This window comes from Thamnophis elegans, chromosome 5 (assembly GCF_009769535.1).
Source record: "Thamnophis elegans isolate rThaEle1 chromosome 5, rThaEle1.pri, whole genome shotgun sequence".
NCBI classification, from domain to species: Eukaryota; Metazoa; Chordata; class Lepidosauria; order Squamata; family Colubridae; genus Thamnophis; species Thamnophis elegans.
In genome coordinates, this window is record NC_045545.1 from 8,274,073 (window position 1) to 8,346,161 (window position 72,089).

The 72,089-nt window shown below is 41.1% G+C and overlaps 2 protein-coding genes across 3 annotated transcripts in view; one reads left to right on the forward strand and one right to left on the reverse strand.

The window, feature by feature from the left end:
* SLC44A3 (solute carrier family 44 member 3) overlaps nucleotides 1-8,538 on the forward strand; it is a 28,106-nt gene extending 19,568 nt beyond the window's left edge. The window contains 6 exon segments of the mRNA XM_032217706.1: nucleotides 1,321-1,458; nucleotides 3,314-3,497; nucleotides 3,500-3,517; nucleotides 3,520-3,548; nucleotides 5,537-5,632; nucleotides 8,335-8,538. Of these exon segments, the coding sequence (XP_032073597.1) occupies nucleotides 1,321-1,458; nucleotides 3,314-3,497; nucleotides 3,500-3,517; nucleotides 3,520-3,548; nucleotides 5,537-5,632; nucleotides 8,335-8,340 (471 nt within the window). The 3' untranslated portion in view covers nucleotides 8,341-8,538.
* Nucleotides 8,539-12,774: 4,236 nt separating this feature from the next.
* On the reverse strand, nucleotides 12,775-53,454 carry CNN3 (calponin 3). 2 transcript variants are annotated; one of them, XM_032218120.1, is made up of 8 exons: nucleotides 53,284-53,454; nucleotides 22,595-22,716; nucleotides 21,945-22,011; nucleotides 20,844-20,981; nucleotides 18,214-18,330; nucleotides 16,468-16,614; nucleotides 13,680-13,934; nucleotides 12,775-13,417 (listed from the first exon to the last, which is right to left on the reverse strand). In XM_032218120.1, exons 1-8 carry the CDS (start codon nucleotides 53,338-53,340, stop codon nucleotides 13,400-13,402), a joined length of 921 nt encoding a protein of 306 aa, XP_032074011.1. In that variant the 5' UTR covers nucleotides 53,341-53,454; the 3' UTR covers nucleotides 12,775-13,399. The 2 variants fall into 2 exon arrangements, with proteins under 2 accessions (XP_032074011.1, XP_032074010.1); XM_032218119.1 differs by having other exon boundaries at nucleotides 12,775-13,934; nucleotides 53,284-53,451.
* Nucleotides 53,455-72,089: the final 18,635 nt, after the last annotated feature.

Consider the following 72,089-nt stretch of genomic DNA (forward strand, 5'->3'; position numbering starts at 1 on the left):
TGAGCTGGTTAATAGCACAATATTTTAGATGATGGGATTGGGGTTTTTTTTATTGTTGATATGTTGTTGTGCGTATCCTATATTCAGGAAGTCATTGTCATATTACTCCCTATGGCAGCATAAATATTATGTAGAAGTTTCATGGATTACAACTGATTTCATGTATGTGTGTTTTACACTGTATTATTTTGGTATGATTTATTATAGACCTGTGGATTTATATTTCTGTATTAATATTTCCCAACTCTCTTGTGAAAATAAATCATTGTGTACATTGACTTAATTTTCATAGGTTCCAAAGGACTAAGCGCAGGAAAAAAGTAGAAACAGAATATTAATCTTAGGTTGTTGAAGGATGTATTTAAACAGATGCTGAGAGGATTTTCAGCCCCATTCATGCCCAGAAACAGAATTTTAATTCCAAATTAAAGCATTAGAAGACTACACATTTCTTTTTAAGAATAATCTTTGCAGACTTTTTCTTTTTAAGAATAACTTTTGCAGAGTTGTGTACTTATTAAATATGCCAACATAAAAATTTCTTCTTTTAAAGAAGACAAGAATGGCTCGTTTTTCACTACATAAAATAAGGATGTTTATAGCTTATTGGGAAAAGTAATTGTAGACTTTTGGGTGTTCCTATTTATATGCTTCATTAGTTTGGTTCTTGAGGAATGAAGCTTACTGATCTCCACAGTTCTAAATAAACTAGAGAAAAGGGTTCCACCACAAAACCGCGGACGACAAAATCGCGGTCGACGAAAGCGCGCATTTGACGTCATCACAGCGCGACGAAAACATCGCGCTGTGATCGAAAAATGTAAAAATAAAACGAAAACCTTACCCTAACCCCCCCAAACCTAACCCTAAACCTAACCCTTAACCTAACCCTAAATCTAACCCTAAACCTAACCGTTAACGTAACGCTAAACCTAACGCTAACCCTTAACCTAACGCTAAACGTAACCCTAACGCTCTAAACCTAACCTTAACCTAACCCTAAACCTAACCCTTACCTTTATGTGAATCGGCTTGCTTTAATTTAATTTTTATTTCAATTTTTAATTTTTTTCGTCGTGCTGTGATGACGTCAAATGCGCGCTTTTGTCGATCGCGCTTTTGTGGACCGCGGTTTTGACAGGTCACGAGAGAAAAGATTGTCCTCATATTAAAATATTTTTAAGTGAATGATATGTAGGATTGGACAGTTAGATTAAAAGTTATGCAAGTAATTTCATTTCCACAGTATGATGAAATATAGATATCCTATTTTCTGTCTTGTGACTTCTGCTATTTTACCAATTAATGTTCTGATTGCAGAACGCATATGCGGCAACTATCATAAATGGGACAAATTTTTGTACCTCGGCTAAAGATGCCAATGTTATTTTATCAAAAAACGTAACTAACACCATGGCAATCAACTGCTTCTGTGACTTCGCTGTCCTTCTTGCAAAGGTAAAACTTTATTAATCTTTTCCCCCTCTTTATAAATCCTGTTTAGTCCATATGGTTAAATCAGTCAGATTCAAGGTTAAATTCAAATTTTATGGAAATTAAATTGTTCTCTGGAAGCTAGTAAATATGTATGATATATCCATGACCATGTTTAGGACTTGATCACTGAGCGAGCACAAAAGTATTGTTTGGGCTGGTAATTGTGTCAAAGTAGAGTGTGCATTGGGGTGTTATGTTAGTTTTGGATCCTCCTATTGGCAGAACCCCTCTTAATTTTTTTATTCATTTGATCGTAACATATGTTTATAGCAGAGGTGGGTTCCTACCGGTTCGCACCTATTCGGTAGGAACCGGTTCGTCAAATCTACCGAACCGGTTAGAAGAGGTTCCACCGGTGGACCCGGAAAGCAGGCCACACCTACAGGAGAGGTTCCAAAAAATTTTCGACACCCACCACTGGCAAGGATCTTGTAACTTGGGACAGCTTTAAGACTTGCATGCTTCAATGCCAGAGTTTCTGAATAGCTACTTGGACCGACCTAAGTACTAATTCATAATTTCCTATCCGGTCACATGGGTGGCAAGCCACTCCCACAAAGGAGGCCACACCCACAGAGTAGGTTCCAACAATTTTTTGAAACCCACCACTGGTTTATAGCCAAATTAGACCTACAGTTGGTACATACATATATTGACGGTGGCATCCAGTGGGGCTTACAGTCGTTCCCGCACCACAGTGTAGCTGTTCCACACTATGGAATCTGTGAGGTGGGGGGGGGAGTTCAAGAAGATAACGAAAAGAGCCGAGGTGGCGCAGTGGTTCGGGTGCAAGCACTGCAGGCCCATTCAGCGACTGTTATCTGCAGTTCAGCGGTTCAAATCTCACCGGCTCAGGGTTGACTCAGCCTTCCATCCTTCCGAGGTGGGTGAAATGAGGACCCAGATGTGGGGGGCAATATGCTGACTCTGTAAACCGCTTAGAGAGGGCTGAAGCCCTATGAAGCGGTATATAAGTCTAACTGCTATCGCTATTGCTCTAACAATGTTCAAGTGATGGGAAGAAGAGATGGCTCTTCATGGGAAACCCAGATTCATCATAAATAAAACAATGAAGATATTTTTCCTCAGTTAAATTAAGCAACATATGGCAGGACTGAAAGGCCAAACAAAAAGTGGGGGAAAAAATAGTCAACCGTATTTATTGAGACAACGTGGAAGGTTTAGATGAAAATGTCCCAGCAGATTTTTTAAAACAGTCATAATCTTAATACTTACTTATTTATTTAAATTTATATGCCGTCCATCTCACTATCCTACTACCTACTGCCACCGGTAGCCTCCACCGTCCAGAGCGATCCCACAGAGTTGGCCTCCTCAGGTTGCCGTCGGCCAGGACAGTGTCAGCTAGCGACCCCCAGGGGGAGAGGCCTTCTCTGTGGGAGCGCCCTCCTCTGGAATGAGCTGCCCCCCCCCCCCCCCCCCCGGAACTTCACATAATCCCTGACCTCTGGTCCTTCCGACGCGCCCTAAAAGTTGGCTTTTCCAGCAAGCCAGCCTGGCCTGAACAAAATAAAATAAATGATTGATTATTGTTACTTTATTGAATTTTTTTTTAATGTTATTGTTAATCTTAATTGGGTTAGTTTTTGGATACTCTAATTTTTTTTAACTTTTGTAATATGTGTTTTTTTTTTAATGTTGTATGCCGCCCTGAGTCCTTGGGAGAAGGGCGGCATATAAATCCAATAACCAAACCAAACTATCCAAGCACCCTAATATTAAGCATTTGCATACAGTTGATACCTTCTTTGGATGAGTTACCTTTTAAAATATATTTGATTTTATCCTGATATAGGTGTTCGTAGCATGTTTCACCGTTTTTGGGGGCTTGATGGCATTTAACTACCACCAGGACTTAAAAGTTTGGGCCTTGCCGCTGCTGCTGGTTGCTGTTTTGGCTTATTTCATTGCCCATAACTTCTTATCAGTATTTCAGACTACAGTGGATGTTCTTTTCCTTTGCTTTGCTGTGGATGTAGAAACAATGATGGCTCTTCAGATAACCCTACCTAATGGATCAAGATTTAATGGTAAGCACTCCCCAAAGCAGTTTATAATGCCTTAATTCTTTAAAATGAGGTAGCTCTCTCAAAAGTCGATAGGAAAACTATTTTAGGAAACACCTGCATTCTTATCCGGTTTAGTGTTCTATTTTCCAGTTGAAAACATGGTGAAAAATATACTGTGAAATGTATTCCACTTTCTAATACCGTGTTTCCCCGAAATTACGACATGTCCTGATAATAAGACCATGCCACATTTTTCCTGTGGGCAAAAATATCCACCCTCCCCCAATAATAAGCCCCCTGGAAAATCTCCCCCCCCCCTCCAGCCAGGCAGAGCACCACTCACCAACCTAGCGATATCCCGAAGGCGCAAAGCTGCAGGAGCCGGGGGGAGGGGGGGCAAAGACGCTCACATTGCTTGACGCCTTTGAGATACCGCTAGGTTGGTGGGTGTTGCTGTGCCCAGCTGGAGCGGGGGGGGGGATGGTTGCTGGGCAGCTCCTCTCACGAGCAGCCACCTGGTAACACCCCTTTCCAGCTAGGCAGAACGCCACTCACTTACCCAGTAATATCCCAAAGGCACTAAGCTGCATGGCGCTCTGCCCAGCTGGAAAGAGAGGTTGCGCGAGCACTTGTTCTGCCTCCAGTTCACGTGCCTCCCTGCCTCACCATCCCCTGTACCAGAGTCTTCCAACAGCCAGCCCACAACCATAGAGCGTAGTCCCAGAGCGGCCGCTGCCGGCAGACTTGGCAGCGGATCTCCGGAGTTTGGAAGCCGGTCATGCTCGGAGCATGGCGGCAGCGGGGTGGCGGTGGCGCCCTGGCCCAGCGCTGCAGGGAGAGTGGGCATGTGAGGCAGGGAGGCACGCAAGCTGGAGGCAGAACAAGTGCTCATGCAACCTCTCTTTCCAGCCGGGCAGAGCGCCACGTGGCTTAGCGCCTTTGGGATATTACTGGGTCGGTGAGTGGTGCTCTGACCAGCTGGAAAGGAGTGTTGCTGGGCGGCTGCTCATGAGCGTGGTCACCTCATGGCGGCTTTGTTGCGCTGCTGCGACAGTGCAACACTGCCGTTTGCCCCTGAGGCTGTGCCCATCTCTTTGGGCACCCGCTTGCAAGAGAGCAACCCCAAACTAATAAGCCCCCCCCCACTATAATAAGGCCCAAGACATAAGACATAAAGGTAAACTTCAAGAATTTTCCCTACTAAATTATAGCTTTAAAAAAGCCCATCAGTCACAATTGTCACAACTATTTTCTTCTCATCTCATATTCCTTTAGATATTTTTCCCCAAAACTAAAGCTTACTATTATTCTCTAACAGATGTTCAGATAATTGAGCCATTTTTTATTAGAACTGTTTAAAAAATGTATTAATGAAAAGTTTTTTTCCTGCTGATGTCAAATGCTATGTTTTTATAGACTAAGGCATTTAATGTGATTTTTTAAACATATCTGTTTTAAACTTTGCAAGGTAATAATTGTAGTGCTAAATAGCATTAATTACATATAACTCCCATTTAACCAGAGGGAGGTGAGATTTCTTTTAAGTATGCTTAGGAATCTCTGATTTAAAGCCTTACCCGATGCTCTCAAAACTATAGATTCAATTATATTTAACCTATAGGTTCAATCTATAGGTTAAGAATTCAAGAATCATTCTACCTAGAACTGTGGCTTAATTATATATTTTCTATATTGATGGAAAGTTATCTTAGATTTAAATTTGTGCAACAAAACATGTCATATGTATTTGTTTTGTAGGACAAATAAAACAGCATTTTGTAGGAAATTAGTTGCTACTGTTTTTGTTTCATGTATTCTTTTTACCCATCAAGAATATATAATTTCATTTACTACAGGATATGTTTCATCCCAGAATACAAAGAACTTTTGGTTAAAATTTAGTAGTGTTAAAATTTTAATATTGGCTTGATAATCTTATTGATTTGAGGTTGCTCAAATAATAGTATTAAATATAATAAGTTTGGATAATGTATTGCTATTATTTTTAGAACTTTGTCTATCAGAACAGCAAGCTTGCAAAGATCGAAGAAAGAAATAGAAGAATATTTTATAACAACGAGTACAGCATTGAATTGCAGCTTGTGGTAAGAGACGAACCAATTCTAAACATCAGGTGATACTGCTGATTGCCCTATTGCACAGTTCTATTATAGCTAAACATTTGATAACAGAAACCCCTCAATCAAATGTGGGTCAGTAGCAGAGAGGAGAATCTGTTCTTATATGTGGTACAGGTAGTCCTCGTCTTAACAACAGTTCATTTACTGACCATTCAAAGTTACAACGGCACTGAAAAAAGTGACCATTTCTCACACTTACGACCACTGCAGTGATCAGGTTATTTGCATTCAGATGCTTGACACATGATGGGTGCAGCGTCCCGGAAGTATGCGATCACCTTTTGCGACCGTCTGACAAGCAAAGTGGAGAAAACAAATTCACTTTAGCAACCGTGTTACTAATTTAAGAACTGCAGTGATTCACTTAACAAATGTGGCGAGAAAAGTCGTAAAATGGGGCAATATACCGCTTCATAGGGCTTTCAGACCTCTCTAAGCGGTTTACAGAGTCAGCATATCGCCCCCAACAACAATCCGGGTCCTCATTTTACCCACCTCGGAAGGATGGAAGGCTGAGTCAACCTTGAGCCGGTGAGATTTGAACCGCCGAACTGCAGATAGCAGTCAGCTGAAGTGGCCTGCAGTACTGCACTCTACCCACTGCGCCACCTCGGCAAAATTACTTTAACACTGTTCTCCCTTAACAATGTAAATTGTGGGCTCAATTGTGATTGTAAGTTGAGGACTTACCTGTATTACGTCCCTTCATCTGAAATCTGGATGGAATAGAACAGTGATGGCAAACTTTTTCAGCACTGAGTGCCCAAACCAGAACGCACATGTTTGCACCGGACCCCTGGAAACCCAAAGACCAGCTGAGTGGAGCACATACGCGCACCAGTCACCCAGTCTGGTTTCCATTGCACTGGCCAACTAGATTTTGTGCTTGCCGGAGTGCCAAAAAGCCAAAGACTGGGTGGGCGGCACGCACATGCATGCATGTGCCGGAAACCAGAAGAGCCATTGATGATGGCGCACATACCCTCAAGGAGGACTCTGCGTGCCACATGTTCGCCATCACAGGAATAGAACATAGGTGTATGTTTTTAAATAAATTGCTCCAGTGTACATTTTTAACCAGAATGACCAAATCTATCTGGTAGAAAGAATTCACAGTGGGATGAGGTGGAAGCAGAGTTCCTTGATTTCTGGGGATTTTTTTTATTATTATTATAAATCTTTTTATTAAACATTCTTGAAAAAAAAAACACAAATTGTTACAAGAGTTTAGTTCCCACCCCCCACCCTCCCCCCCCAACTCCCCCCCCACCCTTCTCCCTGCCCCCGACTTCCCAGAACCAATACAGGATATAAATCTTTAGCAAAGATAATCTGAGATACAGTTTAAGAAAAAACAAAACCAAAAAGATGGTGAACGTGTTTCCATTGAACTCTAGCTCCTCCTTGCTGGACTAACTCCAGATAATTTATAATTCCTGATCTCTAATCATAAACTATCTGGAGTTTCTTAGTCCCGTATTTGTTTTGAGTATAATCAATCCATCTTCTCCACTCCAGTTTATATCTCTCGTTTGAATGGTCCTTAAGATATGCTGATATTTTAGCCATCTCGGCTAGGTTTGTTACTTTCAATGTCCATTCTTGAATAATAGGAAAATCTTCCTTCTTCCAATATTGCGCCACCAACAATCTAGCTGCAGTTATTAAGTGCAATATCAGATCTAATATCTAATCTGATTTCTGGGGACTTGAAAGTTGTTACTTGGAAAGTTATGAGAGATATGTTAATACAAGAAGGCAGAAATAACAAGATTCCAGTAGTATCAAGTTGTTAAAATTAACACCGCTATGATCACTGCATTGCTGGCTGCATTAATCTGTTCCCGAGTGTCATAAAGTCCACTTCAAATACATAATTTCACTGTAAAATAGTAATACAATCTTTAAAATAACATCTGTGCGGAATGTTTTTTTATTTTTATTTTTTGGCATTTGAGCAAAATAAGTCATCGTGATGCTTCCAAAGTATCATTTTGCTGTCAGGGGATTTCCAGTAGCAGCCATCATTTTTCTGCCAAAATTATTCATGCCAGAAAAGACAATCTGCACGTAGGGGTCATATTTCTGGATTTTATTTTATTTTTTTGTTCATGCTGCACACTGTGGAGAGCTTAGGTCCTTGGGCCTTTTTTAGAAGTTTGGAAATAGTATACAGTAGGCGTTTTGTGCTGCTGAGAATCTGTGGTTTTAAGTTGATTAGGTTTATATATGCCTCTGGCTTATTTTATCATATGCAGCTCTTTGTACATTTCGCCTACATCCCAAAAATCTTCCAAAAGTTAGCAATAGCAATAGCAGTTAGACTTATATACCGCTTCATAGGGCTTTCAGCCCTCTCTAAGCGGTTTACAGAGTCGGCATATCGCCCCCCACAGTCTGGGTCCTCATTTCACCCACCTCGGAAGGATGGAAGGCTGAGTCAACCTTGAGCCGGTGAGATTAGAACCGCTGAACTGCAGATAATAGTCAGCTGAAGTGGCCTGCAGTACTGCACCCTAACCACTGCACCACCTCGGCTCTTTTAATTAACATGCAGTGACAGAATGCAAAAATATTGTTATACTAAACTTCCCCCCCCCCCCCCGTTATTTACAGACACTTTTGTTATTATGGCTAATTTCATATTTTATTTTCCTTATTTGTAGAGCTGAAATTGAGATGGCTTTAAAAAACTACATGCAGCGAAGATCGGGGATAACAAATTCCCTGAATTGATTTGTATATTTTGCACTAAAAGAAATGATTTGGTCCACTTTCACTTTGTGCAAAAAAAAAAAAAATGTCTTCAGCTTTTATGACTTTGTTAAGAATTTATTTAAGATATTTTATTAAAGTATATTAATGATCAACTCTAGTGTCCGTTTTGTATATTTCATTTAGATCTGTGGTATCAATTCTTAACTACATCGCCAAAAAGACTACACATCTGTTCCAGCGTCACAAGTTCCACTCGCTCTTATTTCAGTTGAAATGTTGCATCGAGAGGCAGGGATTGTGTTGCTACACAAGTTCTGCAGTTTCCTCCGACACAGTAACTTTGTAACTTTAATAAAATTTGTATGCCGCCCACTCCCAGGGGACTCTGGGCGGCTCACAACAAAGCAAAGACATAAAATATTAAAAATACAATTATTTAAAACAAAATCACCATTCAGTCACGTGGGGCTGGAATATTACTCAACAGCCCCAGGCCTGCCGGAACAGCCAGGTCTTAGTCGCTTTACGGAAGGCCGGGAGAGTGGTAAGGGTCCGGATCTCCGTGGGTAGTTCGTTCCATAAGGCCGGCGCAGCTACAGAGAAGGCCCTCCCTCGGGGGGCCGCCAGCCGGCATTGTCCGGTCGACGGCACCCGGAGGAGGCCCAACCTGTGTGATCTTATTGGTTGTTGGGAGGTAAATGGCAGGAGGCGGTCTCTCAGGTAACCAGGTCCAGTACCATGTAGGGCTTTTAAAAGTAACGACTAGCACCTTGAAGCGGGTCCGGAGACCGATGGGGAGCCAGTGCAGCTCGCGACCATGCAGCTCGCGCCAGTGGCTCAGCAACCATTTTATTCTACTAAAGAATGCATTGGGAGATCAAGATGGTTTTTTTAAAATGACCATATAGGTTTATTTTTTAATTGCACATCCTTTGTGAAGAGCAGCTCAGAAGGAACCCTGGTTTTCTTTTCAGACATCCCAAAAATGAAAACTATAAGTCAGAGGTTTTTAATGTTAAAAACCAAGAATGTATATTGCACCTCCCCAGAATCATTTGTTTGGCGAGATGGGCAGATATATAAATTGGACAAATTTAATTAAGAGAGCCTATAGAAAATTTAACCACTTTGCTGTAAATTATATGAACAGAGAGATTGCAAGGGGAGGATCGTGTGCTTTAATATCACAAAGGTAATACGTTTACTCATATGCCTTTTTTCTGAGTATTTAGATGTAACTCTGCACAGGTAGTCCTTGATTTATCATCGGTCACTTAGAGACTGTTCAAAGTCACGACAGACCTCGCCAGGACTTACAACCTGGTTCCAAAGTTCTGGTGGATGTGCCCCCCCATGTCAGGCACTCGACAACTGGTCCGTGTTTTATATTTTTGCCGAAAACCGGCATCACTTGATTTTTGGCAAAAATGGCCTGCAGGGGACAGTGAGATATATAGCAGGCTCTATTATGGTTCTAAGTTGGAAGACTTTCTGTACTTAACTATTCATTTCAACTTGATCATATCCTAATTCTCAAGGCTACGAGAGTGACACAATATGAATCTAGAATAGGCAGCCGTTCTAATGTTTCTAAGGATCATAAGTGTGTTGGAACAGCAACATCTTTGGAGAGTATGGGATTTCAAGCCTTTGGCTACATACAAGCTTAAAAAAACACTAGTAGTACATAAAACTGATGACTTGATGCTGACTATCAGTAACAATGTTCTTAAAGACAGGCCTGGCAACAGCAAAGAGTGGTGGGATTTGTGGTTGGGAAGACCCCTTGAGTTGTCCACCTCAAATATGTACAGTGTTTACAATTACTTGGATTCTAAAGTTTGATTTGGAAGAAAATGTCCTTGTCAAAACTTGTTATGCGGCAAGTAGAATCAAGACGATTGTGCAATCATTTCTTAAGCCTCTATTCATTGAAAAGGAATGTGTTCTAAGACACTGCAGAAGCACCAGAAACTGCAGAATTGCAAAATATAGTGTAGATATGTATATCTGCTGAGCACACATTGAAGACACTGTAGGAATGCCTAGGTTAGGAGCTTGCCTCCTTGTGTATTGTAAAAATTCTTTTAATAAAATAAATGTTAACCTGGTATGATACCAAGGATGTTTTTTACCAGAAGGTCATGCGACCCTTGGTGACCCCAAAGTCACTTATAGAAAATAGAAGGATGGATGACTGAAGTTCTCTGAAATAAATCCTTGGGTTAGCAGTTTTCAGATATCATGAAAGCATTGTCTGTTACATAAATGTTTTAGAACAAGTGATGCTATTTACTTAACCCCACACTTAGGCAAATGACATAAATTGAAGGAAACGACAAAGTTAGATTTTAATACACACACAGAGTTAACTTATATATAGCCTTCCTATGACTTTTTCATTATGCTGAAGTTTTACTATATTTGGAAGCGTATCTGACCACCAGTGGCAAGGAGGGTGATAAACTGGAAAAAAAAATACAATCTGTTGGCTTTTAATAAACGGGTAATTTCTGACACGCACCCAACAGCCATTTTGTGAGGGTCCCACAAGTATGCTTTCATAAATCCAATCCACTCCTCCCAACAGATTGACAATTTCCCCCCCCTTGGACAATCTGTCAGCCTCTGCTTTGCTGCTGCTTCGGCTGCCATTGAAACGGGGAGGGGGGGCATGGTATTTGGAAAGGGAATCGTTATGTGCTGGAGGAAGATTCTAGACGCTGACCTGACCATCTCATTGCGCATGCGGAGGAAGGGAGTTTCCCGCCAAGGTTAACTGTCCAGCATTCCATCCTGGTGATGTTTTTTGAAGATATCTCCCACCTGACAGTTGGGTGAATTATAATTGGACTATGGACTGGGGTGCCAAGGGGAGGGGATTGAATTATACATGATATTCTTTGCTTTCGCGCCTAATTAACCAGATTCAGCTTAGCTTCGCTACTTTTCATTTGTAATTAGTAAAAGTGCACTTAATTTCAAACAAATGGAGTTGAGTGGTTTCTTTCCTGATTATTAAATGAAGTCGCACCTGACAATATCTGATAAATAAAATATAAAGTCTGAAGGGGATTGATAGAATTTTCTTCAAATCCTGTATGAAAGATGGGTTTATAGATCTGTGTGAGTCGAATCTGATTTGATTTGGAGAAAAGATACTTATTTGCCCACAAAATACCTTCATATGTCACTGGAAAAAAACTGATTTGGAATGCCCAGGGTATCAAAATTGCCCTTGAATTAAAGTTTTGAAGTAGGTATTTGCATCCCCTTAGTACTTTGTGTAGAAATTCTGGGATGTTAGTTTCAAATTTTCAATATAATAGGCAAGCTAAAAAAAAATTACCAATCGAATCCAATAAAATGTGTCTTCTATTAAACCTGCAATTGACCCCATCGGAGAAATCCTTTGGTAGCAATAGAAAATGGCATTATAAAGTTTGATAGTGTGGCCCAGGGGTGGTTTCTGGCCAGCGTTACTCCCAGTTCGCTCGTGCGCCCGCTTCGCTGTGCACGCATGCGCAGTTCAATGAAAATTGTTCCATGCATGTGCAGAACTAAAAGAAAAGACAGTGTCGACCGGAGAACCAGTTTGGAGGCCTGCCCAGCCTGGGTCGCTGCCGGTTCTATGACGCAGATCGGCACACCACTACTGGTTTGGCCAAACCAGTAGGAACCCACCTCTGGTGTGGCCTCTACATCCAATATTAGTAGAAAAACTATTTTTTTTAAAGAAGTGATTGAACTAGCAATAGTTAGACTTATATACCGCTTCATAGGGCTTTCAGCCCTCTCTAAGCGGTTTACAGAGTCAGCATATTGCCTCCACAGTCTGGGTCCTCATTTCACCCACCTCAGAAGGATGGAAGGCTGAGTCAACCTTGAGCCGGTGAGATTTGAACCGCTGAACTGCAGATAACAGTCAGCTGAAGTGGCCTGCAGTACTGCACCCTAACTACTGCGCCACCTCGGGTACTATCTTCTAATAGGCAAAATTGACATCTTAATCAGCAGCAATATTAGTTAAATAGAATCCTATTTCAGTGTTGCGCTTCTAACAACGTAGAGTTTCTATTTTTCTAGTTTTCAGGTTGAGCATCTGTTACTGTAGGCCAGGGATGTCAAAATGGTGGCCCACAATCCGGATGAATCACACGCAGGCCCCGCCTACCCCAACTCTGTGAAGGGAAAAAAACATTGTGAAACGTCACGTGACGGCAACGTGATGCCGCGGGTTTGACGCCCATAATATAGGCAGTTGCCTTTTACTACTTTGTTATAATTTTACTTAATTTGATTTTGAAGTTGCTTGTCTCCATATGACTCCTTGATGACTTCTGTCACTAGAATTTGTCTTTTTTTTTTAATAATACATGTTCTACGTCTTCAAGAAAACAACATTTATTTATAAAAAATACAACAAGATCAGTTGATGATGAGAAATGTGGCAATAAATACAATTCAAAGGAAAGGCAATTCTACATGGATATATTATGGCACAGGAAACAAAGTCAATGACCTTCAAAATGTAAAGATTTTTGTGGGCTCAGAACTTAATACTAGTTCCTTTCTAAAAAAAAACAAAAAAAGAAAGCTTTTCCTAGAATGTCGGTGAATTTAGACATTGTGATGAAACATACACAACCACAAATGCACATTTATTATTTCTATTATGACTTCAGGAGATAAGCAAGCAAGTACAAAACCAACATTTTTTAAACTATTAAACTAAAACCTTTATTTTGATGGTATGGGTCCAGAATTAAATTTATGAATAAAAAGCATTTAACAGTCTTCCACAGACTGGAGCTGCAAATAATGAAAAAAAAAATTAAAGGAAAAGCTTGGTATAGTATGCAAAATGCCTATTTCAGGACAAGATTGTAAAAAAAAAAAAAATGCATAGTTCCTTATTATTAAAAGACTTGGCTGTAATACGAGAAGTTCCCTTTCACAGTATTCCTTTTTACTTCATATGCTGTTATTGGTTATGCTGCAGACCGCAAAATGTTACAGCATTAAAGGCAACTAGAGAAGAAAAACAGGGCAGAGAAAGGAAAAAAGGAATGTTATGTAAGGCAGTATTTCCTTAAGTACATGAAGCATAATGTGTAAAGGATGGGTAACAATTCCACAAGGCTAGTTTCGTTTTTTCTTGAATAAAATAATAAACTAATACTGGGCTTTTGAGGCAAACCTAGTAATCAATGCCATGGTCACTGTATTGACCGTGGTAATCTCTTTGATATTCATCTTGGTACTCCCCGTGATAGTCATCTGGATATTCTACCTGATAATCGCTATCACTGATTTCTGATCCATTAGTTCCTGTTCCTTGGCTTCCATTATGAATGACCGGTTCGGTTGGCGCAGCACAATATTTAGGATCATACACTTGCCGTCCAAGCCCATACACACTCATCCCCTTCTGTGAGGCCACTTTGTTGGTGCCCATCTGTAGTGAAATTGTAGTGTTGTCAATGGGCTGTAATGTGACCTTCTGGTCATAGATGTCTCGCCTTGTTCCTGGTGCAGGCATCCCTGCCTAAAAAACAAACAAACAGAATATTTCAGGGATTATAGCAGTGGTGGGTTTCAAAAATTGTTGGAACCTACTCTGTGGGTGTGGCCTCCTTTGTGGGAGTGGCTTGCCACCCATGTGACTGGATGGGAGTGGCTTGCTGCCCGTGTGACTGGATAGGAATGGCTTGCCGCCCATGTGACCGGATATGAAATTATGAATTAGTACTTAGGTCGGTCCAAGTAGCCAATTCAGAAGTTAGTGGTTAGAAGCAATCGTAAAGCAAGATATGGAATTAAAACCAGAAATATTTTGTTGGCTATTTGAAAGGGAGTATAATATATATTTAATTTTACACATGTTAGCAGCTGCTGGAATTGTGTTTGCACAACGGTGGAAAAACAGATATGTAAATGAATAAATATTACAATGTGCAGGAATAAATAAATTGACAATTAAAATCAAGAGGGCTTTGAATACTTTTTCACGTGGGATTTGTTTTAGCAATTGCTAACTAATGGAAACAGAAATTAGAAATCCAAAAGTATGAAAGAAAATACCAATTATGTAAGGAAAGGTCCCTAAAATGTATAAGGAAATATTACTAGATCATTATTAATGCGTAGATAACTGTGGGACATTACATACCCAACAGTGGTGGTTTCAAAAAAATTTGGAACCTCTTCTGTAGGTGTGGCCTGCTTTCCGGGTCCACTGGTGGAACCTCTTCTAACCGGTTCGGTAAATTTGACGAACCAGTTCTACCGAATAGGTGCAAACTGGTAGGAACCCACCTCTGGATTATAGTAACTACTAGCAATATAGTTAGTACTTAAGACTGTCCACTTAATGTTTGTTTATTTGAATTAATGATGGCCCCAGAAAGGGAGCTTTACAGGCTTCTCTTAACAATCGCAAAATGTTGCACATCATCACTTTCCTGGTCCCATGATCACAATCCAAGTGCCTGGCAAACATGTTGGCACTTCTGATTGGTTGCCAAGCACCCTGTGATCATATTGATTGTCATTTGTAAACTTCTCTGGTTTCCCCAGAATGCCAATGTAAGTTGCTGCCACTTGCCAAGGAGATTTTCTCTTGTCTCTGGGGGCTGGCTGAAAACCTCCATGCCAAATCCAAGCAGCCACAGAGCTGAAATCCTACAGGATGATCTTCTTCTTTCAGCCAGCCCTCAGAGAGAATTGAGCTGAAATCTTAAGCAAGATTTTTAGTCCTTGACTGGAGAGGCAGCATGTTAAAAGTAAGGAACGTGGGTGCTTCTGGATGAGGGAAGCCCAGCTAAGGACGTACACAAATTTCTGCATTTGGGCTGAAAATCCTGCTTGATTGGTGGGAGGATTTTCAGATGCAGAGGGGAGATGCAAGGTGGTAAGGTAAGGCAGGTGAGATGCTTCTGGAGGGTGGAGAAGGCCTTGATCCAGTGCAGGTTGTACATGAATTGTTCCTGCTTGGGCTAAAAGTTCTGCTTAGGTTTCAGCAGGAGGTTTTTCAACTCCTGAGAGGAGAAATACAAGCGGCCTGTGACAGAAGTCTCCCACCTTCACAAGGCATAACACGTTACTTACCTGGGACTCCGCTTAACAATCTGCAAGATCACTTAATGACCAAAACAGGGAATGCTGAGATTGTGGTCAATGAGTGAAGCAATTATGTGACATCTTATTTTTAATGTGACTGAGATTTGGAGCCCCAGTTGTAAGTTGAGGACTATAGTGGTACCTCGGGGTACTCTACTGCTTCAAAACTCGCTGGATTTGGTATTCAACACATTTTGATGCGAAAATGTCCCAGTACTCATTGTTTGTTTGGTACTTGACACACTATGATCGGAAGAGGTGGGATGGCTGCTGAGAACGGACATGAAGTTGGCCATGCCTAGAAGGTCATTGAAAAAGGAAGCAGCGGAAAGAGGGCGAATAGGAAGTCAGCCATGCTGGAAAGGCCACTGACATAGGAAGAGGGACAGTTCAAAGAGTCATGCAGTAAATCACATGGTTTGTTTGGTGCTCATTTTTAGTACCCATCACACAGTGGTAGGTTTCAAAAAATTTTGGAACCTCTTCTGTAGGTGTGGCCTGCTTTCTGGGTCCACTGGTGGAACCTCTTCTAACCTGTTCGGTAGATTTGACGAACCGGTTCTACCAAACTGGTGTGAACCGGTAGGAACCCACCTTTGTCATCACACCACCAGAAACCAATTAACAACAAGTACCAAGGTACCACTGTGTCTTTAAATAGTACAACTAGGATCCATGTGAAATACCACAAAACTAAAGTTCATTAAACAGTGCTGTTTAATAGCTCTACACAGAACATGGGGAAACTAACTTGTTAGGACTCTTGTTACTTAACAAGTCCTTAACAGAATAATGTAAAGAATACAAAGAAAAGCCTTCAGAATATCCTGCTTTTCCCCAAGATTTAACTGAAGGATAAAAAACGCAGTGAGACTAAACCAGAGTCAGTCCTTTCCAATAATTAGACTATTAAATACAGAAGGTTTGGAAATCTAGATCACAGAGTAGACATTCCTTACCTGACTGGCTCCTTTATTAGTCCCCATCTGCAGGCTAATTGTTGTCTGGTCAAATGGCTTGTCTGTTTGCATCTTTGGATCATAGAGATGTCTCCTAGTTCCATAAGCTGTCATTCCTGCCTGGCTGGCACATTTGTTAGTCCCCATCTACAATCAATCAGAGAATACAATTTAAAAGAAAACAAAATTCCCAAAATGTTTGTTGTGATAGGTACAGTGGTTGGTTGCAGGCAGTATGCCCTGGTACGGGCGTACTAGAGCCAGCCCGGAGCACTGGATAACGCTCTGGTACGGTGCTCCGGAGGGCCCACCTGCCCGCCCGAGCTCCTTACCTGTGTTTTAAAGCTTCTGCGCTGCCACGCACACACATGGCATGTACAGTGCCTGCACAAAGCTTTGCGGAGCTGGAGCATTGCGGAGTGTCACGAAGGTACTAAGACGCATCTGTGTGCTGCGCGCATGTGAACCCCAAAATCCCACTCCTGGCTGGCCCCGCCCACTCTGCCCCTCGCCTCCCACCTTGCCTCCCCCCTCCCCTCCCAGGAGTCTCCACACAGCCAGTTCATCATGCCAACTCAGAGAGGGGGGAATGGGACTATTGGAGGTTCCAGAAGTCCAGAAACGGGCCTGTTTCTGGGCCTCCAGAAGCCGGGGGAAGCAGTTTTCGCCCCCATGAAGGTTCGAGGAAAGCCTCCAGAGCCTGGGGAAGGTGAAAAGCACCTCCCCTCCCTGGCGCCATGGTACAGGAGGCTGACTAGGCCACGATCATCCAGCAACAGGACAGCGAACCGTTGCTACAATTTTTGAAGCACACCCCTGTACTTTGATAATATCTATACATCTGATACAAAGCAAAAGCCATGTTGGACTAGTCAACTGTCTCCTTGTGAACACAGGATACATTTTCTGCTCTCCCCACCCTCCCGGTCCCAATATTATTATTATATCTTATGCAGAGAAGAGCCGAGTGGTTAAATGCAGCACTGCAGGCTACTTCAGCTGACTGCAGTTCTGCAGTTCGGCTGTTCAAATCTCACCGGCTCAGGGTTGACTCAGCCTTCCATCCTTCCAAGGTGGGTAAAATGAGGACCCGGATTGTTGTTGGGGGCAATATGCTGACTCTGTAAACCGCTTAGAGGGGGCTGAAAGCCCTATGAAGCGGTATATAAGTCTAACTGCTATTGCTATTGCTATTGCAAAAAGTCTAATATCTGGTAAACATGATTGTAAATGCAACTAGCATAAGGAATAAGCTTGAGGAAGAGGAGGAAGCAACAACCAAGAAAACAGTTCAGATGACAGAGAGTTGAGTCTAGAGCAGAAATTCAATTCAAGAAAGTGCCTCAGAAATGACCCCTAGTTCTCATGAAGATAACGGGGATGGGGGACTTGCAAGATTCTATTACTGTAATTTTATAGTAATAGTAACATTAACATCCATAACTTTGGATTCCTAATCTCATCTAGAAGGGCTAGTAACAAATAAAATAGCCTATGCTGGAATAAATCGCTGTGGCTTCTACCTTCTGAGCTGAAGAATCTACCTGGAGCACCTTTTTTTATAAAAAAAAGTTGCCTTATTGCCAAGTATGGTCTAAAAGTAGCTCATGATGGAACTATTGGGAAACTGTTCCGTGATAATATCAATCTCATTACTTTTTGGGGGCTACGTTATAAATCTTAGGCCATTACATGCCAAAAGCTTTCTCTGCATATTAATTTAGTACCTTTACCCTTGTTGCTTACCTGCAAACCTATCACACTTTGTCCAGCTTTGAGTTTTCCGGCATCAAAACTTCTGGCTTGTTTTTCTGCATATTTAACGCCAATATCAATTGTAGTGTGGAATCCCTTGGTTTTTGCCTAGATGTAAGTTAAAATTACACTTAGTACTTCTTGTACCAATAAGAGAGAATATTTGTAGTTGAAGTGAGGCATCTTTCCTAGAAAACTTTTTTATTTTCCATTTTCATAGCATATAATCACATGTATACTATTACATAGTCAATATCATGTTGTATTATTAAGTAATTGCATCAATTCATCTTACCATCAACTACCAAAGGGGGAAAAAAACCAGTTATTGGCTCTTCTGCTCTCCATACACCATATTTATACCTTATCCGATACTTTCTTCCCCCTCTCTCCTCCCCCTTTCTACATCCTTTCTTCCCTCCATCATTTTCTACTCTACTTCCCCTTCCTTTCTCCTTCTCCTCTCTCCCCTTACCACTCCTCCTTATACACCTCATCTTCCCCCCTTCCCCCTCTCTCCTATCCCTCTCTTCCTATCTTTCTTCTCTCCTCTACTTCCGACTCTTCTATATCCTGTCTTCCCTCCATCATTTTCTACTCTATCCTTTCTCCTTCTCCTCTCTCCCCTTACCACTCCTCCTTATACACCTCATCTTCCCCCTTCACCCTCTCTCCTATCCCTCTCTTCCTATCTTTCTTCTCTCCTCTGCTTCCCACTCTTCCTCTAATTCACTTGGTGTATTTCAGCTTCTGAGCAAACTCCCTTTTGCGTTGATGGTATTTATAATTCCATTTCAATATACATAGAAAATGAGGCATCTTTAGTGCTCTGAGCTTGTTTAATTGCGTACGTTTCATTACTCAAACTAGTCAAAATCATCAGTGCTATGGTAGTAAGGAGTGGGGCTTGCTCTCAGATTATATTGTCCAATACCCGAAACAAAGGTATTGTTTACTTTTTGATTGTTGGTCTAATGTTAATGTTGATTAACTTCAGGCCAACAATCATGTAGTAAACAATATCCAAATCAAGGAACTTCCAAATATGCTAACAGTAAAGAGCCCAACCCAAGAACCTCCAAGGCCTCTCCCACCAACACTGACAGGACAAGCCACTAGAACATAAACTGAGAGCAAAACCCATGCCATACTAGCACTGATGTTGTTATCTAGTTTGGGTAAAGGAATGTCTGCAAGAAAATAACCAAGCTCAGAGAGCATCAGGGATCCCCTTAGTATTTCTTTTTTTTTTCAATCTATTTTTTATTTTTAAACATTAAAAAAAACAATATTAAAAAAAATGATCTCATCCATTACATACAGCATGTCGTTTGGTTACAAGTGTTTTTGCATCCATATTCTCAAATGCATTTACAATCACAGATTTTTCATCTAGTATAACTAAATACCTCACTTTCATTGTACAATGTATATTCAATTACAATTAATATTATTTTTTTCAATAAACCCAATTCCCTTACATTCTTGATTGTCTCTTTAATAACAGTATACCTTTATATAATCACAGATCCCAATATGAAAGAGATTTACCAACCATTTATATTTGTATATCACTGTTTTCAATTATGCATAATTCCACCAATCAACTATCGAGTATGCTTATGTTCATTATTGTCCTTGTACATCATACGTTCAAACAAAGATGTTACTCCTTCATTTTTCAACAAGGTATTCTAGTCACTTCATATATATACCAATTTTTAATTACTTCCTTATTAAAATTATTTATCAACAAGATATCTTTGTAATATATTCTTAGGGTTATACATTATATCACCAATCCTCTATCAAGTATACATAAATTCATTGTTATCCATTTTAAAACAAAAAGTTCTAAAATATTCAATTCATATATGTATCAGTTTTTCATTGTATCATTGTTAATCTATTTCACAGCAAGATCCCCTTAGTATTTCTTGCACTTTTCTCTGATTACTTATTGTTAAGATACAACTATCCAACATAGTGGTGATGAATTATGGCATAAATTAAGGCATCGTGCAAATGTCTCCCACACCTCCTAGTCGCACAACAGAAAGTAAGTAAAGCATGGAATTTGTATGATTGTCAGCCTCTGTGAAAGAATTAAGGTTTGCAATGTTTATTCAAAATCAATGATCAGATCTTTGATTTGACATTTTGACCCATTGCTTTGTTGACGTTACATAGTAAGGTAATGACCTTTGGGCAGGCAAATTAATGGGATTCATTAATTTAATTCTTAAGGCAGCCATAATACAAATTCACTTCATTTCATTTCATTTCTTAAATTTATAGGCTGTCCAATCCCGGAGGACTCCGCGTGGCTTACAACGAAAGAAGAAGAAGAAGAAAAAGCAAAATAAATAAAGAAATAGTTTAAAATTCACAACACACATACGTTGTAATCGGGGCTGGGCCTTAACACTAAGGTCAACAGCCCCAGGCCTGCCGGAACAGCCAGGTTTTAACGGCTTTCCTGAACTCAAACTATGAAATTCATGGGCATACCTGTTTTATCATTTCTTTAGGTAACAAATGATGTGAACCAATGTTATAAGGTTTGTTATTTACTAAGGATGGTAAATTGTGCGTTGGACTCCATGGATCAATGTACTTACCAAGCCTGCAAGGGCCACCAATGATGTTTGAACTTGGGTCATATTTCCATTCTCAAAGAGATCATTTGCTTCGAAAATATCATGTGGTTTCATGCCATATTGTTGTATAGCCTTGATAAAATTTCCAATGTTCTCCAGCTAAAAACAAATGCAGGAAGTCACACTTTTACGACTTGTTACAGTTTGTTTACTTAAAAGTGGAGCTATACATTACTTGGAACCTGTAATTGTGGAGGGCTATTGTTTGAGAAAATAAATCAGGTGGAATTCACATCGATGGGGAGGAATGCTACCTTGCCAGCAACCTCCTTCAATTCACTGTTCTGGCTCTTTTTAATGAGAGTTATGATTTAGGTGCATATATTTGTAAATAAGATGTTTTTAATTGAGGAAAATAGTACTTAAATGACGCTTGCATATGGAGCAGAACAGAAAACAGGAAGAGAATATTTCAGTGACTAACATGGCATCAGAACAGTGTGATTTTATTTTATTCAACTTCGATCTTGAAGTGCCCAGCTATATGATCCTATAATATTTATACTATTGTTGCAAAAAATAATTTTGCTTCAGCATCTGTTGCATTTGAATGTTTGCTTTGTTGGATGTGGGTATTCATCCATTTAATTTTTCCTGGTACATATAATGTGAACAATCATTTCCTTTAAAAAAATGGGATAAAAAATAAGAAGGTGCAGTTATTGATTTTCATTCTTGTATTACTAAAGGACTCTGCCATTTGGAAAGTCAGTGCATGGTATCAGATTCCTTCAGCTATAAAAATTTAGAGAAAAACTGCCAAGAGATAGAAATTTCTCCAATCCCAAGAAAGCTTTTAACAAAACTTCTGCTTCTCTGATTTCTCTTAAGAACTATCCTCCTCCTTCCTTTTCCATTTGCAGGAAATATATGTACAGGGATGATACCTTCTAAAATTAGTAATCCTGTCGCACAAACATTGGTGTTTTACAGAAGTTAATACTGTAAACCATTTGTGGTTCCTGAAAAACAAGCCTCTTTTTGAAAACCGCTGGCCATTAACATTTATTCATTGCAATTCTCCTTAAAGAAAAGACAAATAAAAAATAAACCATAGCTTACCTGATGCCAGTTTAACTTGGACTGGTTTATTTTCTTTATTGATCCTGGGTGAAGTTTGTTGATAAGCCTGAAAAAGTGACGAAGCAAAGGGCGTTTTTCTATTTTCAAAGCCATAATCTATTTTATTAATCCCACTATCAAAGGGGTTTTATGTTTCCTTCATATAAGAAAATGATCAAGCTGCATAAGTTTCATATTTTCCATGGACTAAGCTAACTTATAATTTTGTTCAACCATTACACTGCATTTTCCTGTATGCAAAATATAAGAAGTTTCTTGAAGTTCCAGTTTTTAAAAACCTGACATGAAAATTATAGGGTATTTCAGTAACAGGCAAGCTTATTTCATAGAGAACAAAAAATGCACAAAATGTTGATAATGTTGATTCAGCTGAAGAGACGGTTATAAAGGAGAACTATATTTTGTTGTTTCTACAGAGTTATTTTGGTAGGTTCAGTTCTTCAAACCTGCACTGTCAACAATTATGTAATATACACATCTCTAGAAAGCATGTATAGCCTTTCTAAGACAGAGGCATGTGTACGTAACGTTTTAAAAATGGAAACTATAAATTTTGATCTACGCCCAACAGCTGGTGTTTTAGGCTTAAACAGATCTACATGAAGGAGAATTTTAAAAGCATTGCTTACTCGCATAGTATAATGCCATCCTTTAAGCCCAGCTGGAAATTTGGGCCAATGCTCATGCCAGTAACTTCTTCAATCCAGCTGCGGAGATCTTCTTCTACCTGTGGATCATATTTCAAAGCAATCTACAAAACAGAAGGGGGAAAAAAAGAATTAATGTCTCTTCTCTAAATTTAATTATTTTCCCATTTGCTTAAGCAATTATAGGTTTATAGGTTTTTTTTATAGGTTTTATTGGGATTTATATGCCGCCCTTTTCCCTGAGGGGACTCAGGGCGGCTTACAACCACAGGGGAGGGGAAGTGCAAGGTCAAAACAAACACTTTGTGAACAAAAGAAAAATAATAAAACACAACTTTCATTCAGCAATCAAACACTCGGGCGGGTAATTGGAAGCCTATCCCCAGGCCTGCTGGGAGAGCCAGATCTTGAGGGCTGCGCGGAAGGTCTGGATCGTGGTGAGGGTGCGGATCTCCATGGGGAGCTCGTTCCATAGGGTCGGGGCAGCAACAGAAAAGGCTCTCCTCCGTGTGGTCGCCAGTCGACATTGACTGGCAGATGGAATTCGGAGGAGGCCCAGTCTGTGCAATCTGATTGGTCGATTTAGGGAGGTAATCGGCAGAAGGCGGTCTCTCAAGTACCCAGATCCACTACCATGGAGTGCTTTAAAGATGGTCATCATTATCCTGAAGCGCACCCGGAGACCAACAGGCAGCCAGTGCAGCTCGCAGAGGACAGGTGTAACGTGGGCGAATCGAGGTGCGCCCACTATCACTCGCGCGGCTGCATTTTGGACTAGCTGTAGTCGCCGGATGCACTTCAGGGGCAACCCCATGTAGAGCCCATTGCAGTATTCCAGTCTAGAGATCACAAGGGCTCGAGTGACTGTTGTGAGGGCCCCCCGATCTAGGTAGGGCCGCAACTGGCGGACCAGGCGAACCTGGGCAAATGCCCCCCTGGTCACAGCTGACAGCTGATGGTCAAAAGTCAGCTGTGGATCCAGGAGGACTCCTAAGTTGCGGACCCTATCTGAGGGGTATAAAATTTGACCCCCCAGCCTAAGCGTTGGTGTATTAGCCAAATTATTGGGGGGGAAACACAACAGCCACTCGGTCTTATCCGGGTTGAGCACCAGTTTGTTAGCACTCATCCAGTCCTTAACGGCCTCCAGACCCCGGTTCATCACGTCCACCGCTTCATTGAGTTGGCACGGGGCGGACAGATACAATTGCGTATCGTCCGCATATTGATGGTATTTTATCCCGTGCCTCCGAATGATCTCGCCCAGCGGTTTCATGTATATGTTAAATAGTAGGGGGGATAGGACCGAACCCTGAGGTACTCCACATGTTAGGGGCCTCAGGGACGATCTCTGCCCCCCTACTAACACCGACTGCGACCTGTCCGAGAGGTAGGAGGAGAACCACCGCAAAACAGTGCCTCCCACTCCCACCTCCCGCAGTCGTCGCAGAAGGATACCATGGTCGATGGTATCGAAAGCCGCTGAGAGGTCAAGGAGAACCAGGATGGACGCATAGCCTCCATCTCTGGCCCTCCAGAGATCATCGGTCAATGCGACCAAAGCGGTTTCTGTGCTGTAACCAGGTCTGAAGCCGGACTGGAAGGGGTCAAGATAACTAGCTTCCTCCAAGGCCCGTCGAAGCTGAAAGGCCACCACCTTCTCAACAACCTTCCCAATAAAGGGAAGGTTGGAGACAGGACGAAAGTTGTTTAAGATGGCTGGATCTAATGATGGTTTCTTTAGGAGGGGTCTCACCACCGCCGTTTTGAGCGCGGCGGGGAAGTGCCCCTCCCGAAGGGAGGCGGTGACAACCGCCTGGATCCAGCCATGTGTCACCTCCCTGCTGTTGGCCACCAGCCAGGAGGGACACGGGTCCAGAATACAAGTGGAGGCACTTACAGCTCGGATGGCCTTGTCCACATCCCCAGAGGCAACTTCCTGGAACTCAACCCAGAACTGATGTGGCAAATGATCCTCCTGTGTCTCAGCTGGATCTACTGCGGTGGAGTCCAAGTCCGATCGAAACCGAGCTACTTTGTCCGCCAAGAATTGAGCATAATCCTCAGCCCTACCCTGCAAGGGGTCTCCCGCATCCCTCCTATTAAGGAGGGAGCGGGTTATCCTGAACAGGGCGGCTGGGCGTGACTCGGCGGACGCAACCAAGGAAGAAATATATGATCTTTTTGCAGTTCTTAATGCTCGGACATAGTCCTTGGTGCAGGTAGTTAAGAGTGCTCGGTTTGCCTCGGACCTATCGGACCTCCACTGGTGCTCTAGGCATCTCCTCCGGCGTTTCTTCTCCCGGAGTTCCTCGGTAAACCAGGGAACTCTCCGGGATCCACTGACCCGGAGGGGCCGTAGTGGCGCCCCCTTTTGTGGATAGATGTTGTTTTAAGCATTAATTTTATTAATCTGTATAAAAATAAATGTGTAATTATCTCTAAAGTTTATTTTTTTACTAAATTATGAATTAAACTAATGGATATTTTAGAATTTATGTGATTTTCTTCTAAGAGTTTAAAACACATCATTCTTCCTTGCACTTCATTCTTAATCAGGCTTTCTAGACTGTATGGCAATTATGTCTGCATTATGATGATATAAACTCTTCTGAATATACCCAGAGGAACCTATCACAAGCAAGCATGACTAACAAACATATATGGCTTTGCTTGTGGGGTATTTAGCTTAATGTGCAAAACCAGAGGCTCTGATCCATTCCTCTTACCAAGGCAAAAGCATCTGTCTGATTCTCAAGAGGTTGTAGGAGTACCATCCTCAAATAAAATGAAATAAAAACCACTATCAAATGAAATCCATATATGTTCTTACTATGGCTTTGAAGAGTTGATGGCGTGCATAAATCAGAAGTTGCTATTTGGATAAGCAATTCCACCCTTCAGCTGAATTAAATTAATGACAAATATCTGCCATTCTGTTGCTATGTAAGACTCTTAGCCTAACTTCAAAAACCTCTGTTTTTCTACATAGAAACAATGGGAAGAGAGTCACATATTGAGACTGGAGCAATAGACTCAACCAAGGTCATCCATTCCTGCAGAAAATACTCAAAGCCGATTGGCTGAGCCATCTGACTGCTCCCTATAAAAGGACTGGCTCTCAGACAGGTCAGCGCTAGATCTGTAACATAGTTTGCTGAATAAAGGGCTGTTGTTGTCATTGAAGCCTGAGTCCTGTCTCATATGTTCACCCTATCTAACAGAGAGAAAACAACAGATGATTAAAAAGCATTCAGGCATTAAGATGGGTGTGTGTTGTGGCCCAGCAGGGGCCATTGGAGCTGCCACCAGACTCCGATAGCGAGGGGCCCTATGAGTCGCCTTTGGAGGATGTGGAGGACCCTGGATAGGGTTCCGACTCCGAGCAGGGCGCAGAGAGGCTGGTTGGCCACCAGGAGGTGCCTGAGCCTTGGACCAGTGGGGAGGAGACAAGGGAGAGTGATCCGGACGTCAGCAGTGAGTTGTTCCTAGATGCCCGGCACCGGAGAGCTAAAAGGCGTAAGGAACAGTTACGCAGTTACAGGAGGTAATTGCACTCAGCTGGTGATCATTAGGCTCCTCTCCAGACTATAAAAGGACTGCTTGTGCACACGCCCCTTTTGCAGAAGTCAACGCATTAACTAATGTTGGAGAACAGTATTGTGAGCTAGGCAGGCTGGATTGCTGCCAAGGCTTATCTGTGCCGTTTTGCTGCCAAGGACCTGTCTGTCTATTAATAAATTCCATAAAGTATCTTTGGCTTGGAGTGCTTTGGTGTGGAACAAGGGGGGTCAGAACAGGTATGTATCAAAAACAGAGTGGAAATGTGTGATCCCTTTCCAATGACTATCAAGGCAGTGCTCGGAAGGGAAAAAGTAATCACCCACAATTCTAGAATATAGATTTTAGAACCGTGATGGTAAACCTATGGGACGTGTGCCACAGGTGGCGCGCAGAGCCTTTTTTTAAGCATGCGAGGCGTTGCCCTGTCAGCTCCAGCATGGATGCACGCGCTGGCCCACTGATTTCTACCTTCATTTTTGGCTATTTTTCACCCTTCCCTGAAGCCTCCGGAGGGCAAAAACCGGCCCAAAATGGAACCTGGAAATCCATTCCCGAATTTCTGGTTTGTGAGTTGGGCTGTTTTTCACCCTCCAGAGGCTTCATGCATGCACGGAGGCGGACGCATAGAATTATGGCTGTGGGCACACATGCGTACGACGCCCCCTGCTTTTGGCACACGATAGCAAAAAGGTTAGCGATCACTGCTCTAGAGTCAACGTTTATCTGAGTTCAACCACATTTGAGAGCAATACAGTGTTATTGTATTTAGAAAAAAATTATCCCTTTCAACACTTTCAGAGATGAGGAAACGAAGCAGAGGCTAAATAATATTACAGAACTTTGACCTAAACATCTGCTTTATATTGATTGAAAATGGACAAAAGATGGTTATTGGCTAAGAATTTAAGGAGCACTGTAATAATGATTTGCCTTCCTGGCTACCAGGATCATTACAATACGCTAAGGAAAGGCACCGTAGCAGGCAGCAAAAAATTAAAAAAAAACAAAAACAGAAGGAAAACAATTAAATCACATCCTGCGGTACAAAACTAGGCCCAGAACACAGCAGGTTTTCAATAAGTAAAACAAACAAACTGCTGCACAATGGATTCAGCAAGATAAAAGGAATGGTCACAAAATATAATAGACCTTTTGAAGGACTTTCTATTTCTGGCAATAATGTAGGAGACCATTTTGAAAAGTGAAAAATATATATATATACCTGCCAAATGCAATAAAAATGTCACTGCAAACCACTGTGAGAATCAAATACTGTTCCAAACATCACAACTGAATATCATGACTGTTAGGAAGTTGTGATGGCTTAAGATTGGTATTTTTTTTTCCTACAGCTGGTGCAGGGGTGGGTTTCTCGTCCCGTTCCAACTGGTTCAGTTGGAACGGGGCCGCCAGCGTCCTCGTGCACGCACGCAGTGCACGCATGCGTACTAGCGTCTGTGTGATGATCCAGCTGCTCCTGGAGGATCACGCAGGCGCTGTATGCGTCCTGCGCATGCGTGGAAGCGCAGAACTCGTCAAAATCGGGTAAGAAACGCGGGCGGGTGGACCCTTCGGCGTTCCCGGAAGTTATTTACTTCCGGGTTCGCCGACCAACCGGTTCGCGGGGACCGCCGCCAACCGTCTGAAACCCACCCCTGAGCTGGTGAAAAGTTGGATTAAGCAAATCAGAAGATCCTCTAATGGGTTCACAGATAGGGTGGTTGCTTTTAATTAATAAGAATCGGGCACAGCGTATCTATCGCACTGGGGAAAAAAACCTTTCAATTTAATTAAGATTTTTGCTATCCCGCCTTGAAATTATCATAAATTAAAATGCACGTCCTTAATTTAATGCACAACTGAGGTACGTGCATAATAGCAATCAACACCTTTTGCTCTTGGCAACTTACTCCCAGTTGAGATGCTTTCTCCACGGCAAACTAAAAAGTTTGAATTTAGATTTATGGCCACTGTCTAAGCAAAAAAAAAAAAAATTCAATTAAAATGTTAAGTAATCAAAGAGCTGTCATACTTGAGCTTCTTGATAACAAAATCTCTTCCTCAGTGAACTGCACAGACAAAATGGATTTTCACTGGAGCCAAGAAGAAAGCTTTTACTTCTCCACTACTCAAGATTTCTGTGGGAGTAAATTACAGCCACGCCATTATACTCAAAACATTTCATTATAACTGTACCCTCCTATATTTTGCGTAATACAAGCCGGCCAGTTGTTCATATTTAAGTTCCACAAGTAATTCTGTTCGTATTTATTGCATTCTCTACAGTTGATCTTGAACTCACTTTCTCTTTTAAAGGGAATCATTACCAGCCTTTTCTCTACATGCACAGATATGGGACAAAAACAGTCAGTGAATACCGAAAGGGTGAATATAGAAACTAAAAAGCTGCATTCATGGTCAATGAATCTCTGTTTCTGTCTTGAGGGTAATACAGAACCTTACTGTATTACTGTATTATTACTGTAATTCTTTTATAAATCGATTTCTTAAAAATAAAATACTTTGAGCTCATTTTTTATCAGCTTGGAATCTTTTTAATAAAGTTTTTTTTTAAATAAAGTTTTTTTAATAAACAGAGCTAAAAGAGAATGTCAACACAAGAGGCATTTTGAAGGAGATTAATTCTACACTGAAGACCACAAAGAGCAATATTTTCATCCGGTTAGTAGTAAAGCAAACCCAATAATCAATTCTATCCATAGTTATTTACTTAACGTATTTTTCGGAGTGTAAGACGCACATTTTTTCCTCAAAAAAGAGGCTGAAAATCTGGGTGCGTCTTATACATCGAATACAGCATTTTTTTGCCTCCTGAAGCCCCCTGCCCCTTCACCAAAATGGCCATGCATACACTTATGGAGGCTTTCAGAGAGCTCCTGGGGGCTGGGGAGGGCAGAAATGAGCAAAAAATGGGGCATTTCCCTCCCCCCGCCCCCAGCAGCACTCTATAAGCCTCTATAAGACTAAGCATGCTTTTTATTTTTGACAATTTTTTGCTCATTTTTGGCCCCCACACCCTCTCAGGAGCACTCTGCAAGCCCCCCCCCCAAGGCTATGCCTTTTTTTAAAAAAAACCAGGGCTGTTTTCATGAAAAATGGGCCATTTTTGGGTGGTTTGCAAAGTGTAAAAACTTTTTTTTCCCTTTTGGAAAACTCTTTAACTGATTGAAGAGAATTACATTGATCAAGTGCTGTGCCAGCAGAAACACCTACCTATCTACTGTATTTCTCTCTCTTTCTCTCTCTCTATCCGTCTACCTACCTACACACACACTCTACCTACCTATGGTATTTCTCTCTCTCTATCCCTTTATCTACCTACCTAACTACGCTCTCCCCCTACCTATCTACTGCATTTCTCTCTCTCTCTATTTCTCTCTATCCCTCTACCTACCAAACTACCTACTCTCTTTCTCTCTCTACCTACTTATGTACTGTATTTCTCTCTATCTCTTTCTATTTCTCTCTCTATCCGTCTACCTACCAACCTAACTACACACACTCTCCCTCCCTCCCTCCCTACTGTATTTCTCTATTATTTTTTTCTCTCTCTGTATCCCTTTATCTACCTACCTAACTACTCTCTCTCTCTCCCTACCTACCTACTGTATTTCTCTCTCTTTCTCTCTCTCTATCCCTCTATCTACCCACCTACTTTTTTAAAAAATTTGCTTCTTCAAAACCTTTGTGCATCTTATACCCTGGTGCATCTTATACTCGGAAAAATATGGTACATATTCTCCTACCTATTGGGGAAATCATTTTTTTCAATATTCATGTTGCTAGTTTGGTATGCATATGAATTTCAATATTTTCATTATGGAACAAAATGCTTATTAGATGAGATGCGTTTTATTACCAGTGTTCCAGCAACAGCAGCAACAATAACAGCAATAACAGTAGCTTAGTAAACCTGTATGCCATCTGATTCTCAATGTCTTTAGGTGGCTCATAACTATCCAATTACAATAAAATGAATTAAACATAAAAAACAAAGAGAACAATGCTGAGTTAAACATATGGAAATACGATCAAAAGCTGCAAATATGACTTAGCCGAGATGGCTAAAATATCGCCATATCTTAAAGATCACTCAAATGAGAGATATAAACGAGACTGGAAAAAATGGATTGACTATATACAAAATAAATACAGGACCAAGAAATTCCAGTTAGCCTATGCTTAAGATCAGAAATGATTTAAATTGTTTAAAGTTAGTTCAGCAAGAAGAAGCTAAGGTCAATGTAGAATGTCATTAATTTCTTTATTTCTTTTTTCTCAATAGATTTTAGACTGTGTTTGTTAAAAATCCATACCGTGTACGGGTTCTGGGAAGTCGGGGGGGGGAAGGAGGAGGGGGGTTGGGGGGGAGGGGGAGGGAGGGAGGGGTATACATTAGACAAGAATTTGGTGGTAAACTAGAACTATTTTGACACACAAAAAATTGTATTTCGATGTCTTACTGATTGAGGAATGATGAAATGTTTGTTTTAAAAGAAATAAAACTTTTGAACTGAAAAAAAAAGCTGCAAATATGTATTTTAATTTTATATACGATTTCTTTGTTTTCTACAATATTGCTGAAATGTTTTTAAAGGATTTTAAAACATCCTTTATATAGTATATACATAGTAATTCCAATATCAGACATTCTCCATGTATACATTAGAGGCTTAGGAGCCTCAAATAATTGTTTGGGCGTAAGATGTGTTTTTTATTATTATTAAACTGCTGCTTTGTCTCTGAAATTACAACATAACATCCAAATCATCCATTCCCATTAGGCTCATCATGCCTTTAGATACTCCTTTGCTGTTTTGACATGTTGTTATGTCATGACAACATATATTCTAAATTTCTCAATACTTGTTCCACCTAACTCAATTTTTTTTTCCAAATATATTATTTGTCATAACCAATATACGGATGCTTATATACACGCACAAGATCTTTAAAAAAAAATAATTATACTGGAATTTAAGTATATTCCCAGATATACAGAATGGATGCAATCATGGTACGTTATCAAGAAGCTTAATCTGCAAATAAGAAATATAGTATGGGATTACGTCAAGAGGATGACATATTTATTCGTGATTCAGCATAAGATGGAAAATGAGGGGAAAGTTCCATCAATAAATTAGTGAATGTCTCTCCCAAATGGCATTCCAATTTATGGGTTGCTTACATGCCGTATTTCTATGGGAGGGAGGGAGCAAAATCTGAAATTCTATTTTTCATTGCTTTCAAATCTTATGATTGCAACAACACACATAAAGTATTTCAAAGCATGTTGTCTATGTACAGTGGTGGGATTCAGCCAGTTCGCACCTATTTGGGAGAACCGGTTGGTAATTTTCTAAGCAGTTCGGAGAACCAGTTCTTGGAGGAAATCTCATTTTGGTTTTTTCCACTTTACAGGGCTAATCCTGTAAGGAAGGCAGGAAGGAAACATTCTGGTGTTGTTTCTAGCCTAATCTTTATTGCCCTGCTTACAGAAACTGCCTCTCCAGTTAACCCTTATTACCATTGTAACAACTAAGGCGAAGCGCCCATCGACCTGAGTGACATTGACTTGGCCACGCTCACATGATCACATGACCACCGAGCCCCGCCTACCCAGCTGGTCATTAGGGCAGAGAACTGGTTGGTAAATTATTTGAATCCCACCACTGTATATGTATAGCGAATATATTGAGAAGAAGGGAAGTGGAATGAAACAGATCTCCCTGATTCCTATTGTATCCTGTGAAAGTCTGAAAAAGGCTCTGTTTGGATATTGTTGTACATATGCAACAAGAGAAGGTGCAATTTTGGTGGCCAAAGATCAATTTTAAAATTGAGGGGGGTAGGAGTACACGCTCTATATGGGCATAGCTTCAGGGATCATTAGAGGGGAGGGGAGATTCCTTTTGCGACAGACCTATTTTTAGGCACCCACTATATGTCTCCAATAAGTTTCTTCTCAACATGGCGGAAAATTTCACTGCCGGTTTTCCACATAATTAAAGTGTGATTTGAGGTTGAAAGAAAAAAGTACATAGGACCACAGGCTGCTCACTCCAATTTCACACAATTGGCAAACAGAACAAGCAAGATATACCATGCTGTAGACATAGTCCTATTTCTCTCTCCTCTGTGAAGGTCTGAGTAGAGGTAACAAGTATAAAGTATTTCTCAGACAACTGAGAATATTTGCAATGTCTGAAAGTACTAGATCAACAAATTCTAAGCTTATTTTGTCTTCAGTGCTAACAAACTAGGAAAAATTAACAAACATGTTTCTTTTAAGAGTCTTCAAGAGTTATGCAGGGACTGCTATTCAATTACTTTTCACACAAAATTAGAACAGACTATCTGTTTGCAGAATTATATTTAATTGAAACCATACTCGTTTCTATTCAGTTTAGACTTAATGACTGTCATTCTGCAATGGATCCAAATTTCAAAACAATGGTGTTTAAATGCCTATCAAAAAGTAGTACACATATACTAAGCAGGGACAATGATAGAAATTTTTTGATAACTTCAACAGGTAGCGTGGAGATACGATTTAAGCTGAAGCCCTTGTAGATGTAATTATTGTGACATGATTGTATTGTTATAAAAGAAAAGCAAAATAAATCTTCATGAGGTCCTTGGTGCTTTCTCAATTTGTTTTTTTCTTGCAGACTTTTCATTGCTCAACTAGGTAACATCATCAGTGCTAGAAGAATGGGGTTTGCTCTCTGTCATAGAGCAAACTGCATTCCCTTCTAGCACTGATGATGATACCTGGTGGGTAATGAAATATCTGCAAGAAAACAAGCAAGCTCAGAGAGCACCAAGGAGCACTCAACTTAATTCAGAGCTACAAATATTCTCTTCTATTGAAATCCACAAAATTCTACTTTATTATTGGCAACGTCACAGATGAGATCCAACTGTCCTGCTGTAGTCAGCATATTTTGTTAATCTTCTCATTACAAAAAGTACCATATTTTTTGGAGTATAAGATGCACCAAGGTTTTGAAGAGGCAAATTAAAAAAAGTAGGTAGGTAGATAGATAGAGGGATAGAGAGGGAGAAATACAGTAGGGAGGGAGGGAGAGAAAGAGAGTAGTTAGGTAGGTAGGTAGATAGATAAAGGGTGAGAGAGAGAGAGAGAGAGAGAGAGAGAGAGAAAGAAATAGAGAGAGAGAAATAGAGAGAGAGAAATACAGTGGGTAGGTAGGAAGAGAGAGAGAGTGTAGATAGGTAGGTAGAGGGATAGAGAGAGAAATAGAGAGAGAGAGAAATTCAGTAGATAGGTAGGGAGAGAGAGTAGGTAGGTAGGTAGGTAGGTAGATAGATAGATAAGGGGATAGAAGAGAGAGAGAGAAATATATATAGAGAGAAATACAGTAGGGAGGGAGGGAGGGAGGGAGAGAGAGTAGTTAGGTGTGTAGGTAGATAAAGGGATAGAGAGAGAAGTACAGTAGGTAGGTAGGGAGAGAGTGAGTATGCGTAGGTAGGTACAGGGATAGAAAGAGATAAATAGAGATAGATACAAATACAGCAGATAGGAAGGTGTTTCTGCTGGCACAGCACTTGATCAATGTAATTCTTATCAATCAGTTAAAGAGTTTTCCAAAAGAAAAAAAAGTTTTTGCACTCTGTAAACCTCCCAAAAATGGGCCCGTTTTTTTTTTTTTTTAAAAAAGGCATGAATAGTCTGGGGGGGGCACTTGCAGAGTGCTCCTGGGGAGTGGGGAGGGGCAAAAATGAGCAAAAAACGGCTTGTTTTTTGTCAAACATTTTTTGCATGCATAGCCTTATGGAGACTTACAGAGTGCTGCTGGGCAGGCAAAAGACGGCCCGTTTTTTGCTCATTTCTGCCCTTCCCAGCCCCCAGGAGCTTTCTGAAAGCCTCCATAAGGGTATGCACGGCCATTTTGGTGAAGGGGCGGGGCTTTGGGAGGCAAAAATGCTGTATTCGATGTATAAGACACACCCAGATTTTCAGCCTTTTTTTTTTTTTAGGAAAAAAAGTGCGTGTTAATACGCTAAAAAATACGGTAAACTCTTAAATTCAGCTCTTAAACCTGAATTCCTAGTGACAAGCTGGGTATGTCCAACTTGTGTTCTTGGCAACAACATGGAAGTGTTTAAGCACTAACTTTTTCCAGGATTCTTCTAGTCTACAGCCCTGAATTGATGGCGGTATTAACCAAGTCAAAGTTTTCTTCACTTATTTCAAGATCAGCCAACCCAAACCATGAAATCAAAACCACCTAGGAAATCTTCTAATCCAGGGATCACCAACCATTCGGACTTCAGGGACCACTAAATTCATAATTTTAAATCCCATGGACCATTAATATGATCTGCCTAATGACCGGCTGGGTGGGCGTGGTTAGGTGGTCATGTGACTTGGTGGGTGCGGCCAACTCGGTGTCACTCATGTCGAAGGGTGCCTCGCTGGCCTCAACTCAGAGCCGAGGTGGCGCAGTGGTTAGGGTGCAGTACTGCAGGCCACTTCAACTGACTGTTATCTGCAGTTCAGCGGTTCAAATCTCACCGGCTCAAGGTTAAAGTTTTGATTATTAGGGGGGAAACACAGGATATAGTCAAATAAAGGAGGGATAAGAATAACAACGTATATATAGATATGGGTATAATATAAGGAAATTGGATGTAAATTTAAATAGTGATTTGGAAAGGAGGATTAGAAAACTTTGTTATTAAATATTATGGATGTTTAGCTAGAATAGGACATAAGGATTTAGTGTTAGTGGAGGATTTTAGAAATAGTAATTGAAAGCCCAGTATGTGGTTATGTATTAAATTTTGGTATATTTTATGATGGACACTTAAACAATTATAGTCAAATGAAAATGGAGATATGATGATGGTGATATGTATAAATATTTGAGTTAAAATGCTTGAGTTAATATGAATTATTTTTGTTGACTGTGGAAGAGATGCACAAAAGTCTTTTTGTAACCAACTGATACACTTTCTGTAGCATGTGAAGAAGGATTGTGTTTGTTTTAAATTAAAAATTAAAAAAAAATTATTAAAAAAAAGTTTGATGAAGTACTTTCTATAACTAACTTATGATTCTGCTGGGCTAAAAAAACAAAAAGACATCAATTATTTTGCATATTAAATGTTGCATTGCAGGCAGTTACAGTTAGTGCATAATGGTAGATAATTAGTAATTTAGCACATAGAAGAGATTATTTGATCCCACAAAGCTTGTTTGCTAATCACATTAGCCTATCACAGTGATGGCTAACCTTTTTGTCCTCACGTGCTGAAATTGTGCACACCCACAATGCAATGTGCCCTTCCGCCTGTGCGTGTGCGCATGACCCCTGGCCCCACACATGTATGTGACCATCCTGTGCATGCGCATGACACCCCCACACACACACCATTTTGGGCCTAGCAGGCCTCCCTGAAGCCTCCTGGGACCAAATACCTGGCGCAGAGGGTTGGTGCACCCCCCCACCCCATGCATGCACCCCCACACGCATGTGCCCATGTCTCCCGCATGTGCAGCAGAGACCTGAAAATCAGCTGGTGGGGGGGAGGCACACACATGTGCGGTGGAGGTGAGCTGGGCGATGGCTCATGTGCCAGCAGAGAGGGCTCTGTGTGCCACCTGTGGCACATGTGCCATAGGTTCGCCATCAGATCTGGACTGCAAAAAATCTAGAGAATCTTTTTTTAAACGGCAACAAAGAGTTACAGTTTTTCTGTATCTTTTCTAGTACATCAAGTGGATGCTCAGGTTTTGGCTGTCCTAAACTACTTGTGGATGGCTACAGGTAATCAACAATAATGTTGTTTTTCTTGTGCTGTTTTTATGTTTTTTGCATTGTCCTTTGTTTTTAAATGTTTTAACAATTTTAACCCACCCAAGATTAATGGAAGTCAGGTGGCATATAAATTTAATAAGTGATTATTAATGCTAACCATTTAATTCACCTAAAAGCTGCTAGATATACCATTCCAGACTTTGTTAAAAAAAAACGTTTAAACCAATTGGTATCTGATGACATTTGCAAAAGAACTGAACTCGGTGACATTTTTAAAAGATTTCAGTGAAAATGTATGTTAATAGAAATTGTTCTGTCTGAGATTCAATCCAGCCACAAAATCTAATAAGGAGTATATAAAGCAGCGCAAATCTCCAGGGCTAGTGTATTCAGCAACACAACACAACACGACTCAAATGTAAAAGAAAAATAGACCTGCCTCCTTCCTTTTTTAAAAGTGCCTAAGAAAAAATAAAACTACTTTTTATTAGTTTCTTGAAGTTTCCAGGCTTAGCCTGGACTCTGCTTTCTCTCTAGACAAATGCTTCTATATCTAAATATCAATCACAGTCTGAAATTATTGAAGGAAAAACCAATTTCTATATTATATTATAAGATATACTATACTATATTATAAGAGCCGAGATGGCGCAGTGGTTAGGGTGCAGTACTGCAGGCCACTTCAGCTGACTGCTATCTGCAGTTCAGCGGTTCAAATCTCACCGGCTCAAGGTTGACTTAGCCTTCCATCCTTCCGAGGTGGGTGAAATGAGGACCCAGACTGTGGAGGCGATATGCTGACTCTGTAAACCGCTTAGAGAGGGCTGAAAGCCCTATGAAGCGGTATAAAAGTCTAACTGCTATTGCTATTGCTATTTTCTTTCAGAATATGGAACTATGATATTTCAGACTTTCCCCTTTATTTTTTCCTCATACAATTTGGGGTCAATTGTCCTCAAAGGACAACTGGAAAGACATCCAAAAGAGCTAAGATCAAAACAATCCTGCCAAAAACATATGAGCTAGTTGCCATGTAACTGGTAACAGAATGGCCACTTCTCTCAATTTGTGTGTGAAAAAGGAACATAATGTGAACCATGATCTTCTCTTGTAAAAGTGTCAAGCATCTGGATGGAATCACTCTGTGTGTATGTGTGTGCGTGCCAACCAAATATGGAAAGCATTTGAGGTGAGATCTCTATATCTCAAATCTCATCTCTAACACTGCATTCCAGAATAATCATAGAAACCTTCCGTCTTACAGTCTTTGTCATATCTAGATTGTATTTGCACATATGAAAACCAGTTCATCCTTATTCCTTCCTGTTCCATCTCTTGCATAGATTTAAGTTCACCCTTTGCATTCAGTATTTCACCATATCTAACTGTTTGTTCCTTTTTATTGGATATGAAAAAGCTTCAATAGTTGATAGCCAGACTGGAATTTTTAAGTAATATTGCCTTTTAGTCTTCTCCCAGTTTAATAGCAAAACCTCCTGTAGACAATGTCTTCTTACACATAAGCCTGCCCGATTAGCTTTAGGGTCTTTAAATTGTCTGGCATGCAAAGATTCCTCTGTTACATTTTCATCATAATGAATCTTAAACTGCTTATATAATGCTTGGTCATTTGGACCCATCCTAGCGTTTAAGTCCCCCCCTATAATTATTGCAGCTTTGGGGAATTTGGCTGAACAGCCAAGAATAAAATCTTCTATGCTGTCCCAAATCTTGTTAATCTCATTATTCTTATTAAGTGGATGTCTTCTAAAATACCCCTGCGTTTCAGTTCCTTTATACCATAAAAAAGCATGCCATCCCAACAATAAATTGCGTCCTTCTAAAGTCAATAATCTGGAATTCCTTAATGTTATCCACTCTTTAACCCACATTAAGCTTGTTGCCTGATAATATAATTCTTAGTTAGGCAAGCCGAATCCTCCTCTTATTCTAGCATCTTGTAACAGTTTTAGTTTTATTCTTGCTTTTTTCCCCTGCCAAATGTAATTCAGCACTATTTTATTTAGATCGTCAAAGTAGTCTTTCCTTAATCTGATTGGAATTGTCTGGAACAAATAAAGGATTCTGGGTAAAATATTGATTTTAATTGTAGATATTGTCTCTATCGTTGATAGTTGTAGGTTTTCCCATTTCATCAGATCAGTCGCAATCTGCTGTTTAAGTTTATGGTAATTGTTCTCTTTAAGTGTACTGCATCTTGCGGTTAAATATATCCCCAAATATTTAACCTTGCTCGTGACTTGAATCTCCAAGGCTTCCGCCAGTTCTTCCTTTTGTCTTAATGTTATATTTTTTGTCAAAATCTTCATTTTATCTTTGTTTATTTTCAATCCTGCTACTTTTCCATATTCCTCTATTTTTTCCTATCAATTTAGGTGCAGTTTCCAATGGATCCTCTAAGATGAAAACCAAATCATATACAAATGCTTGTGGTTTATATTTTTCCTTTTTAATTTTCATTCCTTTTATTTCTTTTTCTTCTCTTTCTATTTAAAACTTCTAATGTTAGAACAAAAAATAGAAGTGATAAAGAGCAGCCTTGTCTCATCCCTTTCTCTATCTCAACAGAATCTGTCAGTTCTCCATTTATCTTTGCTGTTTGTTTGTAGTATATAGTTTGTATGGCTTGAGTAAATTTCTTATCGAAGTTCATCTGTTCCAGTTGTAAGAACATAAATCGCCAATTCACATTATCAAATGCTTTCTGTGCATCTAAGAACATCAGCGCCATTTGTTTTTCATGATGCGCCTCTGTTCTGACCCCCCCTCATCCCACACTCCGAGCCAAAGATAAGTTACAGCATTTAATTAACAGACAGACAGGTCCTTGGCAGCAAACCAGCATGGGCAGCAATAAACACAGATAAGGCTTGGGAGCAATCCAGCCTGCTAAGCTCACAGTAATGTTCTCCGACATTTGTTCCTGTATTGACTTCTGCAAGAGGGGCGTGTGCACAAACAGTCTTTTTATAGTCTGGAGAGGAGCCTAATGACCACCAGCTGAGTGCAATTACCTCCTGTAACTGCGCAACTGTTCCTGACGCCTAGTAGCTCTTCGGTGCCATGCATCCAGGAACAACTCACTGCTGGCGTCCGGCTCACTCTCCCTTGTCTCCTCCCTACTGGTCCAAGGCTCAGGTCCAAGACTCAACCAGCCTCTCTGCATCCTGCTCAGAGTTGGAACCGTGTCTAGGGTCCTCCACATCCTCCAGAGCCGACTCATAGGGCCCCTCCAACGGCTCCTGCTGGGCCACAACAGCCTCATAATGCTCTAAAGTGTCCAGGATTATTCTCATATTATCTTTAATTTGTCTCTTTGGTAAAAATCCATTTTGATCAGAATGAATGAAACCATTTAAGTATTTTTTGAGTCGTTCTGCTAATATTGAAGCAAATAGCTTGTAATCTGAGTTTTAACAGGGAGATATTATAGTTCTTAATTTGTAATAAATCAGCCTCCTCTTTTGGCAGGAGTGCAATATATGCTTCTGACCATGATTTTTAGGTATCCTCCTCTCTGACATCACCTCATTCATAACTTATAATAATGGAAGAGACAACGATTCCTGGAATGTCTTGTAAAATTCCACTGGCAGCCCATCCGGGCCTGGGGCCTTTCCGTTGTTTTGGTTTTTTAAGTGCTTCGATTAACTCCATCATAGTTATTTTGCCTTCTAGCATTGTTTGTTTCTTCGGATATCTGGGGAAGATTGGCTTCCTGTAAATATTGTTTAACTCCTCCTTCTTCTATGTTCTCTTGTTCACACAGTTTTGAAGTTTACTTTTCAACATCATAAATGCTACTGTTGATAACTTGTGAGTTTTTTAAAAACATTAGAAATTTTCTCCAACAAAATAGTTTTCCACCCCAGTTATGTTGTACAAGATATAATAATTCAGTGTTTGGATCACCTGGCTCCTTATAGCAAGTTTTTCTCAGGGCTCCCTATCTACAGATGCTACATCTATTAAATTATTACTGCCCTTCAACTGAGGTTATTGGACACTTAAAATATGGAAGAACATATTATGCCGAACATGCTTTTATGATGTTGGCATGTTTATGATGCACAAGCAATAGAGAGAAATGCAGATGAAGACTTGTTAATAAAATGAATTGAAATAAGACATTAATATAACCATATTTCTGAGTTCTCATCATATTTGGCTTCCCTAATCATGAATATTGAAAACCAATTAATAAACCATTTTTTAAAAATCATTTTGGGATGAGAAATAAATGCAGTATAAAATTCAAAATAGGCATAATGAGAGAGAGAGACAAAAAACAACCCGAATAAACAATAAGTCCCAAAATCACTGAAAAGGAACAAACGCTACTTTTGGGAGGTGATATGACTCTACTCACATTGAGGCCATTAATATCAAGCAATATCCTTGGCCACAAACAGCTCAACACCTCACTCCTGGGAAATACAGCACCTCATAACTAATCTACCTCAGTTAATCAGGAAAAAGTATCGATTTGCATACCCCAAAAAACCAACAACCCAATATTCCCTCAGCATTGCTGGCCTATAAGTTTAGACTGGTCAAGTGTAAGCATTTCAGTTTTTTAGAATGACGGAGAACCATTGGACTCAGTTCTCTCTTTCTCTTTCTCTCTCTCTCTCTCATTTCCATCTCCTCTCTCTCCTCTCAGAAAGAGGGGGGAGAGAGAAACAATTGACAATAAAGAGTAATAAATTGTTCAAATTTATTATTTAATAAATAAGTACTTAAATAATTGTAAATAATTATTCCTCCCAGCGGCCGGTAAGATCCCACAGGGTGGGCCTCCTTCAGATGCCGTCAGCCAGACAATGTCGGCTGGCGGCTCCCCGGAGGAGAGCCTTCTCTGTGGCTGCCCCGACCCTTTGGAACGCACTACCCCCAGAAATCCGGACCTCACCCACTCTCACGGCCTTCAGAAAAGCTGTCAAGACCTGGCTATTCCGGCAGGCCTGGGACTGTTGACTTCATCGTTGAGGTCCAGCCCCGACTGAAATGAATGTATCTGTGTTGTTTTTTAACTTGTCTATCTTATTTTTATTTTATTTTCTTTCCCCTCTCTGTAAGCCGCCCGGAGTCCTCCGGGATTGGGCGGCCTATAAATAAAATTAAACTTGAAACTTGAACTCTCTCTCTTTCCATCTCCTCTCTCTCCTCTCAGAAAGAGGGGGGGGAGAGAGAAACAATTGACAATAAAGAGTAATAAATTGTTCAAATTTTATTATTTAATAAATAAATACTTAAATAATTGTAAATAATGTACCTATCAGAGGGAGTTCTTGATTGCGTGAGACCTGGGAACTTCAGAAAATGCTCTTCTGTGACCTTGTAACCGCCAAAAAAGAACAGGAAAGCAAGTCCTATTCTCACATGTTTTTTGGGGGGCTTCTAAGGCTGTAGAAGAGCAGGGCCTTCTCCCGCATGATTTTCCAGAGGATTACTGAGGCCTAGCATGTCACCAGTGATATACATGTCATAGGTTTGCCACTCCTGTACTAGACAAGAATCAGTCCTTTTCCCAAATGCATCAATATGTAGCAATATAATTGCTACGTGTGGTTGGATCCAGTCCACAGGATATCCTATGCTACCCAATGCAGTCGGCCCAGTCTATGCTGTGCGAAGAGGAAAGATCAGGTCAGTGTAGCTTCGGCCTGGTGATCAGGCCAATGTAGCTTCAGCCCAGTCTACCCAATGAGAAGAAGAAACATGTCAGCAGTTTGGGGAGTAGCATTAAGCTGGTCATGTCCACCCAGCTGGCCACACCCACCCAGCTGGCTGAGGTCAACCACAGCCCTTATGTGGCCCTCAATGAAATCGAGTTTGACACCCCTTATCTAGTGGGATATCTTTATTAAAATTAGTTGCGATACCATAAAAACAGAGACATGTAGTTGAATTCTTCCAACTCTGATGTTTTATTATTAAATAATTCTAAAAATTATGATTATTTTTAGAATTATATCACAGTGTCTTTTATACAGGAGCATCCATTGAGATCTCTTTTTGTATTAGATTAGATTTAGGAGTAGGAGTGGAATGGGATAGAGTAGAGTAGAGTAGAGTAGAGTAGAATAGAATAGAATAGAATAGGATAGGATAGGATAGGATAGGATCTTGGAGGTCTTCTAGTCCAACCCCCTGCTCAGGCAGGAAACAGTATGTCATTTCAGACAAATGCCAATATACCATGTCCAGTCTCTTCTTAAAAACCTCAGAAGTGACAACTTCTGACTTTTATTTTTAGAACAATCTTATGAAATACACTTGACTAAGAATAACTCAAAAAGTCTATAGCCGAGAGGGAGAGCTAATCCTTTGCCGCCTTAATCCTGCCTAGATACTATACAACACGGAACTTCTCACCCTTATTTTTGAGTTTAATAACACAAGAAAAAATGCTTCATTGGACCGGATAAGAGGTACATTGGGGGACAGAGTAGAAGCAGGCCATAATCCTTTGGCTCACATAATAGAAATGAAACAAATACAGAAATGGGTCTATGAATGTAATGTTGCTATATAAAGAATATAAACAAGCTACTGTGGCAAGGCAGACTAGATTTTTATTGGTTTGCATAAATTAATAAATATTTTTTAAAAGTATTAAAATATTATTACATTTAATTATTTTTGAAAATTAAAAAGTTTGTTTTAGCTCCCGTATAGTCAAGCAACAGCATGACTTTGGAAGTAACATTTTATTTAAGATATGCCTTTTTTACCATTTTGTACATTCTATTAATTTTCAGATTCTTCTTTTGAGATTTCTGTATTGAAGCTACACTGAAAGTTTGAATACTAGACATACCCATTGCTATCTTTTGGGAAACTAGAATAAACGGGTAGTATAAACAGATTTAGGACTGTTAGTCAAAAGAATTCAATTCAAGAGGGATAATTCTCCTGCAATTCAGAAACATGTATATCAAGTAAGTTGTGTATTTCTCTTCAAACAGCAGAGAAAAAACTACTATAGAGTGGATCTATGTAAAGTTAAATGTGATTACTTTAATAGGCAGATACACCGCAAATGCACTTAGGGACACTACTGCATGTAGGCAACCACACAATTATCTTGATAACTACAAATTACAATTGCTGTTGTGTAAAATAAGTGTATATTTATATCTCAGGTGTGCATAATTTGTAATCCACTAAGTCAGCTGCAGCATGGTAGCCACTTTAATCAAGTGCTAGTGACTGTCACCAAATAGAAGTAAAACCAATAATTTAAATGAGCCAGTGATGGGTTGCCACTCATTTTGACAGAATGCATTCCTCTTTTTTTTTAGCTCTTATTCACAGTTTTTTTTTTCTTTTAGGATATGTTATACATAAACTGAGTACAAATATTTAGCTATTTAAAAATGAACTACAGGTAATCGTCAACTTTTGACTCTTCGCTTAACAACTATTCAAAGTTACAACGTATCTCCCCAGAGCTACTCGTAACCCATTTTTGAAGTTACAAACCCTACACTCTCCATGTGGTCACATGACTGCATTTGGGGCATTTGACGACTGGCTCATCTTGGGGGGGGGGGGTATATGTTTTATTTGCAGTTTTCCTTTAACCACCAACATATTTTGTGGACAGAGTAATGACTGGGTCAGTACATTTTTTCTCTCAGTGCTAACAATAATAATACAATTAAATATACATAGTTTTTATCATCCAACTTCTAACCTTAACATGCTCATTTATAATTATAATATATTCTCTTATGTATCAATATATGTTCTGACCCCCCCCCTTCTTCGCTCGTTCAAAGACGACAGGTAGACAGACTTAAAAGGAAATAACTTTATCAGTCCTCGGCTCAGATTGGCTGCGAGCCCAAAATGAACATAAATAAAGTCTCTGGCAAGAAGATAACAGAATGCAAGAACAAAGATCTCTTACGGCCAAACCTGGTGTACAGAAAGGAAGCAAATCACTTCTCCAAGTGTCTCTCACAAAGAAACCACAACCGATGAACAATAAACCATGAACGAACGACGAACGTTGACTTCTGCAACCAGGGCGTGGCACCATCAGTCCTTTTATCTCCAGAAGACCACACTAACGAGCCCCAGCTGCATTGTTATTCCTGCATCCCGACTCAACTCACAGCAAACTTATGCTGAGTCACAACAAATATATATAATACTTTCCCCCTCAACTGGCTCATCCTTATGGCCGTTTGTATAGGTTTCTGGCCAGTTTCATGCATTTACTTCCAATTTCGGGGGTGGGTGGGTGGGGATTCCCATTGGGAAAAATGCATTTGGTTAACGACTGCTGCAAAAAAATGGTTCTAGTGACATAATGCCTCAACTTATGACCATACGGTATTACTATGGTCAGCAATTCTGTGCTCAATTACTGCTCTCTTAGTTTGAAGCTTGATGGTTTTCACTGGCTTGAGAGAAGATAGTGTAAAAGCAGCTCCTTTATAGGAAATGAAGAGAACCAAATTAAGGCTTGCTGCTTGATTGCTGTAACAGAAGCTTCACTTCTTATTATAGGGTTTTGCAAAGTAGTGCCCACCCCTTTTTCTCCCACCCAGACTTGTGAAACTGTTTCAGAATCCAGTTGGGGCCTCGGAAGTCCATTTTCTATTCTGTTTTGTAGAGCAGGGGGTTGGACGAGAAGACCTCCAAGGTCCCTTCCAATTCTGTTTTCTCTTATTTTGAGTGGGAACAAACCAAAATACCTTTAGAACTCTAGTCTGAGCAAAGATCTTTCCAGGGGTAAATGTATGTGGATGTGAAGCTTAAAACTACTAAAGGATATCACTACTAATCTTTAAATGCACATTTGAAACTACCAGAATAATTATTTATTCCCTTGGACATGTGAGTGTCCAAAATGTGGTGCAGCTTACCTATGATAGGACAGCAGTTTAATAATACTGTTAAGAGAATTTCTAGGACAGCTTATGTAATTGTAAGTTCTTGAGGGATGTCCAAGGAAGATATAATCAGGGCTCTCTAATGAGCTAATCTATTTGTTGTGTTTATATCCTGCCTTTCCTTAGGAATTAAAAGCAACACACATAATAGTCCCACTCTAATTTTATCCTCTTATCCTAGCCCAAAGCCATTCAGTAAACTTCATGACTGACTTGAATCTTATGAATCTCCCAGTTGGAGTCAACCACTCATTATAATCAATTTCTTACGTCCTATCTGTATTAACTTCAGAACCTGGAAATTTTATTAAGACATGTTCTGATATGATCGGTATCCTAAGGTACTTCAAGTCCTAGTATCAGGCACAGAAAAAACAATCATAAAAAGGAAACCAATGGACTGGAGGAAAATAAATAATTATTAAATTAGTGCCGTATATTTATTTCATTTGTTGTTGTTTTGTGGGGGGGAGGGGGAAAATGGCCATGGTCTGGTTTGGACACTGCAAGATTATTCTCTCCTAAATCAGAACAACATCCAGGTGCTGGTGGGGGGTATGGGATATTCTGATGGAGCAGTGGTTAGAATGCAGTATTGCAGGCTAACTTTACCCACAGCCAGAAGTTCGATCCTGACCAGCTCAAGGTTGACTCAGCCTTCCACCTTTCTGAGGTCAGTAAAATGAGCACTCAGATTGTTGGGGGCAATATGCTGACTCTGTAAACCGCTTAGAGAGGGCTGTAAAGCACTGTGAAGCAGTATATATAAGTCTAAGTGCTAATGCTATTGCTATCCTAAATGAGAACAACATGCAGGTAGTATCATAATATAACTTTTGCTCTTTCCCTCATAAAATGGCCAACCTGTACAGCCTTGGAACTCGATAGGTTACAGAGTCAAACAGAAAAGGCAAATTGTGAAACAAAAACTCCATATCAGCATCTCAATACCAAAATAACTTTTCAGAAATTTTGAAGAGCTGGCCGCTTGGCAAAATGTCCATGTTGGAATGGAGAATGAAAAGAGGCCTAGTAGCCTATCGGCGTGACCCGACAAATGCGCGCACAACAAATGCACGCCGACAAAACCGTGACGTCAAAACCGCGCCGACAACAGCGCAATTAGGTTAGGGTTAGGTTCAGGGTTAGGGTTATTACATTGTTTTCGCGGTTTGTTGATGGCGCGCTTTCATCGGTGCGCTGTTGTCGGCGCAATTTCAACGTCACGGTTTTCTCACCGTGGTTTTGTCGGTGCACATTTGTCGGTGAACCGCCTATCGGTGCTTGGCCTTGGCTATTTGCTCAGTTAAAGAACCAAGAAGAAGTACACAATCCTGATAAGATTTTATTTTTATTTTTTTAGGTTGAAAAGCTCTTTTAAAAAGTTCTGCAAAATAGAATTCAATTTTCTGGATTCAACTTCCTAAATTGGAAACAATTCAGGAGAGGCTATTTCCTAAACTGATATAATCTAGTCTTCTCAGCTTCTTCTGGTTAATCATCCAACCACAAGCAAGCTACATGGTCCTTCTAGAGCCCTGTTAAATAATATTGGAAGACACTCCTTTATCATTCAATCAAGCAAATACTGTGGGATGTTTCCATCATTCCATTTATTTATGATAGGCTCTCTATTCCCTGTACATTATAATACAGTTGAAATGGACCATTAGACTTTAAATCCCTTTTAGTTCTACAATTATTTTTGATATTTGGTTTTATAATCATCAAGGAAAAGGCTTGAACTATGATATATAAAAACAAGAGAAAACTACATAATTGTCCAAGCAAAGTATTGTATATTACACCACTCAACAGAGTTCTTGGTGGCGCAGTGGTTAGAGTGCAGTATTGCAGGTTACTTCTGCTGACTGCTGGTTGCCTGCAATTTGGCAGTTCAAATCCCACCAGGCTCAAGGTTGACTCAGCCTTCCATCCTTCCAAGGTGGGTAAAATGAGGACCCAAACTGTTAGGGGCAATATGCTGACTGTGTAAATTGCTTAGAGAGGGCTGTAAAGTGGGATATAAGTCTAAATGCTATCGCTACTTAAATATATGGATTCAACTGAAAAAATGTTAGAGAGCCCTCATAAATTGCTAGCAAATACTTTCCCTAACATCCCTGTTATTTAGAAAGGGTTTTTCTGTAAAACAAATATATCCTAGTTTAATATTACAATTATTTAAATGTACTGGGTATTTTATTGACCTGCTCATATATTCAACATTTCATGTTATATCAGAAAAATTATTAATTTTATTTATCAACCTTGCAAACTGCCACAATTTACTTGGACTCCTGACAATTAACAATAATTAAATATATACATCAAGAAAATAAAAATATCTGCAGGAGACAGCAACATAATTATATTAGAGCTCAAATCAAAATAAATATAATAAGAGCTTCATCAACAAAAAAAAAACACAGATGGCGTCATCCTATTGTGAAAACATTCTGGAAAAACTCTGTTTTCAACATTTACTGGAAGACAGTCAAAAACTTATCTAATGGCTGGAGGAAGGCTGCTCCATACAACAGGAAGCACAACTAGGACTCATCCCCCCTCACCTCACCCAAAAAATAACCACTGGCAATTTTTCTAGGGAAGAATAGCTTGGACAAGCTGATTTTATTGAAGAAGATGGTCCTGGAAATATATTTTAAATACCCATCACAGTTAATAAGCTTGACACACAGTTTAGCTAAAAAAAACCTCCAACCTACATTGTATATGAAACTCTTTTTTGGATTCACCTTGTCCTTTTATGACAATATGGCCTAACATTATATTAACACAACCATCCTTCAAATGATTATCCTTGTAACCAGAGGTGGTATTCAGCAGGTTCTGACCAGTTCTGGAGAATTGGTAGGGGAAATTTTGAGTAATTTGGAGAACCGGTAAATACCACCTGTGACTGGCCCTGCCCACATCTATTCTCTGCCTCCCAAATCCAGGCTGATTGGGAGGAAATGGGGATTTTGCACTAACCTACCCCTAGAGTGGGGAGGGAATGGATATTTTACAGCATTCTTCCCCTGCCACGCACACCACACCATGCCCACCAAGCCATGCCACACTCCCAGAACGGGTAGTAAAAAATTTTGAATTTCACCACTGCTTGTAACAATATTTGAAACTGGATTTCCAAATTACTGAAGTTAGGAGATATTTGGAAAGGGTTTTTGAAACCCTTTCTGTTTTGTAATCTACTGTATCATTTGTGTGAGTGTGTGTGTGTGTGTGTGTTTGACAGAGGGGATCTGGCTAATGTTACTGAAATTAAAGATTTCCACACACTGCAGCCTGCATTGGCTTAAGGTATAAATTAGATTTTTCCCCCCGCAAATTATTCTTTGATTTATACATACTGTTTCTTTAGCATATACATTTAGCCCGCTGAAGGAGCCTTTGCAAATGGATAAAGGCAGAAATTTTGTCTACTAGACATAATTTTCTATTAAAAGGAGAGAATTAGTAAGATTAATGTGGTTGGCAATGTATGACTATATTTAAGTATAATTTTTCATAATGCATGTTCATGTTTAATAATTATAAAATATTGAAATAAGAAAGCACAGTATATGATAACGAATTTTCTTGTCCCTGCTTGAAAGTAGGAAACTTTTAATCAGCACCTCCCAATATTTTTACTGGTATATAAACTCTAACTAAAGTCTTCTCATAACTGAAGAATAGTTTGCTTTGTGACATAAAGGGCTGCATTCTTAAGAAATTTAACTTAACTGGTTGTGCCATTTTGACAATATTTGTTGCACTGTTGTTAGATACTTTGTACAAATAAGCTTTTCCCATAATTTTTAGTTTCTAATAAGATTCTTGATAGAGTAAGAATCATGTATTCATGCAGGAACATTTTAAAGTGCTTCTTGCATTTAAACTATGCCTTTTCATATTTTAAGTTTATAGATCACTCCTCTTCATTTCAATGAAATTTATTCTAAGAGGGATTTTGAATCCCAGAGCAAATGGATTTAGTTAGAAATAGATTCGCTACATGTCAACAGAACTTAGAAGCAGATGGGCAAGAAACTATAGTCTTAGTGGAATTTATCCTTTTAATTTGCTAATGCTTATGCATATACTGACCTTATTCTATGGTTAGTTTCTAATAACACCCAATAGTGCAAAATCATAAAAAATGGGAAAAGACCATCAAGTTATTGAAGAGTAAGAACTATATTCTGTTGAAGAAAACAGGGCATGTAATTGAGTGGTAAAACATCTAGACCATAAGCCTTTCTGGCTCTTTTATCATGCCAATCCCTATAAATTAAAAAAGAGAAAGTTTGAACTACTTTATTTTCTTTTGAGCAGTTGTCCTAACTTTGCTATCTGTCCATCTGTCTACAGGAGAGAAAGAATTAATGGATTGATCTATTTTGACCTACTTCTGTTTTATATTTCTTCTAGTAGCTGCTTTGAATTTCTATGCCTAGGTTTAAAGGAGAAATATAATACTACGTGTATCATTTTCTAAATGTTTTATGTATTAGGTATCTCCTGCACATAATGATAAAGAGTGTTCCTTCAATTCTCAAAAGTGAATTAACCTTTAAGAAGTGTTTTGAGTACATATCTTTCCTTTTCCAATTCATGCCAACAAATAAATTATTTTTTCAATTAAGGCTTTATTAGACTACATTACTAATCATAGAAAGCACTTTATATTTTGGAATGAGTATTGGGAACAACCCATTTTATTTGCCATGTTAGAAACCTACATAACTAATCATCTTAAAAGTTAGCAATATCAGAAGTGATGTTTGTTCCAACAGGTAGCCCAGAAAGCAAAAGGCCAAGAACAGAAACAGCTGACACCAAGACAGATAACAATTGAAAGAACTACACTGGGAAGTTTAATTAGGAAGGAGAATTATCCATACTTATTTTGGAGGAAGCCTCATTGAAATAGCTGGGGTTGAATTACAAGTAAAAATGCACAGAATTGGGTGGTCCAAGATTAAAACAAGATGGACATTGGAGAACCATAAAATAAGTATATTTTTTTTAGTTTTCTGCTCTATCACCAAAGACTTACATTTTGTAACATTAAAAAAACTTGTGAAATTCATACTGTTCTATGCATCCGGGTCACCTGGCTGTTATTGCAGGAGTTATGTTACCATGTAGGAATTAGGTACCCCACACTGCACTTTTTACCAGAGAGAGACTGGGAATATCTCACAACACTTCATTTCCCAGGAGACTTAAGGGAAACTTAAGCCCAAGTGGCAGAAGCTTCCTTTGTGTGTATCTTCCCCCCCATCCCTCCCCACCACTTTGGACTCCAGTATGGAGACAATGAATATTCTGTGCACAACACCCACATGGATTGGCTGGTCTCCCCCAATACCCTATGATGTAATGCACTTGGAATGTGCTGGGGTTTTTAAGCTGGAAGTCTAGGGAGGGGAGGGAGATTTAGGTGACACTTCTCATCTGTTTGGCAGAGCGAAGAGGTTCAGCAAATTAACATGACAGAGCCAGGTAGACCTGCCAAGTTTCATTTACCTTTTTCCTCTAGGCTCTATTTAGGATGGAAGGGTTCGTTTTTTAAATCCCCGAGAACACACGCTCCAATTCCTGAATCAGTACATCACTGTTATCTGGGAAAATATTACTTGCCTGAGACAGGAAATGCATATAAATTAGGCAACATATCAAATAAAAGTGGCTTTTTAAAAAAAGTGGTTGCTTTAAAAAAAAAAATCCCTAAGCTAGCAGGCTATGATGGAAGGATTTAAATGAGTTACAGTGCTTGGGGGGGGGGGGGAAGGAGGGGGGGAGCAGGATGTTCAGCGTCCTGCTGTTGTCTGCAGATGTGCTCTACTAGTTTCCAACAACCCCCCTACTCTATTGGCATTTTAAATCTAGCAAGCTTAAAACAATGGTTCGAAAGTAGAAACCAGTCTGCCCTCAATACAAGCGTTTAAAAGCGGCTTTTAAAATCACTATTGTGGGCTTCGGGAGCTGGTTCTTCCCGTCGTGTTGTTGGATCGCTTCCCTTGGCCGTCGGGAAGAGTGGGGTCGTTTGTTTGTTTTTTCCCTGGAGCCAAAGCCCGAAATACAGAGAATCGGGGGAACAATAGCAATAGCAGTTAGACTTATATACCGCTTCATAGGGCTTTCAGCCCTCTCTAAGCGGTTTACAGAAAGTCAGCAACAGAAAGGCAAGCGGGCGCATCTGCCTTTTCCCCCCAACGCACCATCTATCCTCGCCTGGCGCTCGATCGGAGCCACGTAGGCTGCAAGCACCTCCCGCTCCCGCCATGGCCCGAGCTTGGGTGGGTCCCACAGGCAAAGCAGGAGGAGAGCCAGTCCTCCAAGCAAGGGAAGAGGAGGAGGAGGGGGGGCTTCCCCAACCCAGCCACCCCCTTCCCCCGTTTGTCAAGTCCGTCTCCAGAGCGCACAAGTCCCGGGCGGAAAAGAAAACCGCCACCGGGGAAAGCAAGCAATTCGCTGCCTTTGTCTCTCTCTCTTTCTTCCAGCAGTCGGAGCTTGTCCTTCAGCGGTTGGCCGGACTGAGATTAACCCTCGGCATCTGCAGCGGACGGGGGGTTGGAAAGAAAGGAGGGGACGAGAGGGAAAGCCCCCCCCCCCTTTTTTCCCCTTCTTCTCCCCGCCTTCCCTTTCTGGGAAAGTACTTTTCCACTCCGAGAGGGAGGCCGGGAAGAAAAAGTTTAAAGGGAAGCAGAAAGGCCTCCTCGTCTCCCCGGATCAAGTCGACCCGGCCAGCGAACGAACAGGTCTCCTCCAGCCCATGCAGAAGCGGCGAGGAAAAGCCACCCGCAATCGAGAAAACGCCGCTCAAGCCAACATAAACCAGGAAGGGAAGACCCTAACCCTAATCCCTTCTCTGCACACGCACACACACACGGAGGGAGGGAGGGAGAAGCGGGCGGTGGGGAGGGTCGGAAGAGAAGGCCGAGGAAAGGAGGGGAAGGGGCTTAGCAACCCAGGGGACGCCAGGAGAACCGCGGGGTAAGCGTACATTTCCTTCGGAAGAGGGCGACGCTATGGGGAGCGCGCTACGCACGCCATTCAAAGGGACCAGGGAAGGAAGGAGAAGCGGCTTATGGCGCGTCCTGGATCTCTTACAAGAAAGGTGCGCCTGATCCTAGCTTATGAGTAAAGCCCGCAGGGAGAACGTCTAGCAAACGAGAAAGACCGGCAGGGTTTCTATTTGGGGGGGGGGGTGGAAGAGAGAGCCCATTTTTGTGTGCGTGTGTCCAGGAGTGAAAGACCAGGGTAGGGTTGGGGGTTTTTTCCCCCTGCATTGGCTATGACCCCGGGCGTCTGCGCGAATCTTTCCCCCCCAAACCGAGTAAAAGGCATTGGAGTGGGGGGGATTTCTCACCCAGGTTCCAACCCACGGAATAAGACCAGGACGATGTCCACCCCACCACCACCACCCACCACCCCAGGGTAGGGTTGGGGGGTTTTTCCCCCTGCATTGGCTACGACCCCGGGCGACTGCGCGAATCTTTCCTCCCCAAACCGAGTAAAAGGCATTTTGGGGGGGGGGGATTTCTCACCCAGGTTCCAACCCACGGAATAAGACCAGGACGATGTCCACCCCACCACCACCACCCACCACCCCAGGGTAGGGTTGGGGGGTTTTTCCCCCTGCATTGGCTACGACCCCGGGCGTCTGCGCGAATCTTTCCCCCCCAAACCGAGTAAAAGGCATTTTGGGGGGGGGGATTTCTCACCCAGGTTCCAAGCCACGGAATAAGACCAGGACGATGTCCACCCCACCACCACCATCCACCACCCCAGGGTAGGGTTGGGGGTTTTTTCCCCCTGCATTGGCTACGACCCCGGGCGACTGCGCGAATCTTTCCTCCCCAAACCGAGTAAAAGGCATTTTGGGGGGGGGGGATTTCTCACCCAGGTTCCAAGCCACGGAATAAGACCAGGACGATGTCCACCCCACCACCACCACCCAACACCCCTTCCCCAAATCCAAGCAGCAAATTTCTTTCCAGGACCAGCTCAGGGTACGTGAGAAACTCCTTCCATCTTTGCGCCCCCACCCCACTTAAACCAAACAATGGAGCCGGGGAGGGGGGGGGACACATAAGAGGAGGAGGAGAAAATCGAAGAGGCTGTTGGGTTTCCCAAACCTGAAACTATGTGGGAAAAGGGGGGGGGTGTAGGAGCCGGACTCCAATCTCCCCCCCTCCCCATAACGGCCCCCTTCCTTCCTTCCTTCCCTCCCTCCCTCCACTCTTCCCGCGCCTGCCTCCATCCCACGCCTTCCCCTCCTCGGCGCAAACAAAGCGGGAGAGAAAGGCAGCCGCGGCGCTTGCCTTCCCCACCTCGGCGGTGTTTTTCTTACCTTATTCTTCACCTCGGCGGAGAGCCCGTAAGAGGGGCCCTTGTTAAAGTGGGTCATGGCGGCGCCGGGTCGGTGTCGGGGCCCGAGGACGCGGCTGAAGCTCTCCTGTCTGCGCTCGGCTGGTGGATGCTCGGGGCTGCCAGTGGGGAGCGAGCGAGCGCGCTGAGGGCGGGCCGGCCTGGAGAGGGAGGGACGTGGGGGCCAAGCTGGCTGACACGGCGCCCGCTGCGGCTTAGATCGTCCTCCGAAACTTCTAGTCCCGCCCCGGCCCAGAGACCAGCCTCGCCGCCCCTTCTCCAAGCCCAACGGCAGCCGTTCCTCTCCCGGCCGCGGGAGGAGCACCCGGGAGTTGCAAGCCAACTCCCGCTCCTCTTGCCGCGTCTCCCGCTTTTGGAGTCCTGGGAAAAGCCTTTTAAAGGACCGGCTACCAGTCGTTTCTCCCGCGTAAACTCAACATTAAACCTCGGATAATGCTGGCTTAAACCGCGGAAGCCCGTTCATCACGCACACACACGTGTCAAATAAATCCATTTACGGCCCGCTCTCATGTACCAATCGCAGCTTGCTCGTTAATGATGCGCCAGGTTAATCTACTTGCTGGAGGATGGGTGCGCTTGCAACACCGCCCTTCCTAAACGATGGGTTGGGAGGCTGTTAGTCCTACCTTGAGTGGCTTGCCTGGCTAAGTGGGCTGGGAGCGATGGGTGTTGTGGTGTAGGACTAAACTGGAAGGCACCTGATGGGGAAAGCTGTTAAAGGTTAAAAGAATGGTGGTTCTTCTTCTCCTAACCCTAAATGCAAACTGCTAAGTGTTTTGATTCAGAAGGAGCAAGGACCTAGAAAGTATGTTTAGGATTGCTCCTTTAATCATCTAACCTAGCATAAGTTATCATGGGAAAACTTAGTCATTTGAGCCACGGTGGCGCAGTGGTTAAATGCAGCACTGCAGGCTACTTCAGCTGACTGCAGTTCAGCAGTTCGGCGGTTCAAATCTCACCAGGCTCAAGGTTGACTCAGCCTTCCATCCTTCCGAGGTGGATTGTTGTTGGGGGCGATATGCTGACTCTGTAAACCGCTTAGAGAGGGCTGAAAGCCCTATGAAGCGGTATATAAGTCTAACTATTGCTAACTATTGAAGTCTTTAAAATGCACATGGATGTAATTAAACTTGTGAAATATTATTTGTGCTTAGTACTTTATTCTCATTTAGCCATGCATCAGAGGTGGGTTCCTACCAGTTCGCACCAGTTTGATAGAACCGGTTCGTCAAATCTACCGAACCGGTTAGAAGAGGTTCCACCAGTGGACCCAGAAAGCAGGCCACACCTACAGAAGAGGTTCCAAAAATTTTTGAAACCCACCATTCACACACACTCACACACACACAGACAGTCAGACTCACACAGAGAGAGAAAGAGAAAGGAAGGAAGGAAGGAAGAAAGAAAGAGATGAAAGAAAAAAAGGAAAAAGGGACAGAGAGACAAAAGGAAGGAGAGAGAGAGAGAGAGAGAACACATGGCCGGCAAGCCATTCCCACCAGGTCACATGGCTGGCAAGCCAGTCCCACAAAGGAGGCCACACCCACAGAGTAATTTCAAAAAAAAAATTGAAACCCACCACTGCCATGCATCCACCAACACATGTCTGTCCATCCATCCATCCACCTCTACCTACCTATCTATCATCTCTCCCCCCGCTCTTTCTATCTATATCTATCTTTTGGAGGAATTCTTCCTATTATAAACTAAAGCCATATGGGGTGCATTTAACAAAGGCTGTATTGTAGTTGAAGGGGCGGTTAGAAAGTTTGGGGTGTTCCTGGGAGAAAGATGGTACCGTTGGATAGAAGATAACTTTTTCTTACGGATAAGTGCAAAAAGTTATTATGAAAATCTATTGAAAGCTGTGCATTTGGATCATTGGCGCCTCAGGGTAGTTGGAGGGGGAATTGGCAGTTGTTAATGACTGGAAGGGAGTTCGCTTAGCACTTCAGCCAAGAGAGAAACATCAAAGAAAGCAGGAAGGAATTACTTGCTGTTCAGAATTTTGTAGCAACATTATGGAAAAATAACGTGCAGGAAACTTTGTTTTAAGAATTCCGAAATGGCCACTAATTTTTAACACATGCTATTGAAGGGATAGAATCTTTTTTAAAGTTTCCCAACTGGATCAATACTGGGTTAGCTTCCCCCTCCCCGACTTATACAATATTTGTATATAAACTAAGCATACACATGTGAATCCCTCTGTATTTAAGCTGCCCTTTGCCTGGATCACAGGAATTATGGGTTTATAAGTAAGATTGCTATTTCTTTTTGTCCTTTAAGTGATTGTTGCTGCCTCTCTTAGATGCATATAATTTGGATAAATGTAGCGTATTGGGTTTTGTTTGCCAAATTTTTTAAAAAAGTTTTGATAATGTCCTGTTGGTCAGCTGCCATAAAATGTCTTGTATGTGAATAGAATTTATATACAGCCTTTAGGGGGGGAAACCTCAAGGCCAAAATGTCTCCTTATCTAGTTTTGGTGTATATAGGTATAGGTCTGTGGGTGGTTGTGTTTTTACATGGAATTTTAAATTTATTTGAGTTCTCATGTGTTTACATGGAATCAGTGGTGGATTTCAAAAATTGTTGGAACCTACTCTGTGGGTGTGGCCTCCTTTGTGGGAGTGGCTTGCCACCCATGTGACCGGATGGGAGTGGCTTGCCACCCATGTGACCGGATATGAAATTATGAATTAGTACTTAGGTTGGTCCAAGTAGCTATTCAGAAACTCTGGCATTGAAGCATGCAAGTCTTAAAGCTGTCAAGTTACAAGATCCTTGCCAGTGGTGGGTTTCAAAAATTTTTGGAACCTCTTCTGTAGGTGTGGCCTGCTTTCCGGGTCCACTGGTGGAACCTCTTCTAACCGGTTGGGTAGATTTGACGAACCGGTTCTACCGAATAGGTGCGAACTGGTAGGAATCCACCTCTGCATGGAATGCTAACTTTATTAGTTTTTGTGAATTGGCTGGGTCTTTATTGTAAAACAAATCCATTATAGGAAATGTTCCTATTGTTATTTTGGACTCTTCCGAAATGTGACTGTGAAACATGGACAAAAAAGATGTGGAATGAAATTTCAAGGAGAGACTAAACTGAACTGTTGCAGGAAAAGAGCTGAAGATCATCGGTTCTCCTTTCTCTTATTTCACTTTTCTGTTTAATAAAGGAAGGCCCAGAAAGACTCAGAACATAGAACTTAGAAGATTGCAGTATTTACTATTTTGCTTCTATCAATCACATCGTAAAATTTTAGATCAGAAGTATTTGTCTGTAATATGTAAAGTCTTCTTTACCTGGATGCCAAAGAGATGGAGGAGGAGGAGAACAGTCTTCTGATAGCAATATATTTTGTTCTTCACAAATGTAGTTTTAAAGAGGGACTTTTACTTGGCTTCCACTATTTTTTTGACATAGAAAATTTTTTTAGTTTCCATTTTCATAGCATATAATCACATGTATACTATTACATAGTCAATATCATGTTGTATTATTAAGTAATTACATCAATTGTTCTTACCATCAACTACCAAAGGGGGAAAAAGCAGTTATTGGCTCTTCTGCTCTCCATACACCATATTTATACCTTATCCGACACTTTCTTCCCCCTCTCTCCTCCCCCTTTCTACATCCTTTCTTCCCTCCATCATTTTCTACTCTACTTCCCCTTCCTTTCTCCTCCTCTCTCCCCTTACCACTCTTCCTTATACACCTCATCTCCCCATTCTCTCCTGTCCCTCTCTTCCTATCTTTCTTCTCTCCTCTGCTTCCCACTCTTCCTCTAATTCACTTGGTATATTTCAGCTTCTGAGCGAACTCCCTTTTGTGTTGATGGTATTTATAATTCCATTTCAATATACATAAAAAAGAAAAAATAGCAGTATACATGTACAATCATAATACCTTAAAAACCAACACCTCTCCTCCAACTTAGTAAACTCCGCTCCCTCCCCCCCAACCCCCCCAACCTCCCCCCCCCGACTTCCCAGAACCAATACAAAGTATAAATCTTTAACAAAAACAGTTTAAAATATACTTAAAGAGAAAATAGAAAATTATACTTGGCTTCCACTATTGTAATGTGTTCAGTTGAAATAATTTTAGACTTCACCATCCTGTTTATTTTGGATTCTTTTCACTTATAAAACTCTTAACTTGATAAGCCAAACTAAAAAAAAAAAAAGTAACGTAATACTAAGCCAAAAGTCCACAATTTTTAGGCCACGTTTTAACTTTGGAGAGCACATAACACACACAACATGGCTACCATCATGGTATTGGTGAATCACTTAAGTACCAGAACTAAGAGATTCCTGCTGACCATCATCTATTATCTCGTTGGATAATTTCTGCTACCTGCATTTTTAAACAGAGACTAAATTTCAGCTCCCTATCATTTTTGCTTCCCAAGACTGCTTTTAAAATAAATTTGCAGGCCGCAAAGCATTCTTGAAGAGAAAGTGTGTGCTTAACCATAACTTTGTTTCGAAGTGTAGTACTTCCCGTTTATTTCTATCATTTAGACAGTCTGTAAATGAAGAAGATCATGTGGGGCATGGAGATTGTTAAACATAAAGAGAGGTGCTCTGAGGTACTGTATTTGGATAAAGTATATGACCATTAAAAGGCGCTATAAGAAATCTTATCTCCTCAACTCTTATTGTGATGCCTTATCCCGGTAGGCGGATGTCCCTTGCAGGGATGAGGAAAGAATACCATGTGTGTATGCAAAGACTATTTAATCCCAGCAGGGTCATTCAAGGTATGAATAGTCCAGCTAAAGCAACTTTGCATTTATGTTGGCTGCAGTTCTTTAAGAAGAAACTGTAAATGAACGGTAACTTCATTGCAGTGGTGAGATTCCAAAAAAAATTACTACTGGTTCTGTGGGCATGGCGTGGCTTGGTGGGCGTGGCTTGGTGGGTGTGGCAGGGGAAGGATACTGTAAAATCTCCATTCCCTTCCCACTCCAGGGGAAAGTTATTGCAAAATCCCCATTTCCTCCTGATTAGCTAGGACTCGGGAGGCAGAGAATAGATGGGGCGGGACCAGTCAGAGGTGGTATTTAGTTCTCCAAAACTACTCAAAATTTCTGCTACTGGTTATCTAGAACTAGTCAGAACCTGCTGAATACCACCTCTGCTTCAATGACAATAGAACGGTAATGTTTTATACTGTACAGGAGAAGGCGGGGTTAACCACCACTGTATTTGATCAAGGAAAAAGGGACAGAGAGACAAAAGGAAAGAGAGAGAGAGAGAGAGAGAAAACACATGGCCGGCAAGCCACTCCCACCAGGTCACATGGCCAGCAAGCCACTCCCACAAAGGAGGCCACGCCCACAGAGTAGGTTCGAAAATTTTTTGAAACCCACCACTGAATGGTGCCCACTCTGTCCCTTTCTATCTGTAATTACTTTCAAGTCCTTGCAAACCGGATTTAAAAAAAAACAAAACTTTGATTAAAATCAAAGGAGAAGAATACAAGGTGAAATGTAATGCTGGTGATATACAGTATTAAGAATTATGCAATCATGGAGCTCTGTAGGATGGCTAATAAGTAATTAATGACTTTGGTTGCTATCCTGCGTTCAAAATTAATGAAAAGAAAAGTAAGGCACTTAACCTCTGCTGAAGAAAATGCTGTGAAAAAAAACAGACCTGCAAAGAGATAACAAAAGATGTGGTTAACCAAGAACTCCATCTCACAGGAAGCAATAAAGATATATTTCAAAGCAATTACAATAAACGATGGAAAAAAAGAAAGAAAGTTCTAAAAATATGGAGAGGTCTGAAACTTTCCTGGCTAGGGTTTAATACAATCATAAAAATGAATATATTACCTCAAATGAACTTTTTATTCCAAACGGCAGCATTTCCAGTTTCAGACAAAAACTTGCAGAATTGCTAAAGAACAAGCAACAGATTCATATGGAGAAGGGGAAAAAGCCCCCCAAAAAGGAAAACATAAAATTATACAGGATTAAAAAAAATAAAAGAGGCGGACTAGCCTTCTCCAATCCAAGATTTCCTCTAGAGAAAACTCCCTATCGTGGATAACAGAACAAATAAAAACTCTCAAGAACTGAGCATTATTAAAAGTAAGGGGCAGGTCAAACTTCATGGATTCTGTGGTAGGAAGAATTTGAAAGTACATGCAGTAAGACACAGCCTTTTAAAAAGTGATTTTTTTAAAAAAAAAGCAAGAGTAAGTCAATACAATTCAATAACAGAGTTGGAAGGGACCTTGGAGGTCTTCTAGTCCAACCCCCTGCCTAGGCAGGAAATGCTATACTGTTTCAGACAAATGGCTATCCAACATTCTCTTAAAGACTTCCAGTGTTGGGGCTTTCACAACTTCTGGAGGCAAGTTGTTCCACTGATTAATTGTTTTAACTATCAGGAAATGTCTCCTCAGTTCTAAGTTGCTTCTCTCCTTGATTAGTTTCCACCCATTGCTTCTTGTTCTGCCCTCAGGTGCCTTGGAGAATAGTTTGACTCCCTCTACTTTGTGGCAGCCCCTGAGATATTGGAATACTGCTATCATGTCTCCCCTAGTCCTTCTTTCTATTAAACTAGACATACCCAGTTCCTGCAACAGTTCTTCATATGTTTTAGTCTCCAGTCCCCTAATCATCTTACAGTGACCCAATCAAAAGGATTTGGGGGAAAAATCAAGAACATTTACTCCAGCTATAATTTAGGGGGAAATAGTATAAAATGTACTACAGATGGTATATAACACCATCTACAATTGTTAAGATAAATGAAGCTAAAACAAGAACATTGGAAGTGGCATAGCAATGAAGAAATATTTTGCCACACCTTGTGGTCATGGAGAAAAAAAATCCAAAAATGTTAGAAAGAAAAACATAAGTTTAAAAAAAACACATTTGAACAGAAACCAGAGACTTTTCTGTTAGATATAATTCTATAAAACATAAGCAGAAATGATACAATTAGCTAAGATATATTTTGGTTGCAGCAACAATAAACCGAGCACATTGAAAAGGTGATACCATACTTATAACATCAGACTGGTAGATAAAAATGTAAGAACATGCTTAATGATACAATTGATAGTATATATCCATAATAGAAGCCGAATTAAAGCAGGGCGCTATTCCTGATTTAAGACTTCCAGGTATGATTTTTAGGACTCAAATAGAAATAACCATAATTACTCTTGATTGTTGCAAAGTTCGAATATTTAAACTGTGGCTAGTGGCTGGGAATAGAAATGGAATGGAAAGGGAGAATGTATCAATAAAAGTAATTGACTTTTTTTTTTTGGCATGTCAAAAAATACCATATATTGAGGATTCTGAACTTTGGTGATGGAGAATGCTATGGAGCTAAGAAAGCAAATAAATGGTGCACAGAACAAATCAATTCAAATCTCTTTTTTTGCTAGAACACAGATCTCAGGATAATAGAGAATAGCCAGATAATCTCCAGCCAATTATCTTGCTGAAAGTCAGTGATACATTGGATCTGTTCTGCTACTGAGCTCCTCTGATTAACATTGATTGCATTGGATTTTTTTCTTTTTCTTACAGTGGGCAAATTCATTTTGTAGCGTAGAATATTATGAAGATTAAGATTTTGCCCAATATAATTATGCTTAGCAAATGTTCAAAGTTATGGAGGACCCCTCAAAAAGTATTTCGGACGTAGTTCCCAAGCTACAGAGGTTGCCCCCCCCCCTTGTAGTCATGTGACCACATTTTGGTTGCTTCACCATTGGCCTTTCCCATGGTCATATGACCATACTTTACAATAACGTTCCTGAAAACCAGTGTTCATGTCTGGGTTTTGGCAAAAACAGCCTTAGCGAACAATAGATTTGCTTAACAACCACCATAAAAAGACAAAAATGGGGTTGGTCACATGATGATTCACTTTATGACTGTCATAACTTAGTGACCATAATGGGCAGGTTCCATTATGTTTGTATCAGGGGTGGGTTTCAATCGGTTCACAGCGGTCCCCGCAAACCGGTTGGTCGGCGAACCCAGAAGTAAGTAACTTCTGGGAACGGAGAAGGGTCCACCCGCCCGCCCGCGCTCCTTACCCGGTTTTGACGAGTTCTGTGCTTCCACGCATGCGCAGGATGCATACAGCGCCTGCGCGATCCTCCAGGAGCAACTGGAGCATCGCACAGATGCTAGTACACATGCGTGCACTGCACGTGTGCACGAGGACGCCACCAGCCCCATTGGAATGGGGCGAGAAACCCATCCCTGGTTTCTACGTTGAGGAATATCTATACTAGTATAGTTTGCAAGCAAAGTTACAATGCATGGCACAAAATAGTGAGTAGAGTAGAATAGAATAGAATAGAATAGAATAGAATAGAGTAGAATAGAATTCTTTATTGGCCAAGTGTGAGTGGATGCATATGGAATGTATCTCCAGCGCATAAGCTCACAGTGTACGTATAGAGAGCAAATAATAGGTCATAGATCATAAATCATAGCTAAATCATTAATCATTAGCTACAAACAACAATTGATAAATAATTAGAAGCCAAAAAGGAAAGGATAGTAGGAAAGATGAGAAAAGATGAGAAATGAGACAGTGCTGTGAGAATTAAATGTTCAGCAGTGTGATAGGATGGGGGTGGGGGTGTGACGACTATATGTCTGGTTGTTCTGGAATGAAATGCTTTATAGCAGCATCAGGAGGGGAGAAGTAGAAATGGATGTCCAGAATGTGAGGGATCCGTAAATATTTTCTCAGTCCTCTTTCTGGTTCATGCAATATACAGATCCTTAATAGAAGGCAGGCTGGTTGTTTTTTTCAGCAGTCCTAACTATCCATTGAAGGCTGTTCTCGTCCTGTTTCGTTGCTGTTCCAAACCAGACAGTTATTGTGGTGCAAATGACAGACTCAGTCATTCCTCTGTAGAACTGTATCAGCGGATCCTTGGGCAATCGGAGCGTTCTGAGTTGAACCAGGAAGAGCATTCTTTGTTGTGTCTTTTTAATGATGGGTCTAATGTTAGCTGACCATTTCCTTAGAGATAATAGAACCTAGACACTTGAAAGTCTGCACTGTTGATACTGTGTTGCCTAATATCGTAAGAGGTGGTAGAATAGGAGAGCTTCTTCTAAAACCTACTTATCATCTTTACAGTTTTAAGAGTGTCCAGCTCCAGATTGTTCCAGCTGCACCACAGGGCCAGTTGACCTATCTCTCGTCTACCTGCAGACCCATCATTGTCTCGAACAAGGCCAATGACTGTTGTATCATCTGCAAACTTTAGTACAGTCCAGGGGTGGGTTTCTTGCCCTGTTCCAACCGGTTCGGTTGGAACGGGGTCGGCGGCGTCCTCGTGCACGCGCGCGGTGCACGCATGCGTACTAGCTTCTGCGTGACGCTCCAGCTGCTCCTAGAGGATCGCGCAGGTGCTGTATGCGTCCTGCACATGCGTGGAAGCGCAGAACTCGTCAAAACCGGGTAAGGACTGTGAGCGGGCGGGCGGGCCCTTTGCCGTTCCCGGAAGTTACTTACTTCCAGGTTCACCGACCAACCGGTTCGCAGGGAGCACCGCGAACCGGTTGAAACCCACCCCTGGTACAGTGGTAGTCAACCTGGTCCCTACCGCCCACTAGTGGGGTTCCAGCTTTCATAGTGGGCGGTAGGGGTTTGCTGTAACTCTGCTTTATAAATTTTATACAGTAAAGTTACTTCCCTACTTTATAAATCACCATTACTGTGGGACCGGTGGGCGGTTAGAAAATTTTACTACTAACAGAGATACAAAAGTGGGCGGTAGGTATAAAAAGGTTGACTACCCCTGCTTTAGTACAATAGTTGGACAATATTATGATAGAGCAGGAAATATTAATTGCTAAATCAATAGAAAATTCTGCTAAAAATAATACCAATGAATTGAGTTTGGAAGGATTTCTTATTTTGTTTTTTAAAGCGCGCGCATGCATCTTACCCTCCAGTGACACCTCCGCGAGCCTCCAGCTGCTTGGAGCGTCGTGCAGCCACTGTGTGCGGAAGTGCCGAAAAGTTTAAAAACAGGTAAAGATGACAGGCGGGTGGGTGGGCTCTCCAGAACACCGTATCAGAATGGTATCCAGTGCTCCAGACCGTACCGGTGCATACTGCCTGCAACCCACCACTGTATAGAGTTGATATTGGGAGTACTGCAGCTGTTCACTCTCCACTAGCATTTTATTTTCTCTGGCTGATTTGTGACTGGAGTCTTTTTCTTACAAGGGAGCAAAGGCAGATTGAACTGATATATTTCTGGATGCTGCATTAGATATTATTGCCAAGCAGCAATTGTTTGGCCCTCTTATTATATTTAACCAAACAACAAACTGCATGCCGCTATTTGTACTGAATAAGACTTTCCTATCCAAACTTTTGCTTAAATAAAAATGGAAAGCTTCAGTTTGGCTATCTAAATTACTTCTGCTTGGCACTATAATTAGAGACTGATAGTGCTTCGCACACTGATAGGCTATACGGGCTGTTTCAGTGCAGTAATGAAATTAGTTTGTGGTTTCCTTTTATTCTGAATTTTGCCAAAATCAGATAATTCAGTGATTAACCTTGATTTATCTTACGTACTGGGTCAGCCACTAAGCGTTTGCCCTAGCTGGATTAAATTATAACAGAAAGCAAATTCTGCAGTGCTAGCTTCTCTAAATATCCTTATTTACAATAGAACATAGTAATTTATAGGGAAGGAAGGAGGGAAGGAAGGAGAGAAGGAGAGAAGAAAGGAGGGAAAGGAAGGAGGAAGTGAAGGAGGGAAGGAAGGAGGGAGGGAAGCAAGGAGGGAAGGAGAGAAGAAAGGAGGGAAGGAAGGAGGGAAGGAAGGAGGGAAGGAAGGAGAGAAGAACGGAGGGCGGGCCGGGGGACGGAGGGAGGGAAGGAAGGAGGGAAGGAAGGAGAGAAGGAGAGAAGAAAGGAGGGAAGGAAGGAGGGAAGGAAGGAAGAAGAAGTAGGATTGTTGTAAAATAAGATGGGTGTATGGGATGGTAAGAAAGCAATCTCAATTATAGTGTCAATTGTAGGGGAAAAATTGTTATAAATACATATTATTAACAACAGTTATGAGATTATATAATTGTGAATGTATATATGAGAAATAAAAATTTATAATATCTTGGAAAAAAAATTAAAAAAAATAAATTATAACAGAAAGCAAATTCTGCAGTGCTAGCTTCTCTAAATATCCTTATTTACAATAGAACGTAGTAATTTATGCTAGCAGTTCTTTAGGATAGAGGAAGAAAACGGTAGGAATCTGAAAAAGCACAGGCAACAAAAACTGAACTTTAAAAAATAAATAAACTGAAAGTGACTTAGCTTTTTTGTGGGCTCAAACATTGTATAACTGCTTATAATGAATAGTTGTTTCAGGCTTGATAAAATTAAAGCTTTTTCTAAGCAGATAGTTAAAACTTTTTTTAAAAATGACTCATTAGAACATTGGCCTTAAATGAGACTTTTGACAGTTTTTTAATCCGTTTTTTTTCTTAAGTGTATTGGAACAATCATTACTTTAATGTTTAAAGTAAAATCTGAGCTCTATTCTAAAGAAAAAAAACTATGTTGAGTTTTTCTCCCAGTGGGAGAAGAAATTAAGTTATGTTTCAGCTTATTGGGCTACTAAAATGGCTTTGGGGACATAACAGAGAAAGCAGTAAGTCCCTAATATTAATTAAATGGGGAATGATTAAACTTACACCACAACACATTTTGTTAGAAGCCCTCCATCCAATTGTCATTTAATTAATTGATTGTACATGTATCGCTTCATGTATCTCAATATGTTTCCATTAAGAAATTAACAGTAAAACAAGAGAAGAATGAATATCAATTCATGACATATAAAAAAGCAATTTCAGGGAGGAAATCAGTTCTCCCAGTTCTATTTTTGCTCTAGAAAGCTTGCCACAAAGCAGATTATAATTTTACAGTCATTTAATACAATTCATACACAGTGGTAGAATTTAGGGTTTTTAAGACAAGACTGGGGTTGAATCTAAGCGGAACATCCCTGGCAATTCTTGGATTGTTGTGAAGAGATTATGCAACAGCCCTTGTTCAAGTCCTTCAATGTCTTATCAAGAAAGCTGCCCTTAAAATGTGGCAATTCGGAGTACTTTCATTATCTGTCTTGATACAGTTAGTTTATATAGCCAAAGCACAAACACAGCCTTGCGAAGGAGTTGTCTCTCTTAGTATTTCCTGTATTTCAAGGCAATGGATGTGGATAGTCTTATCTATATAATCCTATTTTGTTTTGTTTTTTACAGTTCAGTAGAATATGTTTTAGTCAGAAGTAACTCCCCAAAAAGAAAATAAAGTCAAGTATTGAATTAATCTAACACAGGGATGCCAAACTCACATTGTCACATCGTTGCCATCAGTAGTGGGTTTCCCATTTTTTTTTACTACCAGTTCGCTCGTGCACAGATACACAGTGCTTCTGTGCATGCACAGAAGCGTCCGGGCAGGTGGGCGGAGTGTCCGGGCAGGTGGGTGGAGCCTCCTGCTGCTTTTACTACTGGTTCGCCCGATCTAGGCCGAACCAGGAACAACCCACCTCTGGTCGCTACGTGATGTATCAGGATTTTTACCTCCTTTGCTAAACTGGGTATGGGTGTGGCCCAGTGGTGGGTTTCAAAAATTGTTCGAACCTACTCTGTGGGTGTGGCCTCCTTTGTGGGAGTGACTTGCCACCCATGTGACCAGATGGGAGTGGCTTGCCGCCCATGGAACCGGATATGAAGATGCCGACGACACTTGTCAGAACCACCTTAAATTACCTCACACACAGCACTGGCATGCATAAGACTATGATGTAAACTTGTTTTTTAAAAGGCATCTTTGGTTTGCGTTAAAACAACTTCAACACACGCTATGTTCTGATTGCACCACAAACGCAGTAGTCATCTTTACCTTTCACAGAGGCACTGAGTTTTATAAATATGAGCATGATAGTGTAGAATAATCATATCCAAGGACCAGTGGTGGGTTTCAAAAAATTTTGGAACCTCTTCTGTAGGTGTGGCCTGCTTTCTGGGTCCACTGGTGGAACCTCTTCTAACCGGTTTGGTAGATTTGATGAACCGGTTCTACCGAATAGGTGTGAACTGGTAGGAACCCATCTCTGGTGTGGCCAGCATGTGACACATCCAGCCCATGTGCTAGGAGTTTGACAGCCCTGATCTACACAAAGAGAAAATGTTTTGAGCACACTTAAAAAGTAATGGAAATATCAAAATTAGCATCATCTTGATAAAAAAAAAACTAGGTTAAAACAGTTAGCATTCCACTATTTGTCTATTTCCTCACCAGGAATGTTTTATAATTTTTCCCAGCTGATGTAAAGGCACTAAATCATTAAAATGCATTACACCATATACCATATTATTATATGATATGCGATATAATACAATATTACAGGCATCACAATTAAACCTGACATTTGTGTTAAGTGAGGCAGTTGCTAAGTGAATTGTGCCCCATTTTACAATCTTTTCTGCCACAATTGCTAAGTGAATCACTGTTGTTAAGTGAAAAAATGTAGCCTTTAAGTGAATCTGCTTTCCCCCATTAACGGCTTGTCAGAAGCCAGCTGGGAAGGTTACAAACTGTGATTGCAAGACCCCCGGGACAGTGCAACTTCATATGTACATTCCAGTTGCTAAGCATGTGAATTTTGATCCTGTTTTGGAGCTGCTGCAATTCGTCACAAGTGTGGAAACTGGTCATAAGTCCCTTTTTTCAATGCTGTTGTAAGTTTGAACAGTCACTAAATGACTAAATGAATGGTTATAAGTTGAGGATTGCTCTTGTACGTATTGTTTTATAATATATTATATTGCATTATTACATTATAATATCAATCACATTGCTATATCAATCTCAACTGTGACTCTGGGAGTTTTACAATAAAAATTGTATACCGTATAACTCATATTGCCACAGTGATGACTAAGAGATGCGTTAAGATGTCATGGAATAGTATCTGTAGTTAATCAAACTTTTCCACCTTTTGGTGGGAACAAAAACGACAGCAAAAATGGTAGAAAATTTCACGGTCGGGGTGAGGCTGCTGTCAGCAGAGAATGACACGACATAGGAGGGTCATTGTCAGAGGTGGTATTCAGCAGGTTCTAACCAGTTCTGGAGAACGGGTTGCGAAAATTTTGAGTAGTTTGGAGAACTGGCAAATACCACCTCTGGTTGGCCCCGCCCCCATCTATTCTCTGCCTCCCGAATCCCAGCTGATCGGGAGGAAATGAGGATTTTGCAGTGTTCTGACCCCCCTCGTCCCACACCAACACATTCCGAGCCAAAGATAAGTTATGGCGTTTAATGAACAGACAGACAGGTCCTTGGCAGCAAACCAGCACAGATAAGCAATGGCAGCAATCCAGCCTGCCAAGCTCACAAAAATGTTCTCCAACATTCGTTCCTGCGTTGACTTCTGCAAGAGGAGCTTGTGCATAAGCAGTCCTGTTATAGTCTGGAGAGGAGCCTAATGACCACCAGCTGAGTGCAATTACCTCCTGTAACTGCGCAACTGTTCCTATTAGCTCTTCGGTGCCGGGCATCCAGGAACAACTCACTGCTGACCTCAGGCTCACACTCCCTTGTCTCCTCTCCACTGGTCCAAGGCTCAGGCGCCTTCTGGTGGCCAATCAGCCTCTCTATGCCCTGCTCAGAGTCGGAACCCTGTCCAGGGTCCTCCACATCCTCCAGAGCCGACTCATAGGGCCCCTTGCTGTCGGAGTCTGGTGGCAGCTCCAACGGCTCCTGCTGGACCACAACATGCAGTAACCTTCCCCTGAGGTGGGGAGGGAATGGAGATTTTACAGTATCCTTCACCTGCCATGCCACCAAGCCATGCCCACCAAACCATGCCCACTAAGCCATGCCATGCCCACCACAGAACCAGTAGTAAAAACTTTTTGAATCCCACCACTGGTTATGGTCCCTCATATCATTCTGTGGCTGAGGCAGGGTAATATCATACTAAAAGTCTCACTTGAAAGCATCCATTTTCTAATATATCTTTGCTCTCTGGATCAATTTTCAACAAAAACGTGAAGACCAAATGGCTTTGTTGGCATGTTTAGTCCATAACAGCTCTATTAATTTAGCTACTCACAGAACAGAGTTTCCTGAAGACAGAATCGTCGGTTTGAGGTGACTTTTCATGATCAATCACTTTGAAGCAACTTTCCTTCTGGGACTCTATGTAAACTGGGATAGTTTAGCACATGTGGTGTATCTATTAAGGTAGAGAAAGAAATGACACTGAATAAGCCATTATTCGGTGGTTGCTGCAGAACAGTCTCTTATTTGCCCTGTAAAAAAGAACAAATCCCAGTTCATTGGTGTCAGCCTCTGCTTTGCTGCTGCTTCGGCTGCCATTGAAACGGGGAGGGGGGGGCATGGTATTTGGGAGGGGATTACTAATTGTGCTGGAGGAAGATTCTGGACTTCTGCTGCCTGTCTGACTGTGCATGCGGAGGAGGTTTCCCGCCAAGGCCAACGGCACCAACATTCCATCTTAGTGATGCCTTTCGAAGTTATCTCACACCTGACACTTGGGAGAATTACGATTGGACTGCAACTGGGATGCCAAGGGGTGGGGAATGGGTTATTCTATATATTACTCGCTTTCCCGCCTAAATAATCAGTCTTCGCTTTGCTACGCTTCTAATCATTTATAATTAGTAAAAGTACACTTGATTTCTATCAATGGACTCTCGTGGTTTTCTTTCCTAATTATTCAATGAAGGAGTGCTGACAGTTGGATTGTGGTTCGGTTTGGGAACGGAAGCTAGTTGCTGATATTGTTTATTACCTTGAGAAGCAAAATTGGTGCTTGAGTGCTGGACCTCAGAGAACTAGAGCACCCACTGTGAATCCTGTCTCCCTATTCCGGCAGGCCTGGGGCTGTTGACCTCATTGTTGAGGTCCAGCCCTGATCGTAACGAATGTATGTGTATTGTTTTTAACATGTTTTTATTGTCATTTTTTATTATTATTCTTTTTTCTTCGATGTAAGCTGCCCGGAGTCCTCCGGTATTGGGTGGCCTATAAATTGATTTAATAAATAAATAAAGCCCTTCATGGTATTGGACCTGGGTACTTGAGAGACCGCCTGCTGCCAATTACCTCCACCAGACCGATTAGATCCCACAGACTAGGCCTCCTCCAAATTCCATCCGCCGGCCAGTGTCGACTGGCGACTACCCGGAGGAGAGCCTTCTCTGTGGCTGCTCCGACCCTCTGGAACGAACTCCCCGTGGAGATTCGCACCCTCACCACCCTCCAGGCCTTCCGCAAAGCCCTTAAAACCTGGCTGTTCCGACAGGCCTGGGGCTAAAGAACCGTTGCCCCCGTCTCGAATGGTATGATTGTTGTGTGTTTTTAAATCATGTATTGTTTTTGTGTTGTTGTCAATTTGTCTGTATCCCCCCCTTCCCTGGTTTGAGTTGTGAGCCACCCTGAGTCCCCCTTCGGGGGAAAAGGGCGGCATATAAATGAAATAAACATTCAACATTCAACATTCAAATAAATAAATAAATAAATAAATAAATAAATAACCACCTAGATTACAGGAAATGACAAAGATATTAGCAGCTCCATCATCATGGCCAACATTGGCATTCCGGTGCCAAGAGCGGCTACTATACTTTTAGTGCTATATGAACACCAGGATAGTAATTTGTTCAACAGATCGTTGTTTAAAAGCTACCCTTACTGAGTGAGCTATGAAAAACATAGCCATGTATTTCATATTGGAGCAGCAGTTTATTCTTGAGATCCTACTGCAAACTCTTCCTTCCTGGCATTTCTATTTTGTGTTGTGTTTAACACACACTGTGTTTAAAGAAGTAGTTGTAAACCACAGAGAGAAAGCTTTCCGTGGCTGAAGCAATGTATCCGATCATCTAAATCCCCTCTGTTCTGCAGTGAGAATGCTAAATCTAAGATCTAGAATCACCTGGTTTTACCTCTGAGAGCAAGACAGTGAAAAGTCAAGTTTCAAGCAGAAGTTCTTGGTTTGTTGAAGAATCAAGTTGGGTCCCACCTACATGAGAAGCAGAGGAAGCCAAACATGGGGGATTTTTTTCACAGCAAACCAAAGGGTGTGGGGTTTTTTTTAATTGATTTGTTAGATTGCCTCTATGCCTTGGAATCTACTAGATTCTTATATTTGCTATCAGTTGTGATCAGTGGCGGGATTCAGCCAGTTCGCACCTATTCAGGAGAACCGTTTCTTAACTTTCTAAGAGGTTCAGAGAATCGGTTGTTGGAAGAAATCTTATTTTGGTTTTTTTTCTGCTTTACAGGGCTAATCCTGTAAGGAAGGCAGGAAGGAAACATTCTGGTGTTGTTTCTAGCTTAATTTTTATTGCCCTGCTTACAGAAACTGCCTCTCCGGTTAACCCTTATTACATTGTAACAGCTAAGGCAAAGTGCCCATCGACCTGAGTAATGTTGAGTTAGCCACGCCCACACGGTCACATGACCACTAAGCCCCACCTACCCACCTGGTCATTAGGACAGAGAACCGGTTGGTAAATTATTTGAATCCCACCACTGGTTGTGATACAGTGTATAGCTATGAGGAAAGCAACAATCAGAATCAAAATGGCTTGTTTGGTAAACGGTTGGTTGAACGCAGTAGTGGGATTCCAAATCTTTTCCTACCAGAGAACGCTTCGCGGATGCATGCGCAGAGCATTCAAAGATCACCCTCGGTGTCAACACTGTTGAGTTGAGCTGTTGTTTAGCTCAGCTGAGGTGCAGCAATCCGCTCTGCCGCATGAATCAACTGAGTAAAAAACAAGGGAATATAGGACAGGAAACGGTGAGGGGGGGGGAGGGCGCGGCCAGCTAGAGGTGGTATTTGCTGGTTCTCCAAACTACTCAAAAATTCCACTACTGGTATGCCAGAACTGGTCCAAACCGGTTGAATGCCACCTCTGGTTGACCGTGCTAAGAAAAAGCCATTCTTGCGAATTTGCTAATTAAACCTCCAAGGCCGTTCAGCTTAATTTCAGAGGTTAACCCATGCTTCCTGAGTTCAATTAATACCATGCTAATTACTTTATTGACTATTCCTATCATATATCACACTTCTTCTTTGGTATTGATTTCAGCAAAGGAATGCATTTTCACTTAAGATAACCACAGCAGCTTTCTATTCTTTGACCAAAAACAGAGCCAGACTTGGGAAATAATGGGACGAATGCTAATTTTTCCACTTCTGCCCTGAAAGAGTCAAAGTAAATGATATTTTATACAACTTAAATAGTTAAGAGTTTATCAATTGTCGCTGATTAGAGCTCCCGATGGCAGCCAGAGGTTACCGCCAATGGTGAGAGGCAAGAAGTGCTATTTCAGCAATATTTGAAGAGCTCCAAGATCCCCTCTCGAGTTTTAACAGAAATTAACATCATGACCTCTTGTGGGTCTAAAGTCCTCTTGTGATTTGTGGTTTCAGCAGCAAGTGGGTCATCCTAATCAAAGCTAGGTTAAGGTAATTTCTCTCTTGAGTTACAATCTGTTGGTGTATTTGCACAGCTATTACTTTATATTATTGATGGCCCTGGCCACTTCTTGATGTGAAGCAGCTGGTTCCATTTGTAAAGCTTTACTATCTCACTGATAATGAAACATTTTCTCAGTTTTGGGTAAAATGCTAATGCACTGAAATATCAAAGATCTTCAAGAGCAAATATTAAAACACGCTGAAAC

What these genes read in the sequence shown, in the direction of transcription:
- CNN3 (XM_032218119.1), bottom strand. Translation starts at nt 53,340, where the DNA reads ATGACCCACTTTAACAAGGGCCCCTCTTACGGGCTCTCCGCCGAGGTG. An exon ending in GATGGCATTATACTATGCGA is followed by an intron (nt 22,012 to 22,594) that starts GTAAGCAATGCT and finishes TCACTTTTTCAG; the next exon opens with GCTTATCAACAAACTTCACC. An exon ending in AAAGTGTGATAGGTTTGCAG is followed by an intron (nt 16,615 to 18,213) that starts GTAAGCAACAAG and finishes GATTGATTGTAG; the next exon opens with ATGGGGACTAACAAATGTGC.